The sequence below is a fragment of the Muscardinus avellanarius genome (genome assembly GCF_963383645.1).
Source record: "Muscardinus avellanarius genome assembly, chromosome: 7".
In the NCBI taxonomy this organism is placed as follows: Eukaryota; Metazoa; Chordata; class Mammalia; order Rodentia; family Gliridae; genus Muscardinus; species Muscardinus avellanarius.
The window spans coordinates 74,921,337-74,993,425 of NC_137793.1; the positions used below are offsets into that span (position 1 = coordinate 74,921,337).

General features: G+C 37.2%; 1 protein-coding gene across 3 annotated transcripts; it reads right to left on the reverse strand.

Annotated features, from left to right (window-relative positions):
- Positions 1 to 4,777: 4,777 nt before the first annotated feature.
- Positions 4,778 to 57,636, reverse strand: KCTD3 (potassium channel tetramerization domain containing 3; the record flags this gene model as incomplete). Of its 3 annotated transcripts, none has more annotated exons than XM_080699068.1 (18): positions 4,778 to 5,339; positions 7,613 to 7,751; positions 7,833 to 8,017; positions 11,034 to 11,130; positions 13,022 to 13,177; positions 16,080 to 16,250; positions 18,834 to 18,950; positions 19,070 to 19,157; positions 24,047 to 24,162; positions 33,963 to 34,153; positions 39,196 to 39,286; positions 40,461 to 40,553; positions 45,239 to 45,319; positions 45,596 to 45,654; positions 49,580 to 49,653; positions 51,645 to 51,690; positions 51,925 to 51,978; positions 57,551 to 57,636. In XM_080699068.1, 18 exons carry the CDS (start codon positions 57,634 to 57,636, stop codon positions 4,778 to 4,780), a joined length of 2,406 nt encoding a protein of 801 aa, XP_080555194.1. The 3 variants fall into 3 exon arrangements, with proteins under 3 accessions (XP_080555194.1, XP_080555193.1, XP_080555192.1); XM_080699067.1 differs by having other exon boundaries at positions 7,613 to 7,745; positions 40,413 to 40,553; XM_080699066.1 differs by having other exon boundaries at positions 40,413 to 40,553.
- Between the last annotated feature and the right edge of the window lie 14,453 nt (positions 57,637 to 72,089).

The following is a 72,089-nucleotide window of genomic DNA, read 5'->3' on the forward strand; positions in this document are numbered from 1 at the left end:
ATCTAAATAATTCTGCTGAGAGGCTGTTGCTACTGCTCCTTTCAATCTGCCAGGGTTGACAAAATCCTCTAAGAAACTGCTGTTTTAACAAGCATACTCAGGAAATGAAATCCCAATTTCTGACCATACTGTATCAAAGAAAAATAAGTTTTGCACTGTGGACATACATTTAGCTAAAGATTCTATAAGTCATGCTCTTTCCAGTTAATCACAAAGCTGTCTGACAGAGCATTATATAACTATTAATGTCTGTTCTTGAATATATGAATCTTTGGAAAGTCAGAGGAGTAAACATAATTTATTCATTTCAAAGAAAAAACAAGGTATTTCAATAGAAGCACCCACACTTGAACCAATGTTCTTATTTCCTAATTTACAGTTTGTAACTATGGTCAGTATTTTTCAAAAAATTATATCAATGTACTGAATACTGACATCCTCAACTTAAATTTAAAATAGAAACTACTGCTCTATTTGTAGTATTTACTTTGCATGTATGGAATTTGAAAAGCTCCTTCTAGTCTTGAAATTAACACATTTACACATAAATATAAAACTGTTCATGTGTGTATGTATATCACACTACTCTCAACTATATCCATTCACTTTAGAGAACTCCTACATTCTATTTCTAAAATCAGTAAGAACAGATGATATGCAACAGTATATATTACTATGGTTCAAAATTTTGTTTTCTGATAATTTGGTTTGTAAAGGCATTGGTGCAAGTCCTACAGCAAGAAAAACAAATTCAGTCAACATAAAATGAAAGATATTTAGTCCGGCAGGGCAGCACATGCCTGTAATCCCAGTACTTAGGAGGCTAAGGAAGGAGGATCACATGTTGAAGACCAGCTTCAGCAATTTAGCAAAACTCACAGTAACCTAGTGAGATCCTGTTTCAAAACAAGTAATAAAAAAGGGTTGGGAATGTATCTCAGAGGTAAAATGATTCAGGGTTCAATCCCCTGTACCACACACATATACACCACCAAAATTAAAGATATCTCAATTTGTTCTTTCTGGAAAAAAGTATAAGAAAGCCTATTTTTCTTCATTCTTAATGGCTATAGTGTTCCCAGGAAATTATAATCTGCGTATACACTGAGATTTGACGATACTTTGTGCATCTACATCGTGATAGGTGGGTTTTTGCAAAACTGAGATGCAAAAACTTATAAAGGGATTACCTTATTCTGTACTTATTCTGACTACAAAACATGAATCACCGCTATGGTCCAAAGTCCAAGACTGTGGACTTTTGTGGGTACCAAGACTTTATCCAAGACTGAGAAAGTAGCTTCTCAGACTAACCAACTCCTAGACAATGCTTGCCAACCATGTGTCAAAAGCACAGACCAGTATTAAGGGTTCGATCCCCTCATCGCAACTACTATAAACCTAAAATAATTGTGTACATTTGGCAGTAGCTGTACAAATTATGAGGTTTTTTTCTCGCCAAAACTTTTATATTTTTTGAAGTGGAAACAATAAGTTTGGTTAGTTTATTATTGATTTTTATTCCCAATTTGCTAATTTTGGGTCAGTTAGTTGCTTAAAGCTGGCACAAATGAGCCTTAACCAAGGCTGAGTGAGCTACCTGGGTAGCACAGATTTACATCATTTGTCATCTGTATGTATTCCTGCAAATAAGATTTTCTGGGCAAAGGTGGATTTAAAAGACAGAGCTCATACTGTCTTCTTAAATTTTCATATTTGAAAATTTAGAGACACCTTTATCATTGTGTATTTGTTAAAGCATAGTTATAAATTTTCAAAGTACACAAATACAACTGCAGATTTTACTTCAACTCACTCTAATTATACTTTCTTAGTTATTAAATGTATTCAATTAGGTAAACCATTTATATTTTGACTCCACAGGTCAGGGTGAACAGATGCCCCTATGGCTTCTACCTGGAACACTGCCTTCTACACTGCTCCTAACTTTACCTGGATTTATAAATTGATCTTTGGTGGGGCTAAGGCATCCACATTTTTTATAAACTTCCTAATGTTGATAACCAGTGAAATGAAGCAACCTTGATTAAATCATGCGCAGGAACAATATCCTATGCACAGAGACTATGGGTCCACTGCCTCTGCCTTACAGAGCAAATAGGAGCAGTTACAAACCTTATGTCTGTGCTGAATTTCCTGATTCATGTCTTATCACCTGTACAGGGCACATGCTCAGCTTAAGAAATACATTGTTATTTCAATCACTGTTGAAAAGAAGTACAAAGTTGTTTTTAGAACCCTGTTTAAGCCCAGCGTGGTCAAGCACGCCTGCTTGGGAGGCTGAGACAGGAGAATCGCACAGGTTCAAAGCCAGCCTCAGCTACTTAGTGAGGCTCTCAGCAACTTAGTGAGACCCTGTTTCCAAATAAAACATAAAAAATAGGTCTGGGAGTATAGCCCGGAGGTAGAAAGCCTCTGTGTTCCATCCCCAGTAACACCAAAAAAAAAAAGAACCCTGTTTATAGTCAATCCATTTTAACTGCCACTAAATGAATCTAAACATAAATCTGCTACAGTATCTTGTACTGATGTAAAACTCATGTTGGCATCCAAATATAAATATAGCAACCTTTAAACAGGCCAGATAAAATGGCTTAGCAATAAGAAACTTAATTATGTCATATGAATAGCTGTTGATTTCTAATACACACATATCATGTAAATTAAAGATGCTTTGCTTGATATTCAAATGTTAACCAAATTTAATATACTTATGAAAAATGACAGTCAAATAAAGATGATAAAGGTGTGCACCCATTTAAGAAAATAGGACGTTCTGGATACATTCTCAACCAATGTACATTAGAATCAAATGTGGTACGTATTTCAAATGAGTCTCAACCACCATTTCAAATTCAGCAAGACTGGAATAGGGCTTAGGCAACTCTAAGGGTCTATTATATAATTCTGACACACAAGGAGGAAAAAATTAGGAACGAAACTACAGGCTCTTCAAACAGAAAGACCCAGGCTCAACAGTTGGCTCACTAACTGGCAATGTTATTTATCCTTTGTGGGTCTCAATGATCTCATCTGTGAAATGAACACAATAATACTTACCAGCTGTAATACAGTTCTTGGAAATAAGTACAAAATTAACTTTAAAAACTTTTTGTCTGGTAAATTATAGTTATTTTCATCACACAAAACATGTTTCTCTATTCTCTTCTAGTTACATCTTAATGATGGTAGTATTATTAAAAATTCATGCAAGTGGGAATAATTTGCTCAAAGTATCAAGGTGCCAGAGTACTCAAATTCCTGCTATAACAAGGCTCAGACTTTTTTAAGTGAAAGAAACGAAGCTTGATTTGTAGTAAAGTTACTTTTTATAGGATTTATTATGTAATAGTCCATGTTATCTTTTTATTTTTAATGGTCTTTTAATAGTAAATATTTCATTTTTCCTTAATTACAATCTTGCAATTTTGAAATCATGCTTTATCTAACATTTTCCTCCCTAATAATATCTTATACATATGCTCTATTATTCCTCTCCATTTTGTTTTTAACTATAGAAAGAGGCAAAGAAATAAACATGTGTAGGTCCATTTCAAACAGGATAATTACTCCTTAAGTAACTGAAGACACATTGTCTAAATCATTTTTATTTGATTCAATTGTTACATACAAGAGAATTTTTGTGAAACCACTGGCAATATAGTAAACTTGAAAGTATTTGTTTCAACTCCACTCATTTATTATATTTCTTGGAATGGGAATATATACTATTATTCACCAATAAATGTTTAATGGTTTAAATTTACACTTATTCTATCTGCAGAAACTTGAAAATTACTCCAATTAAATGAAGAAAAATGTACAAAAAATTATTTTACTCTTACAATTCAAAATATATTTAAAAAACATTTTACAACAATTTTTAACCAAAAATCCAGACCTATAGTCCTGTAAGTGTAACAAGTGGCCACATTTAATTGTGTTGATTATTAAAACTCAAAAAATGGCTCCTAAAACAAGGTAGATTAGCAACTAGAAGAATTTTCCAAAGTTGTCAAAGCTTTATTCCAGATTATTTTTATTCCATCATTACAAAAACAAGCAAATGCTCTAAGTTGAAAAAGTTTATATGGACTTTTGACACTGAAAACTGGTGATGCATGCTAAGATCCAAGAACTCCCAACAATGAGAATCAGAAGATAACCCCCAATTAAAATAAAATGAAACAGAAGTCTTACTACACAGTGGAATCTAGTATGCATCTAGATTCAGCATCAATAGTGTTTTTGAATTACATGATATTTTTTCACAAACATAGCACCTCATCAAATATCTGGTAAACACAATGCAATCACAATTAGGGTTGAAAGACCAAGTTCCAGAGAGAATTGCGATTCACTTAAGATAACATTGCAAGACAAGTTTCAGGCATAATCAAGATTAGGAATGCAGTCAGTTGGTTCCCATGCTCCAACGGATGTTCGTCCATATGTGCACCATGCTATTAAGATGTGGTACAATGATAACAAAGCCAAGAAAAAGTGGCTAAACATTAAAATGGGTCCTGCTCTACAAAGATCTGTTAAATGTGTTTGTAAAACTAAAAAAATTCCAAAATGTCAAGAGATAAGATTATTGTGTATCTCCTTATTCCAGGTAATTCTGTTAGAAAGATAATAAATGAAGTCTGACTTTATCTTGCAAAGTGTCAGTGTAAAAACTAATGTATTGAAATCCATGAAAATTTGGTTTTCATCTTAATTTACTAAAATTACCACTGGTTCTGGTGAGCTTTCACAAGCTGTACTCTTGACCTGAAGAATCGCTTTTTTTATGCCGAGGAGACGGAGTGGTCTTTGTAGGAGATGGGGATGCAGTACCAGGCGAGTCAGTTCCTCCATCAGAAGTACTTGGTGATGATGCCAGATAAGGAACTCTCTTCCTTCCAAGGAATCCTCCCCCGTCAAATCCTCCTTTTTTCCTTAACTCCACTTTATTTTCACTTTCATCTTCTGATGACCTTTTCTTACCTTCTGAGAAGCCTTCAGCCATTTTATGCACTTCCAATCCACTATCCAGTTCTCTCAAACTTTTTATTTCTGTTCCAGGAGACTTTCTTTCAGATACATTACATTCCCCTGTTGCACCCCTCACTTCAGCTTGTATTGGACCCAAGTTACCATTTTCAGGAATAGCTCTTTCTACATTTCTGTTCAAATTAATAGTCTGAAAGTCCCTGTAACTATGAAAGCTCTCAGTCCTTCTTGCCCTTGCTAACAAAGGACTCTCTCTGTAAGGCCTCATAGAACCATAAGTAGCTGCTTCATGGATGGTTTCATGGTGCTGAAGTTGAAGGCTGCAACATAGTTTTACAAAAATACAGTTCAGATTTCATTCTTGGATTTCTCAGGAGCATATCCAAACAAACTACTGGTGAAAACACATTGTATAAATACATAAAGTATAAGGGGGGGGTGGGGGAGTACGCCTGTAATCCCTGTGCTTGGGAGGCAGAGAAAGGAGGATCACACTGGTTGGAAGCCAGTCTAGCTGGCTTAAGAGACACTGTTTCCAAATAAAAATATAAAATAGGTCTGGGAGTGTAGCCCAGAGAGAGAAGGGTTCTCCAAGAACCCCTGTACCACCAACCCCCCCAAAAAAACCCATTAAGTATATTATCCAAATTTATATTCATATATATGTATATACACATATATACATATATATGTATATACATATATATACATGTATATACATATATACATATATACATATATACATATACATACATATACACACATATACATACATATACATATACATATACATATACATATATATATATATATATAGTCATCTGGCACAGTTTCTGGGGAGGCAGAGACAGGAAGATCACAAGTTTGAGGCCAGCCAGGCAACTTAGCAACACTCTGTCTCAAAATTTAACAAGGGCTGAGGATGTAGATCAGTGGTCGAGTGCTTGCCTAGGATGTAAAAGGCCCTGGGTTCAGTCCACATACCCCTGCACCCCCTACTCACAAATTACCAAGTAGTCTACATCACATACAATTACCAGTGCAAATAATACCACACATATATTCTCACTGCCAAGCCAAATTTTTTGAATAAAAAAAAGGGGGGGGGGATAAAACCCACTACAAAATCAATAAAATTCAGTATTAAGCCTTTGGTTTTTCAGATGCTGAAACTTTCAGTACGGTAAAAAGGGATGGGGGCATCTATATCATTGTATTGGAGTACATTATGCCAAAATGTAAGATTAAACAAGCCAGGAGTGGTGGCACACGCTTGTAATCCCCCCCACTTGGGAGGCAGAGACAGGAAGATTGCGCAGGTTCGAAGCCAGCCATGCTAGCTTAAGAGACCCTGTTTCCAAATTTTAAAAAAGTATAAAAATGGGTCTGGGAGTGTAGCCCAGAGGTAGAAGGGTTTCCAGGAACCTCAGTACTACCAAAAAAAAAAAAAAAAAGATTAAACAAGATAACACTTCTGATTAATATTGTCCCTGGGAAATAGGAATAAAAATTCCACATACCATCTAAGGTGACAAGTGATTTGCCTTGAGTCATGATTGGTTGCTTATGTTTTCTTTTATGGTACTAGACATTGAACCCAGAGGTGTTCTACCACCAAGCCATACCTCCAGCTATACTCTCTTTCCTCTCTCTACACACATACACACACACACACACACACACACACACACACACACACACACACACACACACACTTTATTTGCAGTATTGGGGATGGAACCAAGGGGTATTCTACCTCTGAACTACATCCCCACCCCAATTTCTATTCTTTATTTTCAAACAGAGTCTCACTAAGTTGCAGAGGGCCTCACTAAGTAGCTAAGGCTATCTGCAAGTGTGTGCCACCATGCTTGGCTTTATTTTTTTTTTTTATTTTTAAACAGGGTCTCACTAAGTTACTTCCCACTGGCTTCAAACCTGCAATCGTTAGCCTGACATGGTGGTGCACACTTATAATCCCAGTACTGGGGAGGCTGAGACAGGAGGATTATAATTTCAAGGATAGCCTGGGCAAGCAGTGAGACTCTCATCTAACTAGTGAGACCCTGTTTCAAAATAAAATAGAGCTTCAGGTGTAGCTCAGAGGTAGAATGACCCAGGGTTCAATCCCCATACCACACACACAAAAAAATCTGCAATCCTACTGTCTCAGCTTCCCAGGTACTGCGAGATTATAGGGAATTATATATGTGCCACTAATTCTGGCTTTTGAATGAATTCTTTAGTCACACAGTAAGGATCCAAACTGGGACTTATTTACAGGGTAAGTTAAAAAGCAAAAAATAGACTGGGAGTATAGCTCAGTAGTAGAATGCATGTTTAGCACACATGAATCACTGGGTTCAATTCCTAGCACTCAAAGAAGAGAAAATGGTATTCAATGAAAAGAACCAGATATGCATATAGGTGAGAAATTTACTAAAATTTTAAAAATGAGTGTCAATACAAAGTCTAAATTAAAAATGTGCTTTAAAAAATATAGCTTTTAAAAACAACAATGTGATTACAATATGTGGGGCAATTTCCCCAAAAGCAATCACTTTGTGTTGTAACACCCAGCTCCTTAACGTACCTAGAATTCGATTCTCGCAGACGGCTATGCTGAACCACAGAAGTTGCTGGACTAATATTAGGAGTAGCACAGCGAGACGTGCTCAGATCACACTGATCGAGTAATTTGAGCAGTTCTTCTTCCGTTGGACCGCCTACATCTTAAAAAAACCAACATTCATTATAACCACTCATGTCAAAAGCTTGCCCCATGATACACGTCTTCCCATGTAGGAACATACCCTTATCTTCACTTTTGTTAACCATATCCATAGCCGTGGTCAGATCCCACATCTGAATGCTGCCATTTGTGTGGCCTGTGAACAAGTAGCGCCTTGGCCTTGAGCCCATCCTACTGGACCCCTCACATTCTCTCACAGTAAATGAGGATATTGTAGTACAGTCAACAGCCTGGATCTCACATATTCTGTAAAAGATATTGTAAAAGCTGTAAACCATGAGATAACATTTTATAATTAAGAAATAACATTTTATAATTAAGAGATTTTATTAATTTCTTATTTGCAAACATACAAATGAACATTCTGTGTCTAAAATCAGATGTAAAGGGGTCAAAGCAAGTCTTTGGGACTAGAGAAAAGGCTCTTACACAACAATGTATTAACTAATTGAAATATGCCAAATATGTTAGAAATGCAGAAAGACCCTTATGAAAATAAGCAATTATTTAAAAATCTATAAAAACAAAGGCAGAAAGAAAGCAAACAGAAATCATGCTAGAAGAGATCTTAAAAAAGTCATTAAAATTTACATGCAAATTTTAGAAATATGAAGTAAAAAAAATAAATACATAGATCTAATGGAGAAGAATTACATTATGATAGCACTCTTAAAACTTTATCAAAGCATTTTTATAGCTATTTAATTGATTTTTAAAAAGGGATAAAAGAAACTGAGCTAGAACAATTACTACCATGCTGACAAATGAGTACATCATGGGCTTGTGTGAATAAATGACTTCGCCATATTCATATAAATGTTAGCTAAGTTGTACTTTAGCAAATTATTTTTAATCTCAGCTTACCTCAAAACAGAGTTGAAGGAGCTTATTTTTTCTTAAAAAAGGAACAATTAGTATCAAGCAAATAAAAGGTCAAAAAATTGAGGAGGAAGAACTACAACTGACATAAATGAGAAATATAAAAATAGAATACCAAGTTTAGCTGAACTTCTTAGTAGGTAAGGCAAATAAGGGCAAAAAGATAATTTCTGTTATATTTCAGCCACCAAAGATTTTTAAATATCATGAATGTGAAACTCAAATTTTTTATGATATTTTTTCTTATTTTTAATGCAGTGAATAACATTCATTTTTAATAGTATCTGTAAGCTGACTTAATTTTTTTTTAAGAAAACTAGATTCCTGATTTGTTTAAAATAAATACTCCCACATTCATATGGGTATGAAAACAGAAATGATTTTGCTCCTTTTTTTCCCTGATGGGATAAATTCCTTTGAATTACTCCTTCAGAATATTTTATAAGCTATTTTTTTCATGCTCATTTCAATTAAATCCTTTAATTTTACTTCTATCAAGAGCCTGATCTGGCTTTAAGCAAACTTTAGTTTACAATAGCTTCAAAAAGGGCTTACTTCCTATTTGATTATATGAAGTAACAGCTATTTGTTACTTTTATAACTGTAGGTTTTCTTCTGGAATAATAACTTTTAAAATGATAAAATTTATTTTATTATTCAGAAAATACAGTTTATTACAACATACCATTTGAAATAATAGAAGAAATATTTAAACTGAACACAGATATGAGATATATACTGTTAGCACATATTATACGTTTTAGACATTTGTGGGCTTCTTCGCTGAATATGCACTTAACACTGAATCACAGTGATTTATAACATTTTGTGAGATGACAGTTTGGTCTCTTAACTACATTACAGGCTCTTAGTACATTTCCTTTAAAAAAAAAAAGCTTTCAAAAAGATGCTTTTGGTACATAAAAATCATTTTCTGGAATTAACTCGTTTATCAGTTGTTAATGACTACATGCAATGAACTTTGATAGAATAAATTTATTACAACTCAGCTGGGCTTGGGGGTGCACACTTGTAATCCCAGCATTTGGGAGGCTGAGACCGGAGGATTGCGGTTCGTGGACAGTCTCAGCTACTTAGTGAGGCCCTCTGCAACTCAGTGAGACCTGGTTTCAAAATAAAGAATAAAAAATAGGGGAGGGGGTGTAGCTCGGAGGTTGAATGCCTCTGGGTTCCATCCACAGACCCGCAATAAAAAAATCATTACAACTCATAAGATTTTATTCACTAATATACTACATATTAAGAGACAATCTGAAGGAAGGCAACCAAGGAATTTTTAAATTATCAGTAGTAAAAGAAATACTAAAATGAAAACCAGTAACTTCCTTAATGACTGCCTTGCAAAAAAAAATCTTTTAAAGAAAAGAAATGTTAAAGCACACTCTGAGGTTATAATTTTTTAAGTAAAATTTCATTCAATGTAACAGGAAAAAGAAACTTAACTTCTATTGAGCATCTATTATAGTCAGGGAGTACATAAGATATTTTATGTTTTTAATTCATATTATCCTTGGAACACTGTCAAAATAGTTGAAACTTATTTTGTAAAGAAGCTGGGGTTAAGGGAAAGGAACTTAAGCTGAATTTACATAATAAAAGGAAGAACAGACAGCATTTTGTTCATCTGTCTGCCATCATGTTCTCTGAGTTCTTAAAGCCTGAGTAGGAATAATTTCTGAAGACGGAATGAGAAGTACAATGCCTGCACCATGCAATGGCCGCATGGGGCAGTGTCCATTTGTGCAAGTGATGAGGAAATCACAAAGAAAAACTTCCTGTGCTCATGGAGAAACAGAATTAAGGTTAATGCAAGAGAGAAAATGGTAGAAAATCCGAGGTGAAAAGAGGACTGCTGAAAAGCAAGCTGCACTGAGATCAGTGATCACAGTGCTGCTGCCTCACCAGTTTTATTCTACAAGGAGATAGTGTCAGAAAAATCTATTAATATATTTGAGAGATGTAAATAATGTATGCAAATTTCTATATAATGGGAAATATTTACACTCTAGGGTGTTTTTCTTTTTTTCAAAAAGAAACTGAATAAAAAGAAACTGAATATTTTTAAGAAAATGTAATAAATAGGTATGCTTGGCCATGAGAAAAACGTTTAGTGTCTTGTTCTATTTTATCACCAACTCTTCCTAACTGTCCACTGCTTCAGTGAAAACTTAAATCCTAGGAAGTAAATGTTAAGTATTTTATTTTAATTTTAAACAATAATAATAATAATAATAATAATAATAATAATAAATGATTAGACTTCTCTCACAGTTGCATTCTTTCATCAATATAATAAATTATGGCTTATGTTCTATAAACAAAACAATTTCAAAATATAAATATTTCTATAGTAAATTGTTACCTTTTCCCAGTAGATGAAAGTCTTACAAATAATTTGTTAGTGATGGGAACAACTTTCTGGATAAACACCTGTTGATCATCTCGCTCTCCAAAGGGCCCTAAGTCAAAAATAGAAAATGTTAAAAAAAAAGTTCATCAAAATTTGATTTTTCATTTTATAAAGGGAACATTAATTGTAATACCCCTGTTAAAAAAACTTCTCATACCTACCAATATGGCATTGAGTTCCAAGCAAAATGAGGCACAAAATGCAATGATACAAGCAATTCAACTTACATTAAAAAATTTGTAAAGAAATACAAACTGTCAAAATTATATTTTATGCACTAAGGCTATAAAAGCTGAAAGCAATAGTTTCCCTGAAGTTCTACATTAACAGTACTAGAAAGAGACCTGTTAAAATATTATCTTTTACAACTTTTAAAAAGAAAGTAATGAAGGTATAGCTCACTGGGTAAAGTACAAGTTTAGCATTTTCAAAGTCCTGGGTTTGACCCCTAGCATAAAACAAATAAGTAATAGAATGGTGTGTATAAATTACTTCATGTATTCATTTTACTTTTTTTTTTTCTTTTTGGTGGTACTGGGGTTCCTGGAAGCCCTTCTACCTCCAGGCTACACTCCCAGACCAGACCTATTTTATATTTTTATTTGGAAATAGGGTCTCCTAAATGTGTGCTACCATGCCCGGCCTTTTTTTTTGCTTTTTTTTTTTTAACCTTTTCTGCAAATTCAACATGCAAAATCTTATATGAAATATAATCTTAAATTATGAAGTATGACTTCATATTTTAAGATTATAAAATATGAAGTATAAAATATGAAGTATAACCATAAAATATGAAGTATAACTCATTAAACAGTTAATTGGTAACTTTCTTAACCATAATAGTAGATGCTTGAATATTGCCTTTAAGATGTAAATTACAAGCAAACAACTTCATATAGGGTAATTGGTAAACCAAAAGAACAAAGTATAAAAAATTCAGTGCAGTATAAAATTCAAAGTATGAAATTCAGTGCAGGCTGAGTATCCCTTATCCAAAAATGCTCAAGACTAGAAATGTTTCAAATTTTGAGCTTTCTCCAGATTTGGGAATAGACATATACATGAGACAAAAATGGGGATGGGGCTCAACTCTGAATATGGCATTTATCTTCATATGCCTTATATATAGACTAAAGGTAATTTACACAATATTTTAAATAATTTTGTACATGAAATAAAGCTTCATGGTACGGTATGTTCTACTTTCCATTTTAAGGCTTTAAAAAATGTTTTGGATGCTGGAACATTAAAGATTCATAATTTTGGATTAGGGACACTCAACCTGTACTGAGTGTACCCTGCAAAGTTTTAAATCTAAACAAAAAAGATTCAATTATTTTCACTTTATTATGCTGGGCAAGGCAAGTTACTGGCCCATTATATTTTACAAAGTTTCTGAACAATAATATAAAGAAAAAGTGTTAACTTGTTACAAAACTTAACATAAATTTTTAATTAATCTCTTTTCCTATTATACTTATTAGTTAAAATACTACTAATTTATTGTTCATAACACTAATAAAATGAGAAGTTTCTTTTTTTGCTGCGTGTGGTGGCACACGCTTGTAATCCCCGCGCTTGGGAGGCGGAGACAGGAGGATCCCGCAGGTTCGAAGCCAGCCGTGCTGGTTTAAGAGACCCTGTTTCCAAATAAAAAATATAAAATAGGTCTGGGAGTGTAGCCCGGAGGTAGAAGTGCTTCCAGGAACCCCAGTACCACCAAAAAAAAAAAAAGTTTCTTTTTATAAAATTTAAACAATGAGAAATGCTTCAATAGTATAATTTTGTGAATTCATAAAACCTAATCAGAAAAATGCACTGTGTGAATTAATTCCAAAATGAAAAGTATATTTTTAAAACTCCTAGATTTCTATTATCGTTGATATACTTCTGACCTGTCCACACGATATTTTTAAATGCCCCTAAATAATCTAACCTACCTATGTCATTTCCAGAAGAATAGCTACCATGACTTTCTGTCTCCTCCAAAGACAGTATTTTGAACGATGCTAGAGGAGTGGAACCCGGCTGAGTAGAGATCATTCCTCTGAATCGCGTTACTGTCCATGTCCGGACATGATTATTATCTGCACAGACTAGAAAAGAAAGAACACAAAGGGTTACTAATACAGATTAAAGGGTACTACCAAAATCACTTAAGACACATTTCAACTTTTTCTCTATGATCTACATGAAAAAGATCATAGTATATTTAAAGTAACCAATGACATATTTGTCTGTAAATTTAAGTTGTACCTAGCCAACAAAACTAAGATAATTGGATATGGTTTATCTTGTTTCAGTATAAGTTATATAAGTAGATCTTCAGATACTTATAAAAACAGACTGTAGGGCTTAATACAAATGTGTGTGTGTGTGTGTGTGTGTGTGTGTGTTTGGTGTTACTGGGGTTCTTGGGAGCCCTTCTACCTCCGGGCTACACTCCCAGACCTATTTTATACTTTTTATTTGGAAACAGGGTCTCTTAAGCCAGCACGGCTGGCTTCAAACCTGCACGATCCTCCTGTCTCTGCCTCCCAAGCGTGAGGATTACAAGCATGCGCCACCATGCCTGGTCAAAAATGTTTTTAAAGAAGTTTAAGAGAGAACATATAGAATATCATACTATTCCTTGGCCAAACTACATAGTAAAATTGCCTAGTTTATTTTTTTCCAACACAGAAACTATTTCTGCTTATATAGTTTAAATGTGAAATAACCTAGATCAAAAATTACTAAAAAAATGTTCACAAATGACATTTGCCAAATATATTGTAAGACTCATTTAGTTTTACCAACTTATAGTTATATTAAGAAAAATTAATATTTTGTACCAGAATTTAATATTATTTTTATGTAAGAGTCTGTCTTAAGAAGCATGTTCAGTTAATGTATTTTTTTGAGTGAAAACACTATTAAGTGGCTACGAAGCAAGATATTTTCTTATCTATCTCCAATTTTTTTTGTCTGAATAGGCAACCTATTAGAAAGTAAACACCAAACAATGATATAACTAATGTAATAACTGTACTTTTTTGTGTGACTTAATAAAAACACATTTATAACTTATAATAATTTCAGAAAATGTACTATTAGCAATGAGCTATGAACTCATCAGTACACACTAGAAAGTATCAAAAGTTTTTACACACAAAACATTTCCTATTGAGTAAAATGCCACAGATACATATTTTAAAACTTTATAAATAATTAAAAACCTTATAAAACTTTATTGGTAAATGGCAACATGTAAAATCTGATTACTTCTTTTTATTTTTATTTATTGGTACTGAGGATTGAACCCAGGGGCATTCTACCTCCGGACTATACCCCTATCCCTTTTCATTTTTTAAAATTTTGAAACAGGGTCTCTAAGTTGCTGAGGCTGGCCTCAAACTGCAATTCTCCTGTACCATACTCCCAAATACTGGTATTACCAGCATGTGCAACCATGCCCAGCTACTTTTTATTCTTATGTTAAAAAAAAAAAAATTCTCAATTCTCAGAATGGTAGTTTTCTGTTTAATTAGTTTCACAGGAAAAATTTTCCTGACCTCATATTATGTTTACTAGAATTTAGAAAAATAATTTTGGCTGATCCAATAGTGTAATTAGGACACATAATATTATATTGTTATTTCAGGCATTACAACAAAATTACTACCAAAGAATATGATCATATTTCTGTTGATATCCACTAGGTGGCAGAATAACATAATTGAATACAAAAAGAATTCAAGATTTTGGGCTAAACTGGACATTTTTCTTTAAATTACATTTCAATTTACATGAAACATTTCATGTTAAGATACAAAATAGTTTGTGTTCTCATAGGATCAAACTGCCTTATTTTATACAACAAATTTTATGTTCCAAGAATTATGCTAAGTGAAAATGAAAATTCCTATATTAACAGAATTTTTACTCTAGAAGGAGATAAATGCTAAACAAGCAAAAAACTAATGACCAACTCTAAAAAGAGTTGAGACACATTAGAGAAAGTTATCACTGGAGGTTTTGCTAATTTAGACTGGTGGTCACGGAGGCCTCACTAAGGAGGCACCTGGAAATTAAAACTGAATGACAAGAAGGTAGCCAAACGAGCATCTAGAAGCAAAACACGGCAAATACAAAGAATAAGAGCAAATTCTACAGCATTTTTAAGAAACAGAAAAACTAATAGGTTAAAGTATCATGACCAAGAGAAAATTTGGTGAGGAATCTATGAAAACCTAGAGAAGAGATTATTTCAGGAAGGGAGTTACAACCCAAGGAACTAAGCAATTCCCAAAGCATATTTATTTATTCATTCATGAATGAGATATTTCTGCTCCACCTGGTATTTAATGAGACTGAAAACAGTGAACGATGCACCCCATTATAAGCATTCTTATGTAAACAAACCCAATATATGAAAACACTATTTATATAAATTTTAAGCCGGACAGAAACTCTCTATAGGAGGTACATATAAGACTGCTCTAAAAAGCAATCTCTACTGATATACCTGGCAATTTAAGTTTCACAAAGCCTTTTAGAAATCATATACAATAGACGGGCATAGGGGTGCACACCTGTAATCCCAGTAGTTGGGAGGCTGAGACAGGAGGATCGCAGGTTTGCGGTCAACCTCAGCTACTTAGTTATGCTCTCTGCAACTGAGTGAGACCCTGTTTCAAAATAAAGAATTAAAAAAAAATAGGGCTGGGGTGTAGCTTGGTAGTTGAATGCCCTGGGTTCAATTCACAGTTTGGGGGGGGGGGGAAGAAGAAGAAGAAATCATATACAATGAATTTCTTCAATGTAATTTTACTTTGTAATAAAAAAGTTGTATTCATTTAACTATAAAATCAGTACCCAATTTTATATCATTTCTTTTAGTGTGTTTGCTCACATAAAACTCTGCCTTACAGTGTGTTGGTTTGTAGGATAGAAAATAGCACACAGGACAGTTTCACCTGAGGCGGACTCCTCGCCAGTACTAGTAGAATACTTTACCTGACACGAGATGCTTCTCTGACAGCATGATTTTTGTAACGGGGCTTCGGTGAACTGTAAAAGTCTGAAAAAGCTGTGGGCCGGACCCGACTGTCTCTGGGTGCTGGACAATCACTCTCACTGCTCCAGAACTTGTGCCATAGGCAATCTCAATCCAGTTGCCACTGACACCTACACAGTCAAAGGTTGAAAGGTGGGATAGTAAGTGATGACAGAAAGAAATCTGCCTAGCAGAAAGCTTCCCTATGACAACAGGATTCAGAGCTTAGGACCCGAATCCACTCACAGCAAGGAAATCTTAAGGCTTCTCAGGCAAAAAAAATTATTACTTCCTTTATGAGTCTTATCCTAACTCTTATTCCAAGATAAGCTGCTCACCTCTTCCCTTGTACTACATATTAGGTTCTATCATAACAACAACACACTAATCCTGCACTTATTTCCTGGCCTACCTACCTCCATTTCTATTAACCTGAGACTGACCATAATGTCCTTTTATCTGTCACCTTAAAAAGTAAGACAACGTAGGTACTTAATAACATCTTTAGAGAAGTAATAAATTTGCCATGCCAAGATTGCCACTGAAACAACACAGTATCCCTACAACAACATTGCATTTAACTTCTAGTCTAGGATGCCCATCTCTTACTTCTGCTACAATACTGAATTATCCTTTTTTTTTTTTTTTTTTTTTGGTGGTACTGGGGTTCCTGGAAGCCCTTCTACCTCCGGGCTACACTCCCAGACCTATTTTATATTTTTTTTATTTAGAAACAGGGTCTCCTAAGCCAGCGCGCGTGGCTGGCTTCGAACCTGCGCGATCCTCCTGTCTCCGCCTCCCAAGCGCGGGGATTACAAGCGTGCGCCACCACGCCCGGCTGAATTATCCTTGAGTAATCTAGTATTAAACTTTAACAATTTCAAAACACTGGACTAAAGAATAAATATACCCATTACATGGCTTACATCACACTTGCCTGTTTTGTCTTTTCTCAGCACGTCAGTTTCAGCTTTTTTTTTTTTGGTGGTGGTACTGGGGTTTCTGGGAACCCTTCTACCTCTGAGCTACACTCCCAGACCAATTTTATACTTTTTTATTTGGAAACAGGGTCTCTTAAGCCAGCAAGGCTGGCTTCGAACCTGCACGATCCTCCTGTCTCTGCCTCCCAAGCGTGGGGATTACAAGTGTAATCCCCGGCAGGGTTCAGCTTTAAAAAAAAAAAAAAAAAAAAAAGTGCCCAAACCCCATTACAAATTTAAAATAGAATGGAGTTCAGTAACCTATACTTTTAAAAAGCTTTACAGAGAAGCTATTTGCTTTACTAGCTGCTCTTTCAGCTGGACCTGGAAATACTTGAAATCAAAGGGAAGATAGCTTGGCATGGGAAGCACCTGAGCTATCCTGAAAGACAACTCCATTTCTGTATTTTAAAAGTACTCTGGTGGAGCACGCTTGTAATTCCCGTGCTTGGGAGCGGAAACAGGAGAATTGCGCAGGTTCAAAGCCAGCCGCGCTGGCTTAAGAGACCCTGTTTCCAAATTTAAAAAGTATAAAATAGGTCTGGGAGTGTAGCCCGGAGGTAGAAGGGTTTCCAGGAACCCCAGTACCACCAAAAATAATAATAATAATGATAATAAAAGTACTCCTGCCACCACAACAAAGCTACAATTTGTAAAATTTCCCCCGTTTTAGATTCACTTCTAAATTAGACTGAACAAAACGAAAATACCGTATCTCATACCACTCCTTCTAAAGCAGAGATTGGTAAACTTTCCTTTAAAAGGACAAACGGCAAAAATTTTAAACTCTGTATGTTATATTGTCTTTGTTGCAACCTTTCAGCTCTTCTGCTGTGGCATAAAAGCTGCCAAAAACACTATGTAAAATTAACAAAAACAGCCAGCTTTAGCAGCAACACATGGTGAACATCCCTGTTCTAAAGCAACAGTTAGGTTTAAATCCTACTATAACTTCAATCCAATTCATGTGCATACACTAGAATATTTCTTTCACAATAAAGGTCATGATATCCTTTAATGAATTCAACACAACAGTCTTACATAGGTAATATGCAAATATATTACTACTGTCTGTATGTTAATACATCTTATCCTTTCTCTATGGGTAAGTTTTAAATTTCCCACTGATGTTTGCCTTTCACTCTAGGATAGAAAAATTTACAAAACCAGTCTATTAATTTTTATTTTATCTATGATTTATGATTTATTTTATTCATGATTCTTTTTCACAACTTAAATTTAAAAAACTCCCAAGTGGGAAGGGGTGTATAGCTCAGTAGCAGAGTACTTGCCTAGCAGTCATGAGGCCTGGAGTTTTAAAAAATCCTAAGAGAAATAAGCTTATTTTCCAATACAGAGTCTTAAAAGGTTTTGTTGTTGTTGCTAAAAATAAAAATGGCTCCTAATTTCAAAGTAAAATAGCAATCTTAATAGGGATATATATGTGTAAATTTTTTTAAATTTCATTTAATATTATATATAGCTTAACGAAAACAATTCAAAAGGAGAAATGTTCCAGTTTTGCATTTCAAATTATGTTCATTTACTGGTCATTTTTGAGTTTGGTATAAAGCCAAATATACATTTTAGATTAATAGTGATGAAATCCATAACAGTGCAGCTCTCAAAAAGAAGGAATCAGAATAGTTTTACCCAGCCACACAGTAAACTAGTGAATAAACACAAATCTTCAAAAGACCTTCAAGAGTTTATAATAATTGACCATGTACTAACTTGTTTTTGGTGTGAGGTAAACACTCAGAGCAGTGATGGCATCATTTGAAGGATCATGGTAAAGTTCGGTAACAAGAAGATCATTATCCTTCATTCGCAAAGGGAACTTCTGCATATCTAAAACATATAAAACAAAATGGCATTAAAATAAGCAATATATCTATTTCAAACAAAAAGTAATGTTTTCCTATTTTTTTAAATAATTTAAATAAGATTTTAAGTGTCTATATACTTACCTATGTAATATATTGATCCATTGTTACATCCCAGGAGAAGAAATGATCCAGCAGTGTCATAACTAGTTATAGGAACAACATCTTGAACCTGATGTAGTGAGATTATTATTAGATGTTAGAAAGTAATCATAAAATTTCTATTCTTTGTTCAATTTCCTCAACCTTTGTTCTTTTGATAAAAAGCAAGGCCGGGCATGGTGGCGCACGCTTGTAATCCCCGCGCTTGGGAGGCGGGGACAGGAGGATCGTGCAGGTTCGAAGCCAGCCGCGCTGGCTTAAGAGACCCCCTTTCCAAAATAAAAAGTATAAAACATAGGTCTGGGAGTGTAGCCCAGAGGTAGAAGGGCTTCCAGGAACCCCAGTACCACCAAAAAATAAAAAATAAAAGCAACTATTACCCAATTTTATTATGACTTAGAAAATGAATCTTCTTTAAGTACACAGCATATAAACAAATGCCACCAGGAACTCTGAAATCCACTGATATAGTTTCTGTTAAATATTTTTTAAGATTATATTTCCAAGCCAGACATGGTGGTGCACAACTATAATTCCAGTGCTTGGAAGACTGAGACAGGAGGATCAAAGGCTCAAGGACAGCCTCTGTAACCTACTGAGACCCTGTTTCAAATTAAAAATAAAATAGGACTGGAGTCTTGTTTAGAGGTAGAACACTCCTGGGTTCAACCTATAGTAACACACACACACACACACACACACACACACACACACACACACATACACTTCTAATAGCAGTGCTTTGCTTTCTTTAGTTCAATGGATTATTTCCTTTTTCTGAATGTAAACACTAGATAACAGCTTAGTGGAACTGGAAAGTCAAGTCTGACACAATCCCTTTCCTCCTCACTTCTTTAAGAGATTAAATGACCTGTAAAGTCAAACAGTAAGGCAAGTGATTTTCAAACAATACTTGATCCCTTAACAATTATAATTTTCTTGAAAAGATAGTATTTTTATTCTCCTTTCTAAGGATTTTTACCTATTTTCTAGAAAATGACAATGCAAAGTCTTCTACATGTTTGATTTTATCAAGTAATGGAATAAAAAGTCACTTGTTTTAATCAATCTAGTTGGCTAATAACTTCCTGTGTATGTGGCTAAAAGAAAAAGAATGTGTGTTTTATTACAAAATGAAAAAAATCAAGAAAACAGAAAAAAGTAGCAGCAATAAGTGAGATTAAAAACAATCTTCCCTTATAGGCAGGCCAGAGATGTAGGTGAAACTTCATTTGAAATTCAAAAATGTTAATGGTCATATTTCGTTTTCACTAAACATCATCTGTTTAATGAGTGTACTTTTTATGTGCCAGATATTATTCAAGAGAACAAGCACTGGATTGGTGGTAAAGGGTGTAAGGTACCACTTCTGCCTTCTGGGAGATTATAAACATCTGAGAGAGAATGAAAAGTCAAAGGCAAGTATAGTGTGAGAGGTACTACAATAGCATGTGCAGGACAATCATAGAGGAGGCAGGAGAGATGCCATCTCAGTACTGATGGCAGAAGAGCAAGGCCAGGGAAGGGTTGTGAGCAGGTAGAGTCTGAAAACCGAGGTCAGCCAAGAGACAGAGGAAAGGGAAAGAAAATGTCTAACAGAACAAGTAAAAGTAGTTGGCTGTGGTGGTGCAGGTGTGTAATCCCAGTAGTTGGGAGCTAAGACAGAAAGACTGAAGGTTTGAGGACGGAGTCAGCAATATAGCAAGACCCTATTTTGAAATAAAAATAAAACAAGGCTGGGTGTAGCTTAGATATAGGATGCCCCTGGGCTCAATCCCCAGCAACACACACACACACACACACACACACACACACACACACACACACACACACCAAGTTAAAGAAAGCACAGAATCTAGGTACATTCTAATTAAAAAAAAAAATAGCTAAAACCTGAAAATAATGATTCTTCTAAGTCATTCCTGTTTCAGACCCTAATTCCTGTACCTTCTCAGTGTCATGTAGCTTATGAGTTACAGTAGAGATATCACTATAAAGTGCCCCATCCTCACACGCTAACCCCAGGTCACGCTTCTCACAGAGCCAATGCCAGCAAGCTCTATAGCAATGGCACTGCAAACCTTCCAGGGGCTTGAGTAGATGGAGGAAATGTGGCTTTACAAGCCAGAAACCAATTTTTATCACACCAGACAGTGGATCATTTTAGCTCCATCACTACAGAATGAGCTTCAACTCCTACTCAGAATCTTCATAGAAGAAAGATGGGAATAGATAAGACCTTGAGATTTCTCTCCATTTAGATCTATATTTCAGCGAAAGATGGACAGCATCCTGGAGCTTCTCCAGGCTCATCCAAGAAAAACATTTTTATCATTTGTTCTCTGAGGGGATGGGCTGTATTATTTACAGAAAATGAAAAAAAAAATTCTGCACATGTTCAGAACTGATGCAATTTTCCTTCTTTGAAAACTTTTAATCCATAGTTGGCTGAATCTATGGATAAAAAAATGCATGAATATAGACAACTGACTGGAGTTGCATCTTTCAAGTCAACTGGCTATATCACCAAGAACTGCTCCAACTCTAAAACCTTACATCAAATCTTTGACCTTAACCTCCTACCTTCCAACAATGCTCATTGTGTGTTATCGATGTGCTTGACTCCCCTCTAGTCCCTTCTCTTCAAATCCCTCTCTGCTTACCTAGCACTTCCTTTCTACCACTTTTTCTTCTCCCAATTTCAACTACCTTGCTGTCTTTACATTTTCTTATTGGCAGTTGGCATGGCAAAGCCATTTTATTAAAACTCCAATCCTGAGTCAAGCCAACAGTGTTTTCTTTTCTCACACTTCTGTTCTCAGCTCTGAGCACTAATGGAGAAACTATTACCCATATCCCCCACAAATGTACAATTTATAATTTCTGTAATCCTTGATAACACACTTCCAATGTGTTTCTTTTTATTCTTTCCTCACTGCCTGTCAGGGAAGGAAGTGTCTCTACCCTGTCAGTGTACCTCACACTCCTGGCTTCTATGGGACCAGATATCAAATCCAATTTCAATACTCAGATGCTTTCTCTGCAACTTCCCTGTTTGGCTAAAAGCATGCTCACACTTTGCCTAGCTGAAAGAAAAAAATACAACAGCACTGAGCATCTTTCTTTTTTTCAACCTACCTTTGATCTTTATGCTCTCATTTTGGCACTATGCTTTCCTTCACCACCAAGCTTCTTGAAAGACAACTCAACTTGCTACCTCTAATCTCTGACCCTTTAACTCCTCAGTGCCTACAATCTGGCCTTCCTTCATCAAACCTAATTAGTACATATTTGCAAGTCACATCCTACTGCCCAAACCTATGTCATTTCTAAATCATTTCGCATGTTCTTTGGAATCTTGGTCTTCTGACCCCTTTAGTACTAATGTATCTCTAGAGTTTTAATTTTGACTTCTCTTTCTTTCTGTACACTCTCTATGAAAAATGTTATCAATTATTATTTTAAATTATCGTGGAGCCAGGCGTGGTGGCGCACGCTTGTAATCCCCAAGCTTGGGAGGCAGAGACAGGAGGATCGCGCAGGTTCGAAGCCAGCCACGCGCACTGGCTTAGGAGACCCTGTTTCCAAATAAAAAATGTAAAACTAGGTCTGGGAGTGTAGCCCGGAGGTAGAAGGGCTTCCAGGAACCCCAGTACCACCAAAAAAATTAAAATAAAATAAAATAAAAAAATAAAAAAATAAATTATCGTGGAAGTTGGCTGGGCAAGGTGGCGCATGCTTGTAATCCCCACGCTGGGAGGCAGAGACAGGAGGATCATGCAGGTTCAAAGTCAGCCGTGCTGGCTTAAGAGACCCTGTTTCCAAATAAAAAGTATAAAATAGGTCTGGGAGTGTAGCCCGGAGGTAGAAGGGCTCCCAGGAATCCCAGTACCACCAGAAAATAAATAAATAAAAATAAATAAATAAATATATACGTACATAAATTATCGTGGAAGTTTTGTGAACCTGAAGTTTTATTTGTACCCTTTCTTATTTCCTATATTCCAAAGGAGTATTCCCATCTATATTCTATATTGTAACACATCTGGTTTTTCAAACAGGATTTCATTAAGTTGCTGAGGCTGGTGTTGAACCCGTGATCCTCCCCTCTCTGCCTTTTAAGTACTAGTATTACAGACATGTGCCACTATGCTCAGCTCCCAGCTGAAACTGGATGTCCACAAGAATCTCAAAGTATACATTTTTAATCAATCTACTTATTTCTTATCTTACCCTCTAGCACATCTTCGTCTTCTAACAATTAAAAAAATTGCTAACTACTCAACTGTCAAAATTAAAAAGCCCAACATGGAAATACAACTCTCTTTTAATTTTCTACATCATTCAAATACTGGTCCTGTCACTTTAGGAAGGTCTATGAAATATTTTACAAACAGATTCATCTTTGCCATCCCTGCAATCACTGACATTGCTGAAGTGATCCACTTCTGCTGGATTCCTGTAGTAGATATTTCCCATGATCTCCAGTCCACCTTTTATTTTACTTATAAGTATTATCTTTCTAGAACATAGATTCCTGCTTAGAGTCCTTTAGTTTCCTTCTTTCTTTCGGAATCAAATCATAACCATTTTTGAGTCTTAATATTCTCCTCAAATATGTTAAGAGTATTTGACTTTCTATTTTTGAACAGGATCTATATTTTCATACAGATATGTGCTTCCATTCAAGAATTAAAGTTTGCCTGGGCTATCATGCTCACAGCATGAAACTCAAAAGATATTAAGGAAATTTTAAAAAGTCAAGCCACTGTTAAAAGCCATTCATTTTCCAAAAACAAACTTCTTAAAAGATAGTAAAATTTGTATACAGAAACCAGTTTACCAATAAATATGTTCATTATTCTGTTTAATAAAGAAATAGTATGATTCTATAAAAAAACAGATGTATACTCATTATAAATATATTTTCATGTCTGTAATATGCTTTAGTTAACTAACCTGCCAGTGCTGAGTGACAGCGTTCCACACTCCCACTTTCCCTGTATGACTGGTGGCCACCAACTGGTTACCAATAAAGAAGAGGGCATCTACAGGAACACCAAGGCTGAACACCCCTTAAATGACAAAAGAGAGGTTAATCCGTGATCTTCAGAATTAGCCCAAACTAGACCAAAACCATCTTAAAAGTGACTAATTTAAACCTATTCTCCTTTCTACAAATTATGTGCAAGATTTGCGGACCCAAGGTAAAAGCCTGGTAAGCTCTTAAGTAGCTTACAGAGCTCCTAACACTGATACACCTTGTTATCTGAAGTTGTGGCACTCAATTCTACTTGATCAAAATAACCTGACAGATTTACAGTGAACAAAGTAAAATGAAAATGATTACAGAATCCATGCTAACCAAATAAGTCCGAGAACCCACTGCCTTTACATACCTATAGGAAATTTCAGGGCAGCTTGATATTTAAGAATTAGTGATTTGAAGATAGAGAATTGGCAACCTCAACTATCAAAATGTATCTAAAAAATCTGCAAATAAGCAAAAACAAATGAAGAAAAGACAAAACCTACCTAATCACTCTATACTAAAAACACAGATTCAGGCCTTTTACTCGAAGTGTATTTTAAATCCCTGTTTCCCAGCATTTCAATCTCCATTTAATTGACTTAAAAGACACATTATTAGGCCTTGGAATTAAAAAAAAAAAAAACCTGAGTAGTATAGAAGCTGCTAGGAACTTACAGTTCAGTAAATAATAAGTTGCAAATAGCCAATTTTAGTGACAGAAGAATGTACAGAACACAATACCACCCAGAGGAGTAAAAGTGGGTAAGTGAAGGGGCTTGAGAACATATTTGGAAAAGAAGTTATTAGCCAGGTGTGGTGGTGCATGCTTGTAATTCCAGTACTTGGGAGGCTGAAATAGGAGGATCATTTTTTGAGCATGGCCTTAGCTACTTAGTGAGGCCCTCCACAACTTAGTGAGAACTTGTTTCAAAATAAAAAATAAAAAATAGGGCTGGGGATGTAGCTTAGATGCAGAATGCCCCTGGGTTCTACCCCAGTACCCCTCCCCCCAAAAAAGAAGTTATTTGAGCTGAATTTTTTAAGAGGTTAATAGGAGATTTCAATAAATTGTGGGGTTGGGAATGAGAGAGCCCAGGGACTACAAGGAAAGTGAGGGAGGTTGTAAGGAGCAAACATCCCACCTTAATATAGAGCATGAGCCAAAAATGCCCAAGCAAAGAATTCCAGACTCACCCTGGAACGGCGTTTAGCCCTATAACGCTGTCTATCTCTAGCAGAGGACTACACTAGGCATCAGAAGAACCCTGGCTCTGGAAGTATGTGATAAATGCTTCAATAATCACTTTTTACTTTAAAATATTACAATCCAATCGTGGCACCTAAGTAGCATTATTAAATTATTTGAAAACCATTATGGAAAATACCTTTTTATCCAATAATGCTGGAAAATAAGTCTGACCTATAAAACTGTTTTATATAGATCTTTGGAGTTTTTGAAGCATCAGTCTATGTATTTCAAAAGGTACCTATGTGAAAAGATAATTTTCTCAGCATTGAGCTGAGGGAAACAGATGCATGGGCCTTGAAGACCTCCTTGGGGAGTAATGAAATAAAACAATTAAGTGCAATGGCAGTGCAATTTAAAAGCATAAGCCAAAAAATACTGACTTCCCTTGAATCTTACATTAATATTAACTAGGTATTCTCTTTTTATTCAGGGATATACCAGATAAAAGTTCAGTGGTGACACATCAAAATTCTTAAGTAATTTTGAAAAAGCCTGGCTTCTAGCAGAAAAAAAGATGACACATTAGATAAAAAAAGTAAAAAACAACAGCAACAAAAAACAAGAAACAATAAGCATTGCTAGGAGTATTTTATCTATTGTTTTGTACTTATATATGTAGATATTTACATATATGTACATATTTATATAAACATACACATGAATACACCACCTCAAACCAATCTGCCACCCAAAAGGAGTAAAATAAAACTTAATACTCAAAAAAGCTAAGCCTTTTGACCAGAACTGGTGAAGAAATAAGCCTCTAGCTTCAAAGTAGGAAGTGATTATCTCACACTGTATATAGTATTAGGGATCTCACATAATGGGGCTTTAATTGTGAGGCAATTCTTAAAACATGTGAGGTCAAACTTACTTAGTCCTATGGCCTATATAAAAGGCAGAAATAAAGAGGAAAACCCACTATGATTACCCCAAAGAAGGATGAGGTTCTTGGAAATCAAAGAAGACATTCTGAGAGCTCTCATGAAATTTAAAATGTCACTCCTACTTAGGCTCAACAACCCTGACCACAGTCCACAGGGAAGACAAGAGTATAAATAATGACAAGTCCCTGTCTTGAGTGACCCTCTCAGTAAAATATTGCTCATAGCAGCAACCCAGTCTGGCTGTCATATGTACGCTATAATGAAGGGAGTACGGCCTCTGGGATAGCTCTATCACGGACCTACCAGCTCAAACAATTTTCTTTGGATGGTGATGTCAAGTTCTAAAGAATATTTGTAACAACAAATGTTTTCTTTTTTTTACAGAGCACGAACAAATTACTACTGTACCACCTCATAACCATTTTACCTATCATATTAGCCTTTGAAAACAAAGCAAGAAATAAAATCTACTTCACTTATATACGTTACAAACTGAAACTTGAAAAGGGAAAAAAAAAAACACATTTGGCTTCTGTATAATTACTAGTGTATTACAATTGTAATATAAAAATTTGTTTTCTAAAGCCTTCAGAGAGGGCATCTGTTGCTGATCATAATGAAAAACAGTAACTGATTATTCCTACTTTAAGACATAGGCAAATGGACAACATACATGAAGCGACTGCTTTCAGGTCCTGGACACAACATCAGACCACACTCATCCTGGCTCCCTGATTAAGTGCATTTTCAACCACAGTCAGCAATTGGCCAGGATGGGGCTGAAACAAAAGTTGCATAGGGGTTACACTAAGGCCCTGGCTGAGGCAAACAGTACCAGGTCAGAGTGAGAATAAAAAGAAGAGGCTGATATAGGGCCGAGAACTAACTGAAGAGTCCAGAGATCATATGTGAGTAAATAAAGAATGGCGGCGATCCCCTGCTGAGCAACCCATGCATTCAGTGAAGACTCCAGAAAGGCAACTGTGGAGTAGGGAACATGTACTTGGAAAGGAGACATACTCTAAACTAAATATAGAGTACACTATCTACCCTGAACAAAGCACAAAAAGAAGGGTAACAAGACAAGGGTGGTCCTCAATATTAAACTGCCTGCCAGAACAAAACCCACATCTTTTCAAGGAAGGCAGCATAATCCATAGCCCCTGCATAATGTACCATGTACACAGTCAACACAGTCAAAACCTTCTAAACATGTTAAGAAAACATGGCCACAAATAAAAAGCATAAGATGACCCAGATGTTAGTTTCAGCAGACAAAAGCTTCACTCAAAAGACTACCATAAACAAGTTGAATTTAATAGAAAATGGATATAATGAACAAAAAAAATAAGTTGTAGCAGAGACACAAACTAAAAAATGGAATCAAAAGGCAATTCTAGAGCTGTGAAGTCCAAATTCTAAATGATCAGTCACTAGATAGGATAAAGTGCAGATTGAATACTCCAGAAAAAGAACAAAAATGCCAGGTGTGTGGTGACACACACTTGTAATCCCAACACTTGGAAGGCTGAGACAGGAGGATCGCAGGTTTGCAGTCAGCTTCAGCAACTTAGTGAGGCTCTCTGCAACTTAGTGAGATCCCTTTTCAAAATAAAAGAATAAAATCAAGCTGGGAGTGTTTCTTAGAGGTAGAATATCCTTGGTTCCTTCCCTGGTACTACACACACACACACACACACACACACACACAACAAGAAGAGCAAAAGACATCAATGTAGATTAATAAAATGAGCCTAAACTTAAAAGTGGAGAAAGAAGAAACCAGTACAGGTGGAGAAACAGTGCTTTAAAGACCTTTAGTCCAGGAAGAAATGATCTAACACAAAAGAGTCTGAAAAGGAGAAGAAAGAAAGAAAGAAAGAAAGAAAGAAAGAAAGAAAGAAAGAGAGGGAGAGAGAGGGAGAGGGAGAAGGAGAGAGAGAGAGAGAGAGAGAGACAGAGAGAGAGAGAGATGAGAAAGAGAGTTCTCAGTTGTGTCAACCAAAAATGTCTCCAGATATTTCCAAATGCCCCATGTTCCCTGGTGGACATTATCCCTGGATGCAAACCACTGATCTCAGTTCCCTCAGGACCTCTAAGATTTTTGGAGTCAGGCAAATAATGAAGCATTATCAAAATGAACTAAAAAGAACAGGATAAAAGTCAAGGCAAGAAGGTATCCTAGAAGACCACTTCCAGGTTAAAAAAAAAAAAAAAAAAGTCTTCAAAAGGAAAGGAAGAACAATCAAACACTATCAGTTGACAGCTCTAGTAAGATAAAGACTAGAAATTGATCATGGGATTTAGCAGAATAGAGATCTGGGGCAAAACTAAATACTAACAACAGTAGTGTTATTGAGTTATTGGAGCAACTATGAGAAAAAAAAAAACATAAAAACAGTACGATGAGGTGAATACCCTCTTTGCCTGCACCCTGATTATGGACTTCCCAGTCTCTCAACCCTTCTCACCAAGTTGCAGAGGGCCTAAGTAGCTGCAGCTGGCCTCGAACCTGTGATCCTCCTGTATTAGTCTCCCAAGTACTGGGATTACAAGTAGTTTATAAGTCATTCAGTTCATAATGTTTTGTTATAACATCCCAAATGAATTAAGGCACTCTTGTTTAGGAAGCAGAAAAATGGATTAATTTTTGTTGTTGCTTTTATGAAAAAATTAAGCATGACCTTTGGCTGATGGAAATGAGCTAACCAACTGGCAAGTTGTTAGGGGAATGACTACTAGAACAATGTCCTTGAGCAGGTGTGAGTACATAGGACCTAGAGCTTACAGAAGAGCAATTTAATCACATTAACAAAAGGGACAGTATAGAATATGCATACCGGTACATACAGATGAATACCTGTAATGGTAAGAATTAATGGAAAATCTCCTCTGATTTTCTGTTTTCTGAATTAGAAGAGAGAAAGTATTGGAAATGTGGAAAGAAAGAAAAAAGTACAAAATAGTCATGGAGAAGAGTGACACAGAGAACTGGCAAGGATACTACAGTAGTAGGCCCAGTTGAGACTAATATTTTGTGTGGGTGCACCTTTACTTTTTCCTACCTGTATTTAGCCATAGAGACAGAAAGGTGGATTTGGTCAGGGCTGCATTTCTCCAGGTTAAGTAAAGCAAAAAGATAGGCAAGCTAATTAAAGCTCTATGATAGATAGTTATAATGGTAGATTCCAGCCTGAATTTAAAAAAAGTGAGTGAGACGATCCCATAGGCACAAATTTCAAGAGTGAAGACTAGTGACCACGAAGGCAGTTGAAGATCACCATCAGAGCAGATCCAGCTGAGCATGGTGATGCACATCTATAATCCTGGTACTTGGGAGGCTGAGACAGGAGGATTGCAGGTTTAAGGCTAGCCTTGGCCACTTAGCAAGATTCTCATCAACTTAGCAAGAACCTGTTTCAAACAAAAATTAAAAAGGCTGGAGGAATAGCTTGGAGGCAGAATGACCCTTGGTTCAATCTCTAGTACAACCATCAAAAAGAAGAAAAAAAAAAAGTATGTCCAACTGGCATGAGATTCAAACCAGGAAGTGGGGAAGAAGGAAAGGTTGGGAAAGAAGGGATAGAGTCATCCTCAAAGCATGATCTGAAAACTTTTCCCAATAAACCTTTCCCTAACCCTGAATCTAACAGGTCAAGATTTTTTTGGCGGGGGGCGGGGGTGGTACCGAGGACTGGGTATAGGACATTCTATCTCTGAACCACATCCGTCTTTAATTATTTGGTTCTGAAATGAAGTTGCTGAGGCTGGCTCTGAACTTGCCGTCTTCCTGTCTGAGCCTCTAATGTGCTGGGATCACAGATATATGCCACCGTGGCCAGCTCATCAAGACTTTTCATGGTAATGTTATAATAATTATTTGCCTTTACTTTACTCTCATTTTCTAAAAGTATATACAAGAGTTTTCCAGAGGCTACAATGACACATAACATGATCAATATTATAACATCTATCAGAATTTGTTATGTATTTTTATTTTTGGTAGAATTATCTATGATGGCAGGCTTAGAGTATAACTATGTAAGTTCCTCAAGATTAACTTAGTTTCTTCTAAGTATTTCTACTGTGCTCCTGTTACCTATCTTCAGTTATATCTGCAATATCTTTGCAACGTCATTACCACCCAATACACTTTTACTATAAAATCCAAGATTTCTTTGCACTTTCAAAGAACCACAGGTTTAAGTATAGTCACAGCTACATAATGCTGTTTTGATAAAAATGAACCTCATATATGATTGTGGTCCCATTAAGACTGTATCACTGAGTACCATTCTTGTCATCTTAGTTAATGTAAGTACATTCTATGATGTTCATACAATGAAATTACCCAATAATGTGTATCTTGGGACATATCCCCATTGTTAAGCAGTGCATGCATTCACTGAACTTTTGCTATTTAAGATTAGTACTAAAAAAGTCCTGAAAACCTTTCTGAATTCCTAAATTTTATCCCAAACTATTTAAAATTTAATTCTAAAAATCCATATTTAATATTTTCTTTTACTTAACAATGAATTGTTCACTTTAAAAGGGGAAATTAAGAGCTGGGCATGGTGGTAAACAGCTGTACTCCCAGTACTTGGGAGGCTGAGACAGAAGGATCACAGGATCAAGGCTAGCTTCTGCAACTTCGTGAGACCCTATTTAAAAAAAAAAGAATAGGACAAAAGTATAGCTCAGAAGGAGAATGTCCCTGTATTCAATCCCCAGTAACTCACTCACACACTCTCTCTCGCGCGCACGCTCGCTCGCTCGCTCTCTCTCTCTCTCTCTCACACACACACACACACACACACACACACACACACAAAATAAAATTAGAAAATTCACCTGTTTACCCCACAGATGCATAATCTTAAGTCTAAAGATGCTCACAAAGAGATAAATATAGCCTATTAGAATTCTTTGACTCAGAAGGAAGGACTAAACAAATTAGGCAAAACTATACATCAAAGTCTTAAAATCTTTCTCTCAACTTTATGGATATTAATAACTTAACCTTGTGTTTTATGTAACAGGATACTTGTGAATAGTTATATTAGTTGTGGCTTCATTAATGCCAATTATGAGTTTAATGAAAGAAAATTAAGCATTTTTAAATGGAGATATGAAAAACTCTTTAAAAGCCAGAAACTGTATAATGCAGACTTTCAGACTAGAAGTGAAAAGGGCCAATGCAGCGTCTTTGGGTCAATTATGGCACGGCACTGGCTGGAAAAGCATCATCAATTGCCTGGAGACCAGTAAAGCCTTGGAAAAATGACAAAGATGAATGCTTCTACATGCAAAGCCAGTCCAAAGAAATTTTTAAAAAAATCACAGCAATGCCACTTTTCAAATTAAAGAATTGGCAGAGCCGATATCTTTATCTGCAGAATTATACTGATGTCTTACATACAGATAAATATACAGACCAGGCTAGACTGCTGTTTTGCTGTACTCATCTGGTAGCAACATCAGCTAATCATTAAATATATATTTTTAACTTTATTTATTTGCGTGTGTATGTGGGTGGTACTGGGGGTTGCACGCAGGTGCATTCTACCTCCAAACTAGCCATATTATATATTTTTATTTTGAAACACTGTCTCAATAAGTTGCTGAAGATCTTGCTACTTTGCTAAGGTTGGCCTCAAACCTGCAATCTTCCTGTGTGAGGACTACTGGATTACAGGCACATGCCACCACATCCAGCTCATTAAACATCTTTTATGTGAATACTTGGCCACAAACTACAAGTAGCGCTGTGTATTCGAAGTGTTGGAAACTTTTATGAATCTCACAGCATTTTCCAGGACATTGTGTTGACACTTGAAATGATGATTCACAGCAAGGTAAAAGCAGCAGGCACCGTAGCACAAGTAAGACAGTGGCACTGAGCTGTACTTGTCTAAGCCATTAAATTCTCTCCCACACACTTTCAAGGAAAGACAACAAGGCCAGTTTAACATAAAAATGCCCTTGCTGAAGCAGTAAAAACTTGTAGACTAAATCTGAATTTTTTAGTATGTGTTGTCTTAATATTCTGCACGTTTATGTACTATGGCTTTGTAAAGGAAAAACTTCCTAACTCCTGGAGATGAGAGCTACACTACTTGTTTGTTTGTTTTTCAATGAATGCCATTTTAATTTTAAAAGATAACTAAAATCATGGATATTTAGCTTTGACTACTTGGAAGAACCTTTCTCAAAAATAAACTAAGCTGAGCAAGGTGATGCCCACTTGTAATCCCAGTACTTGGGAGGCTGAGACAGGAAGAGAGCAGATTTGAAGACAGCCTCAACAACTTAGCAAGACTCTCAATCTACGAAGACCCTGTTTCAAAAAATAAAAATAAGAACAGGTCTAGCGATGTAGCTCAGAGGAAAAATGCTCCTGAGAGTCACCAATACCAAACAAAATGAAACAAAACAAAAATCTAAGCCTATTACTTCAAGAAAAACAATTGATATTTATTGCAACTGATAAAAATTCAAAATTTTCAAGTAAAAATTAGTATTATGAAAAATTTATTTGCCACACAGTGTGATAACTCATTAACACACAGAGTTCAGATATATCATCAGTGGTGATACTAAAGACTGATTTTTTTTTAAAACTGTTCAATGACTGGTATCAACATTGGGAAGATCTACCAAAACTCAGTAAAACATTTTCCAAATGATCAACACACAATGTTATAAAACAAGCATAGATAAAAGATTCGTTCAAAGTACAAAGAAAGTGACTGATGGATTTTAACTTAACAAAATATGAAAATTTCACTGCTGACTTCAGATTTCTTCCAGAAGAGTCAAGAATACTCACAAATGTCTTAAAGACTATAAAAACATATTCTTCCAGCTACCTATCTGTGTTAAGGTCAAACTATATATATTTCAAATAAGTGTATCACAGCAAACTGAATGAAAAAATAAGTATCAGAATTCAAAAACATATTACAAAGACATAAAACTAAACCATGCCAAGCACAGTGGTGTATGCCTGTAATCCAAGCTTCTCAGGAAGGTAAGATAGGTTCTGGGCCAGCCTAGGCAACTTAGTGAGACCTTGTCTCAAAATAAAAATGGGCTAAGGATGTAGCTAAATGGTAGAGCACCCGTGGATTCAATCTGCACTACCCCACACACACCACAAAACTAAAGCCACTCTTGTCAATTTTTTTAAAAAAGTTTTTCTCATTAAAATGTTACTTGTCATCACATAAGAGATGTTATTGCAATTTTAAAATTGATATTTATAAAATCTTCAGTTAAACATCAAAAGGTAATAAATATACAAAAGCTCTTTCTAGTTCTAAATAATTTTTAAGAGCCTCAATAAGGAGTTTTGAGACCAAAAAGTTTGACAATTTCTAGTCTAGAAGAGCAATGAGTAAAAAATTTATCCACCCCATCTTCAAGCCCAGTCGTATGAGGGGGTGGAAAACACAGCCACCAAAAACAATACCCTCCTATTGCAGCAGGTTTCAGCTGGAGCATCTGAAACACTTCCTTTCCCTCTTTACCAGATCACTCCTTTCACACTGAGTAGTCTCCCCATTACTAGACCCTGGAAAGAAGGCGTGGCAACTGCAGCTAACTAACAGTCCAAGTTAATTTTCATATTTAGGGTCAATCTCTCTTTAATCTCAAGATAAAATATGTACCAGCAAAATGCAACACAAATCAAACACTTCTTACCAATTTCACTTCCACTCCCTCCATCCTGAACACTCCAGAGGATGATGCTACTCTCAGAAGCAACGGCAACCATCTTGTCTTTATCTCCATGTGGACCACCAACCACTTTTGCATTTAAAGCCACACGTTCAATAGTCCAATCTAAATATGGGCTTGTAAACACTTGTTGCCATCCTGAAGATTCTTTGATTCTGTTAAGAAAGAATATGAATGCATGAGGTAGATTCAGTAGCAGTTAAACAAATAGAATACAAGTTGATGTACTACACAAATACACAAAAATAACTACAGCTACCTACCCATATTTATAGTTGTAAATGAAAAGATAGCATTTACAAAGCCAGAATATCAACCCTGATAAATCTTATATGTAAACAGGACAAATATACACTTTAAATTTAAAGAGACTACAGTTCTATATTTCCACAAATAATAATTTAAGAAATTCCTCCAAAAAATCTAAAATATAAAATTTTTAAAGTTTTTCTTTCACATTTTCCCACGAAATAGTGCGTCTACAATTTTGTACGGGCAGAGAAAGTCAACAAATATCAAAATTTGAGAATTGTTATTATTCCTTTGAATTATTAATCAGGTGTTTTATTTCCTGGTTACCATAGCTAACTGAAATCAATGCACTACATATGTTTTTTTTTTTTTCTATTTCAGACAACTGTTCAAGTAAGCAAGGTAAAGTATACTACATGCATTCTAATACCTCAACAATTAAATTAACAAAGTGTGGGCTTTGAAAATCCTTCTCTGAAGACTAGCTTTTAAAGTTGAGCTTTATGGGACTATTAACTCCCCCAGATGTAAAAGCTAATGTATGCTTTAATGTTTAAGTTCTCTGATAAACACCTGTCAATCCTTAACATTATTTTTGCCCTATCTGAATTTAAGTCCTTCAGATATGTATTCTGTATGACTATACTTTCTTATAGTTATATAATCACAAAATGAATCAAGTTATTTATTATCTATTTTTACTTTAAAAATAATAAATTTATACTTAAAAAAAAAAAAGAACCTGGTGTAGTACTGCATGCCAGTAATCCCAGTACTTCGGAAACTGAGACAGGAGGATCCCAAGTTTGAGTCCAGTCTCAGCAAACCTACTAAGACCTGTTTATAAATTAAAAACAAAAAAATAAGGCTAAGGGTACAGCTCAGAGGTAGAATGTCTCTGAGTTCAATCTCTAGTACCAAAAAATGATTGATATCTAGGTAGATAGCTAGATAAAGTTACACTAAGAAAATAATGCAAACCAAACTGTTACCTACTCTTTGTCCTACCTAAAGTGACTAAAGAGAAGATAAAGGGGAAAAAAACTGTTCCTCAACATACCACTTGACATACTATTTGCAAAAATCAAACTTAGGGAACAGGGAAGGAAGTTCAGTGACAGAATGTATGTTTAGTAAGCACAAGGTCCTGAGTTCAATCCCTAGCTCCAAATTAAAGAATAAAATAAACAAGATATTCATAAATGATGGTCACTGAAGAAAACTAATTAAAAACACCTCATTAGTTTTATTTTCATTAAATATGTATGCTAAAATACAATTCATAAATATACATATTTCAGCCTTAACTTGAAGAATTGTTTTCCTTATTTCAACTTCAAAGCAATACACAGAAAATGTCATCCATTTTTCCTCAGCATTTAAAGCCCTGTAATTATAAGTACTCTCTTCAACCACCAGATGGGATCATGTGTTAAGATGAACAAATGAGAATAATTATCTAATAAATTAAGCATTGATAAACATTGACGAATGAAACAGACACTTTTAGAGACTTTGAGAATGGGCATAAAGCAGGGATTGCCAGCTCATAGGGAATGACAACAATAGGCTGCATTGTGGATGTGGACTTTCACTAGGCTCCTAGGAGTGTTCACTGTAAAGCTGCTGGATTTGATTTAATGAGATAAATACAATTCAGAAATGTAAATAATAAAGCACTACATGCAATCTACTGTTTTACAGAGAACCTACTATCTAAGTTTATTTTTTTCCACAACGATTAAGGTTAAGTCCAGATATGTGAATTTACTTGTCTTTAAATTAAAATTAACAACAAAGAAGAAACAAACACATTTACTATATAATTTTGCTTATCACTAATGTAAGATTTTAAATGTGTAAAATAAGGCTGAATAAGCTCTGATTTTTCAGCACTTACTTCTTACTGCTGACTCACGAGTCAGGACAGCTATACAAGAAATACAATTAATTTCTTCACTAAAACATCAAGGAAAGCCGGGCGTGGTGGCGCACGTTTGTAATCCCCACACTTGGGAGGCAGAGACAGGAGGATCATGCAGGTTCGAAGGTAGCCGCGCTGGTTTAAGAGACCCTTTTTCCAAATAAAAAAGTATAAAAAATAGGTCTGGGAGTTGAGCCCGGAGGTAGAAGGGCTTCCAGGAACCCCAGTACCACAAAAAAAAAAAAAAAAAAAAAAAAAAATCAAAGAAATTCAGTAGATGGTAATCCCTATGAGATTTTTGAAAATTTACTATAAATATACTGTATCTGATATTGTATAACAGATATGTCAAAAGAAATGAGCCTCAAAACACTTGAGACACACACACACACACACACACACACACACACACATACACACACAGACTGTGTGTGTGTGTGTGTTTATGTGTGTGTGAATATAAATACATCTGAACATAAAGATAAAAGGGCTTTCAAATTCAGTGAAAGGATGACTTATATAATAAACATTCAAAACATAATTAGCTATCTACTTGGAAGAAAATAAAACAAATTCTTAAACTTTTCACCAAATACAAAAAAGTAAAATTCCTATGGTTAAAGACCTAAAGTAGAATACAAACCACAGAGGGCTGCAACATGCACAATTATTCTTCCTTAAAACAAAAAGTTCTGTTAAAAACTCAGCAAGAAAAAGGGACATAAAAATAAAGCCAGCCAGGCGTGGTGGCGCACGCTTGTAATCCCAGCATTTGGGAGGCTGAGAGCAGAGGATCGCAGTTCGCGGATAGCCTCAGCTACTTAGTGAGGTCCTCTGCAACTACTGAGACCCTATTTCAAAATAAAGAACAAAAAATTGGGCAGGGGGTGTAGCTCAGAGGTCAAATACCCCTGGGTTCCATCCCCAGACCAGCAAAAATATAAAAATAAAAATAAAATTAAAAAAAATAAAGCCTAATAATACAGAAAATTAGTAAATTTATGAGAACAAGTAGATGTTCACTATAGTATTCTTTTTAAAAGGTTTCTAACTTATTAATACAATAATCTGAGGAAAATCTTTGGAAAAGATTATACTCTCGATATGGTGGTATAAGATTTATTTCTTTTTGAATCTTTTTACTGTCATAATGTTGGATTGTTTACCTATACATGAAGAATCCACTGTGCCCAATTATTTCCCTTTCTCACTGTGCAAGAGCATACTGCTGCAACCTAGCTAACAAGTAAAAGCAAAGAAGGATGCTGGTCAAAGCCCAGAATATGTCACAGCATCATTGTTCTTATATTTGTCATTTGTGTAAAAGTTTCTGCAATATAATGTGTCTCTGGCAAGAAACAAGCATCATACCAAAACCCAAGTTATGTTATGCTCCAGTAACTTATTGTAATCATTTCATAGCTTTCTGGAATTCCTTATTCAAATTTTTGTATGATATTTCTTTTAATGTCTAAAAGCCTTAAGTCATATCCATAAGATAGGTAAGTTCAAAATGACTTGAAAATTAATATAAAAGTTACCCACAGGATTATCCAAATTATCATTTCTATACTGTTTAATAATTAACCTTTCTCTCTCTGTGTGTGTGTGTGTGTGTGTGTGTGTGTGTGTGTGTGTGTGTGTTGCTAAAGAGCAAACCCAGGGCCATTCTACCTCTGAGCTATACCTAAGCCCTACTGTTTTATTTTGAAACAGAATCTCACTAGGTTGCAGAAAGCCTCATTAAATTGCTGAGGCTAGTCACAAACTTGCAGCCTCCTAAGTACTGGGATTACAGGCGTGTGCCACCAATGCCGAGTTAATAGTTATATTTACAAGTCCACAAAACACTCTCAAAGTAAAAAGACATTTTTAACCTATTTGTGGCTGTTTTGTCTTAACCAAAGTTAGTAGTGACAAAAAAATCATATACTTTTTCATTTTTCAGCAACTAAATTACATGAGATCACAATCTAAGCTAGTATCATCCCAGCCATTTTTGTGCTTCTACACCACCAAGAGACCTGTCCTTTCCCCACTTAAAAATAAAGTTCACTGGTCCACACTATTCTTTATTCCCTTTTACTCTCAAAGAATGCAAGAATTAGTAAAACCAAGTTATTGTGTAACTCTCACACAATATAGATAGCAAACCTGACTACTTCTGCCCACAAGAATCCTACTTCACTACTTCACTCTAAGCAATGTGGTAGTTATCACCAATACAGTCTTACTCTTCCCTACTATATAGCATAAACAGTTGAATCATCATTAAAGAGAAAAATTATGGTGCTTATATGAATAATCCTTTCTATATCTAACATAATGATAAAATGACTCAGTAGCTACAAAGAAACAAGCAGGCATCTTGGTTACATAATAGTTCATACCATGGGAAATATTTTAAGATATATGAAGACTATCCATAATATAAATTAGCTGTCAAAGCAAAAGCAAACTAAATATTAAATATGAAATACATTAGTGAGTGAAATATTCAGAGGAAAGATTTGACAGATAATAGAAACAGTTCAGCCAGGTGTGGTGGCTAACGCTTGTAATCCTAGCATTCGGGAGGCTGAGACTGGAGGATCGCAGTTCGCCTCAGCTACTTAGTGAGGCTCTCTACAACTTAGTAAGACCCTGTTTCAAAATAAAGAATAAAAAATAGGGCAGGGGATATAGCTCAGAGGTCAAATGCCTCTGGATTCCATCCCTAAACCCACACACACACAAAATAAAAAAAATAGAAACAGCTCTTAAACCTAAGAACACAAAATCAAAATTATTACGATTATTATTATTTTTAGTACTGGGGATTTTCTCTCTGAACTATACCCGCAGGCCTTTTTAAATTGTGCAATAGGGTTGTACTAAGTTGTTCAGGCTGGCCTCAAACTTAAGATCCTCCTGTCTCGGCTTTTCAAATACTGTGATCAGAGGCATGCACCACCACACCCAGCAAAATCAAAATCACTAAAAACTACCATCTAAAATAAGTAAGCCATCATTATTACATACCTGTAACACACAGCAAAATGAGCATATGCAGCTACAATCCAGTTGTGATGGCCAGCTACTATTAGCACCTTCCGTGGATCCACAGGAAATCCTATTGATTTTAGAGAAATACTTTACATTTGAAAATGGGTTGGCCAATGATGGTTCACAAACCAATTCCAGAATCCTGCCTGTTTTTGTTAATAGTTTGGTTGGACTACAGCCAGGTGCTTATGTTTATAAATTGTCTATCAGGCTTTTATGGCAGAGTCATAAAAGCAGTTCTGACAAAGCCTAAAATTTCAACTTTAATATTTGGCCCCCAAAAGAAAGTTTGTCAATCCTTTTTTCTAATTATTCAGAACAAACAGAAGATCACATAACATCTCAAATAAAAATTTTATGTTAACTAAGACTTTTCAGCTGGGCATGGTGACACACACTTGTAATCCCAGTATTTGGGAGGCGGAGGCAGGAGGATCGCAGGTTCATGGCCAGCCTCAGCTACTTAGTGAGGCCCTCTGCAACTGAGTGAGATCCTGTTGTTGTTGGTTTTTTTTTTTTTTTTTTTTTTTTTTTTTGGTGGTACTGGGGTTCCTGGAAGCCCTTCTACCTCTGGGCTACACTCCCAGACCTATTTTATCCTATTTTATTTTTGGAAACAGGGTCTCTTAAGCCAGTATGGCTGGCTTAAAGCCTGTGCAATCCTCCTGTCTCCGTCCCCCCAAGCTCGGGGATTACAAGCGTGTACCACCACGCCCGGTGAGATCCTGTTTTAAAATAAAGAATAAAATAAAGAATAAATAGCCGGGCATGGTGGCACACACTTGTAATCCCTGCGCTTGGGAGGCAGAGACAGGAGGATCGCAGAGGTTCGAAACCAGCCTTGCTGGTTTAAGAGACCCTGTTTCCAAATAAAAATATAATACGTCTGGGAGTGTAACCCGGAGGTAGAAGGGTTTCCAGGAACCCCAGTACCACCAAAAAAATAAATAAATAAATAAAAAATAAAAGAATAATAAATAGGGCTAGGAGTATAGCTTGGAGGTAGAATGCCTCTGAGTTCAATTCCCAGTACTGCAAACAAAGAAAGACGATTTAAGATGGAAAATATATAAAGGATAAATCTAGACTAAAAAAAGAGAAGAAACAAATTACATATTCAAAAATATTACTCAAATATTACCAAGAACTAAAACATGCATTTTTCTTTTCATATGAATGTAATCTTTGCTTACCAAGCCTAACAGTCTCTTCTCCAGCTCCAGAGAGAACAGGCTGTGTACCATTTCCCTGAGCCTCCCCTTCTGTAGGATTTAGTCCATTCCTAGGATCAGCAGAAGACCTAGCTGTATTGTTTATTTTACGACTAGGAATGCCTATAAAAAAGAGGACAAAATTTCTAAGTTATTTTCCCAAAATTAAAATTATTAAATCAAAGGAGAAATCCACAAAGAATTAAAAATAAATATAGAAAATCAATAAAACCAGAACCTGGTTTATTGAAAATTTTAACAATATAGATAAAGCACTAGGCAAACTAAAGAGAATCAACCCAAATTACAAAGATAAGAGATGAAAAAGGAGGTATCACTACTGACAGTGTAGAAATACAGAGGGTTATAAGAAACTACTTTGAAAAACTATATTCCAACAAAATGGAAAATCTGGAGGAAACTGACAACTTTCTAGATAAATGCAACCTTCCTAAATTGAGTCAAGAAGATATAGAAAATTTAAAACAACCAATAGTAACCAAAGAGATTGAAATAGCAATAAAGATCATACCATCAAAGAAAAGCCCAGGACCAGATGGTTTCCCAAGTGAATTTTATAAAACCTTTATAGAAAAGCTTATCTCGATACTCCTCAATCTATTTCGTGAAAAAGAAAAAAAAAACGGGACTCTCCCAAATACATCTTATGAAGCCAACATCACATTAATACCAAAACCAAAAAAAGATAGCTCAAGGAAGCTTTTTTTAAAAAAGCTTTTTTTTTTTAAACTATAGGCCTATATCTCTGATGAACTTAGAAGCAAAACTGCTAAAAAAAAAAAAAAAAAAACCTAGCAAACTGCATTAAAAACTACATCAAGAAAATCATACACCAGGACCAGGTAGGGTTCATTCCAGGGTAACAAGGCTAGTTCAACAAACAAAAATCAATACATATAATTCATTATATATAAACAGGCCCAAAATAAAAAAATCACATGATCATTTCAAAAGATGCTGAAAAAGCATTTGACAAAATCCAACATCCACTTATGATATAAACACTGCAGAGAATTGGAATAGAAGGAACATATCTCAAATCATAAAGGTAATCTACAACAGACCCACAGCCAAAATCATATTAAATGGGGGGGAAACTTCGAAAATTTCCTCTAAAAACAGGAACAAGACAAGGATGTCCATTATCATCACTTCTCTTCAATATAGTATTTGAGACTCTAGCTAAAGCAATAAGGCAAGAAAAAGAAATCAAAGGATACAAATAGAAAAAGAAGAACTCAAATTTTCACTATTTGCAGATGACATGATACTATACTTAAAAGACCCAACAAACTCAACCAAAAGACTTACATAACTTATCAACAAATTCAGCAAAGTGTCTGGATAAAAAATCAATCTTAAACACCAGAAGCTTTTCTGTACACAAACCATAAATCCACTGAAAAAGAAATTCAGAAAACACTTCCACTCAGGATTTCCCACAAAATATAAAATACTTAGGAATAAACTTAACCAAGGAGGTAAAAGACCTCTACAAAGAAAACTATAAAACACTGAAAAAAGAAATCAAAGAAGACCTTAGAAGATGGAAAGATCTTCCATGTTCATGGATAGGCAGAATAAGTATCATTAAAATGGCCATATTTCTAAAAGTGATCTACAGATTCAACACAATACCCATTAAATTACTAAGATCATTCCTCATAGACATTGAAAAATCAGTCCTTAAATTCATTTGGGACAACACAAAACCCAGAATAGCCAAAGTAGTTCTCAGCAACAAAAACCACCAAGGAATTACAATACCTGACTTTAAAATACAAAGCCATTGTAATAAAAACAGCATGGTACTGACAAAAAAAAAAAAAACAGATATACAGACCAATGGAGCAGAATAGAAGACTCAGAAACAAATTCACAAAATTACAGCCAATTGATTTTTGGCAAAGGGGCCAAAAACATACACTGGGGAAAAAGATAGCCTGTTCAACAAATGGTGTTGGCAAAACTGGTTAACCATATGCAGAAAAATGGAAATAAACCCCATTTTCCCAAATTGCACAAAAGTCAATTCAAGATGGATCAAAGACTTGGAAATTAGACCAGAGACCTTGAGGCTCCTTAAAGAGGGCATAGGTCCAACACCACAACACACAGGCATAGATAAAAACTTTCTGAACAAGACCCCAAAGGCACAAGAAACTAAAAAGCGAATCAATACGTGGGATTGCATGAAACCTAAGAGCTCCTGTACAGCAAAGGAAACTATCAAGAACCTCAACTGAGAGCCAACAGAATGGGAGATTTCTGTCAACTACTCTTCTGATAGAGGACTAATATCTAGAATATACAGAGAACTCAAGCAATTCAAAACAAATAACCCAATCAAAAAATGGGTGAATAAACTAGACACTTCGTGAAGGAAGAAATTTAAATGGCCAATAAATGCATAAAAAATGCTCAACATCATTAGCAATCAGAGACACAATTTAAAACTACCCTGAGATTTCACCTAACATCAACTAGAAGGACAATCATTCAAAAGACAAACAACAGCTGGGTGTGGTGGCACACACTTGTAATCCCTGTGCTTGGGAGGCGGAGACAGGAGAATCACGCAGGTTCAAAGTCAGCCACATTGACCTAAGAGACCCTGTTTCCAAATAAAAAAGTATAAAATAGGTCTGGGAGAGTAGCCCAGAGTCAGAAGGGTTTCCAGGAACCCCAGTACCACCAAAACACACACACACACACACACACACACACACACACACACACCCCAAATCCTGGTGAGGATGTGGAGAAGTGGGAACTCAATACATTGTAGGTGGAATTGCAAATTAGTGCAACCACTTTGGAAAAAAGTATGGAGAATCCTCAGAAGAATGGGAATGAGCTAACCATATGATCCAGTATTACCACTTCTGGGTATCTACCTAAAAGAAAGGAAACCAAACTACCAAACTAATGCATGTGTATCTATGTTCATAGCTGCACAACTCACCATAACCAAACTATGGAACCAGCCAAGATGTTTATCAACAGATAAATGGATTATAAAACTATGGGATATGTACACAATGGAATTTTACTCAGACATTAAAAAAAAACATAATTACATCATTTACAGGGAAACAGATGGAACTAGAGGACATTATGCTAAGTGACATTAGCCAGTCAAAAAAATAAGAAATCAAATGCTTTTCCTAATATGTGGAAGCTGGGGAGAAAATGGGTCATAGGAGGAACTCTAGATGAAGGAGATTCTATAGATGAGCAAACAAGGCAACCTAACTGAGGGGATGGGAGGGGAGAAGAGGGAAATTCTCTAATGTTCATGATATATATTAGCAAACATATCAAAGTCAATTATTAAGCCAAACATGAGGAGGAAATGGGGTGGAAACTGGGAAAGGGCTAATTAGGTGATGTGTGCATGTATGTCTCCACCATCTTGTATCCAATTAAGATGTATGGCTACAATGCACCAATAAAAATTATTTTTTTAAATGTCCTATTGTAACAGAAATATAAAATGTGAATTTCACTGAATCTAAAATGCATCAATACAGCAGCTTACTGCAAATAGTTAGTTACAATAAAAATACAAAATTCAACTGCTATCCCATATTTACATTATTCATAATAAGTAAGATTTATCATTTTATATTCTACTTTTTACCTAGCTCCAAGTTACAGAATTAATGGATCCTTAATTCAGTCTGTATACAGGTCTTGCATTTATGTTATAGTTACTATGTATCAGGAACTATGTACTAATTTAACTGTTTTTTTTGTGTATAACACGTGTGTGAGGGGGTACTGGGCATGGAACCCAAGAGCTCTCTACCTCTAAACTACATCCCTACCTACCCCTTTTGATTTTTATTTGAAAACTTGTTAAGCTGCTGAGGCTGGCTGAAAGCCTGTGATCCTCCTATCTCAGCCTCCCAAGAACTAGGATTACAGGTGTCCACCCCTACGCCTGGCTTAATTTAATTGCTTTCGAACTGAACTAAAAGAACCAGAATCTCTCATTTGTCAAGAGAGACTTTAAAAAAAAGAAACTTGCGCTGGGCGTAGTGGCGCACACGTGTAATCCCAGCTTTAGGGAGGCTGAGATAGGAGGATCACAGTTGGCAGACAGTATTATAATAGATTTTCCAATACAGTTGGAATTTAATAGATCTTCACTACAGTAGCATTAGCTACTTAGTGAGGTCCTCTGCACTTCAGTGAGACCCTGTTTCAAAGTAGAGAATAAAAAATAGAGCTGGGGGTGTAACTTGGAGGTAGAATGTTTCTGGGTTCCATCCCTAGTATCACAAGAAAAAAGAAAAAAAGAAAAAAGAAAAAAGTAACTTGCTCAGAAACTCTTTATAACACATATGTAAAGACAACTCTTCCAACTAACTGAGACCAAGGTGACACTAATATTCTTCCACACAGATGCTGGAGTTCAAAAGCCAGTGTTCTGACAGAAATTTTAGAAACCATGGGCCAAGGGAAATAGACAAACTCTAAACAAAAATTGGAATGGACACAGTAATAGCCATTAATTTATGCCGAACATTTGGCAGAGTTCAGTAGTTGCCACAGAGATCTTCTGGCTCATAAAGCCTATCTGGTCCTTTATAGAAAAAGCTTGCCAGACCCCTGATCTATAGCTTAGAAGTCAGTTATATGACTTCACTTTTATAAAAATTAAAATTCCTACCACTTCAGATTTATAAACAAGAAACTCAATAATCAAGAAACATTTTCCTATTTATAATTGCTTAATAATAAAAAATATATTTAAGAAGGCCAACGTAAAGTGGAAATACCTGGTGGGGGCAAGTAACCATGAAAAAGGACACTTCCGCAGGACGAGCGTTCCAGTTCTTCACATAAGAGAAGCCTTCTTACTAAAAACATGTCAAAGCAAACTTGTCAAGAGTGCATGCAAACAGAAAAACAGCAGTCCACTTTTATTTTCTCTAGTTAAAGAGGATAAGGAAAGAAAAGGAAAATGTTCATGTTAAAACAGAGCTGAGAACATCTTTTTACTATGAAAATCCACAAAACCAAACACTGAACAATCCCATCAAAAATTAGGACCTGATATAAAACACAGTTCATTTGGGCAAATTTAGTTTACAAAGGATCAAATCATTAGCAAAAAATATTAAGAGAACACATACCTAGTGGAGTAATTCCATAAAATTCTGCCTCATGCCTGAGAACATTAATACTTACTCCCCTACAAAGAAACAAATGAATGAAGTAAATTCTCTAACACTGGCAACTTGAATATCACCTGAAGAAAAAAGAGAAAAGTACTAGGTTTTTAATATGAAAAGGCATAAGGTTTTATTTTATTTTTCTTTTTGTGGTAGTAGAGATGGAACCCAGAGGCATTCTACCTCCCAGCTATACCCCAGCCCTATTTCTTATTCTTTATTTTGAAAAGGGTCTCACTGAGTTGCAGAGGGCCTCACTAAGTAGCTGGGGCTGTCCGCGAATCGCGATCCTCAGATCTCAGCCTCCCAAATGCTGGGATTACAAGCTTGCACCACCACGCCCGTTTTAGTCATAAGGTTTTAAAACTTACTTTTCTCCTTTATCCTTTATTCTTAGTATCCTTAATAATTTTAAAAAGTCTAAGTAAAAACTGCATGCAAGCCAAAACACTTTGTTATGTACTTAAAATTTTTCATATATAAGTGAATTGGGTGTGTAAATGAGAGATAGGGCAATAAAGGATTAATACCAATAAATTCTCAAGAAATGAGTAAAGTAGAAATCCTTCTTTTATAGAATTGCTTTTATCTTTTTAATACAATTTCTTGTTTACTTATTTTATTATTGTAGTGTGTGTGTGTGTGTGTGTGTGTGTGTGTGTGTGTGTGTGTACACCCAGGGGCATTCAATCCCCAGCCCTATTTTTAGTCTTTATTTTGAAACAGTCTCACTCCATTGTTGAGGGCTCACTAAGCAGCGGAGGCTGGCCTCACATCTGTGACTCCTGTCTCAGTCTTTCAAGTACTGATATTACAAGCAAGTGTGAGCCACCACGCCCAGCTTAACTCAATTATTTTAATACACTTTAACCTCTTCCATTATACCTTAAGCTTCTCACAAGCTCAACCCACTTCTGTTGTTTCTATATGCCTTGTACCATACCTAGAATAGTGCTTGCATACAATGATCAGGTAATAAATTATTTATTGATTGAAAAAAGGAAAATAGAAAAAAAAAGGATCACATTAGCAAGAATGACATTATCTAAAGATTGTTTTTACATAGTATAGTTGAGTAATATAAAAATTAAAAGTAAAAAGAGTATAAGACTCAGAGCTTAGAGTACTAGTAATTTATTTTAGGTTTCAGTTATAATTTGTTCTTAATTTAAAAAAACATAGCAATTATGACTTTTTTTTAAATTTTGAAATTGCTTAAGACTAGTTCAACATAAGATACTTAAAACTTTTTGACTCTATTTCAAAGCCATTTGTGTTCCTGGTACAGTAGTACTAGCTAATTACAAGGTAGCTCAAGACACAAATGATAGTTCTTGAGGTCCAGTCTCCGTGGGAGGACAGCAAACAAATATGGTCACTATACTACAGTGCAATGTGGGCAATACAAGAATCTCATGGAAGGAACAGAATTAGAACACAGTTATTGGAGATTTTTAAAAATCCCTTCCAACCTTCTTTGAGAAGGAACCATTCAGATAATTTAACTTTACTATGTCTCCCTAAAGGTAAGAAAAGCAGTTAATATATCCAGACATTTAAATTAAATCTGCTTTTCAGAAGGGTCTATGTAGCTGTGGATAGACACAGACTTGGAACTTTTTCTTTCTTGCTTGCTTTTTTTTTTTTTTTTTTTGAGGTACTGGGGATGAAAGCCAGGGGCATGCTACCTCCAAGCTACACCCAAGCCCGATTTTCTATTCTTTTATATTGAAACAGGGTCTCACTGAGTTGCAAAGGACCTCACTAAGTAGTAGCTGAGTCTGTCAGTGAACCGCAAGCAATCCTCCTGTCTCAGCTTCTCAAATACTGGGATTACAAGTATGCGCCATCACGTCTGGCTCAACTTGGAACTTTTTATATCAAATGAGATGGGTGAAAATAATTTTTTCAAGAAGTAGTTGGTAATGTATTTCCCACATCCAACCAAACCCAGACTAAAAGACAAAAAACCCCAGACTCATGTATTCATTTGATATCTATTTTGTATATAATACATATACTATTTTATTTTTATTTATTTATATTTTTATTTATTTTGGTGGTACTGGGGGTGGAACCCAGGGGCTTTTCTACCTCTAGGCTATACTCCCAGACCTATTTTATACTTTGTTTAGAAACAGGGTCTCAGTAAACTGCTGACAGCCTCACTAAGTAGCTGAGGCTGGCTTCGAACCTGTGTGATCCTGTCTCAGCCTCCCAAGAGCTGGGATTACAAGCATGTGCCACCATGCCCGGCTTTTTAACAATGAGAATTCAACAGGTAATAAAAATTCTTTGTCCTCAAGGAACACAAGACAAAAAATAAATTATAAAGAAGCAACTAGCAGGATGTGGTGGCACAAATGTAATCCCAATACATGAGAAGCTAAGACAAGAGCATTGTGAATGACTGGTGTTAATGAGAGCAGCAGCTCACAGAAGTGAAAAGGGTTTTTGTTTGGAGGCAGCAAAGTGATTAGTGTTTATTTGCTGGGATGAGACTGTAGGTGAGTGAAGGTAGCACAGTAGACATGTAAACATACATGTCCATATGAGATTATAAAAATGTCATCAATAGCTGGGCCTGGTGGCCCAGGCTTGTAATCCCAGTACTTGGGAGGCTGAAGCAGGAGGATGAGGTTCTCAGCCAGCTTCCGCTACTTAGTGAGGCCCTCCACAACTTAGTGAGACATTGTTTCAAAATAAAGAATACAAAATAGGGTTAGGGGTGTAGCTCAGAGGTAGAATGCCCCTAGATTCAACCCTCAGCACTTAAAAAAAAAAAAAAAAAGGCAGTTAAAATAAACAACTAGATTTCTAAAAGCTATATCCAAAAGAATATTAAAAAACCCTTACTGAAAGGTTATTAAAAATGTTAAAAAAATAAAATAAAGATTATAAATCCCTGATAAGAAACCAAACTGGAGAGGCAAAGTTAAATAAACAGTTTAATAGTCATTCGTTTATGCACAAAAAATATAAAGTGATGAACTCTTACCATGCATCAAACAGTACTAGAACCTGGGCATACAGTAAACAGTGGTTGCCCTTTGGGAATCTAATGGAAGATACACTGCTAAAAGGTAGGATGCATAACATGAGCTGTTACAGTGACAGCAGAGGAAACTGAATCCTTACATTAGATGAACACCAGCTCATGAAATGATCACACAAGTAGCCAGGCTTACCCAGGACCAGGGAGGGGTGAAAGTGTCGTAAAGGAAACTAAGCCGGGGCCTAAGGACAAGACCAAGTCCCACATCACAAGCTACCATTCCGATATTCTATAATAAATAAGGTTTCGAAGCAGAATAGCAAACTATCAGACTTGTGTTTTTAGAAGATAATGTTGGTTGCAGTGTGAAAAATGAAATGGAGGCATGCAAGACAGAGAAGCTGGGGAGGAACCTGCTGGAGTACTCCATAGAAAAAAATGATGGTGGCCTGTATCCATTTGAGTCTGAGGAAACTTTTTATCAAAAATAGCCTGGAAAATACCAAACACCCTCACTCATTTGTGCAAGATGATCACATTGAAGCAGAGAGGGAACAGCAGTCACTAGATGGCAGACTGGGGATAGTGAGAAGGTAGGCAATAGGTACCAAGACACAGCTGAGCAGGAGGGGAGCACTTCTAATGTTATGTACCACAGTAAGCAACCACAGTGTACAACAATTAATCGTACATTTCAAAATAACTGGAGAAGGGTTGGAAGGTCCTTGATACACAGAAATGATAATATTTGAAAAGACAAATGAAAAGTACCCTGATTTGATCATTCACATTATATATAGGTATCGAATTAAAACTATACCCCACAAATAAGTACAAATATCATGGATCAATTTAAAAAAGCCTTGGAGGGAAAAAACATTTTTTTCAAAAAATATACAAAAACACAGTCATCAGTAAGCACTTAACTTAAAAAAAGTTGCATTTCTTACCTTAAGTCTAGTTCTTTTGTCCGAAGAAAATTTAAAATGGGTGCAAATGCTGCTGGGTCTCTATCAATAAATATCTACAAATGAAAAATTGTTTTATTTTCAAATTAAAAGGTCAGCTTCCTTTAATATCAATAACACTAAAAGAAACAAAGGCTGAATTATTTAAATATATTTCCTTGATTCTACTGTCTTTTTTTTAAAAAATGTTTCAAAAACTAATGCTATTGTATTTTATAATATATGGAAAATATTTTTTCATAAATCAGCTTTCTCACTTCTATTCGTTGGTGTTTTGGGGAAAAGTGACATCTGATGAAATATTTTTATCTGAAATATTCTAGAATCTAATACAAACTCTGAAAGCACTGTGAATAATAATACTTTCTAATACTGTCAAATCATTAAGTACTAGTGACAGTGATTGTGATTGATATAATTTGAAATTCATATATGAATCATTAAAACAACAATGTACTTTTGTAACACTCAGGAGTAATCAAGATTAATAAACAGTTCATGCTACTGTCAAAACTGCAAAAGAATAATATTCTAATACTTTTACATTCACAATCTTACTATCTCAATTTCCTCAAGAGCTGGGAAAGGGCGATGATAAAAATATTAAGAAAAAAGAAAATAGAGCCAGGAGTTGTGGTGCATGCCTGTAATCTCAGTACTCCGGAGGCTGAGAGGGGAGGATAGCAGGTTCATGACCAGCCTTAGCCACCTGGTGAGACCCTCTGTAACTTAGTGAGGCCCTATTTCAGAATTAAAAAAAATAATAGGGCTGAAGATATAGCTTAGAGGTAGAATGCTCCACTTCATAAAAAAAAAGAATCAATATGGTGGGAAAGTAAAATGCTTTAAAATATGAAATAGTAATTAATAATATTTTATATGAATATATATTAACACTCTTTTGACTAAATCACAAAAAATCTAATCATAAATTGAACACATTTAAAGCTTAAGTAAGTCAGACAGGGGAATGGTAACCAATAACAACCACTCTCCCTAACTACAGTGCTAGGGATGGAGTCCTGAGCCTCACTCGTGCTAAGAAAGGACTTGACTACCTTAGCTACACCCCCCAGCCAAACAAAACTTCTTTATATACTCTGGTCAACTTGACATATGCACTTAATAAAATGCTGCTTTTTTTGTTAGAGCCAATAAGAAATTAAAGAAACATCACAGACTTGTAGAAATAAAATTATTGATGACTTTTTTTTTTGCCATACTGAGGATTGAACCTGGGGGCATTCTACCTCCAAGCTATGCACCCAGCCCTATTTTTTATTCTTTATTTTGAAATAGAGTCTCACTAAGTTGCAGAGGGCTTCACTAAGTAGCTGAGGCTATCCACGAACCTCGATCCTCCTGTCTCAGCCTCCTAAGTACTGGGATTACAAGCCTGCACCACAATATTGATGACATTTTTATAATCTCATATGGACTTATCTACTTACATATCTACTTTGCTACCTACATTGACCTGTAATCTCATCACAATAAATAAACACTAATCACTTTGCTGCCTCCAAACAAAAGCTTTTTCACTTCTTTGAGCTGCTCCTCTCATTAACACCAACATGGTACTATGTACGTATAACTTTTCAAAATGTAAAATTCAATTTTTTTTTCATTGAAACTTTCCAAGTCTTTCTACTGTGACACATGTTCACAAGGGTATTCAAGAATAAAAATTGCTGGATTCTAAGCTTCAACCTTTTACCGTTGCATACCAAAATAATTTAATATTTAGATTTATTTACTATTAAAGTTCTAATTATTGATTAAACAGCTATTCTTTCCACTGCCTATAAGTTCATACCCTACAATCACTCTAATGAGTACTTAAAATGTATAGTGATTCCTGTTTAGAGTTCTCTTCCAGTTTAGAAATATTCTATATATGACAAGAAATAAAAAGTTATGCTACTTTTATTTAGTGGATATTAAAATACTAGCTTCCACATCATCTTACAGCCACTATACTAAAACCAAAGCATGATAAGCATTAATTGCTCTAATTTAGAAATTTTATTAAAATTATTTTACTCACAGCACCAGTTTCATCTCGAAGTGTTGAAATTCTTCCACTCAGCAAACTGGAAGCCATTAACCATAAGTTAGAGTTAGTTTTAAAATCTGAGCATAAATAAATGAACTAATTCCTTATCAAATGTCAAAAAAATTTAGTGAGTAATCTGTCTCCAACTTAAAACATTTCTACTTTAAGGATTACAATTTTATATAAAAAATAAAAATCTTAATTAAACTCAAGAAAAATTATCTTGGCAAATAATCAAATGTAGAATAATATAAGCAATCATATAAATTACCTGGAAAAAAAAGAATCTGGTATCCACATTAGCGTTTGTCTTGAGGTACTAAATCTGCAAATGAAAATTATCTACTATAAATATGATTTGAAATTTCAATATTAGATAACTTGCTTTAATGTGCTAGCTAATAATTTATAGGCTATTTCATAATTATAGCTATACTAATTGTATGTATTGCATTTTTATTTTAAAATGTTACTACTTTCAGTTCAGAGTTAAAATTATTCAAGCAGCTCTCAGCAAAATCAAACAATTTTCTACCATATAACACTCCCTAAAACACTACTTCCCAGCAAACTAGTATGGTAAAGAATCAATCAGGCCATCACATAGACTGTCAAACCAAATTTCAACTTCTCAGCTTAACATTCAAAATTATCCTCAGGTCTCATTCCATCTCTCCCCCTAGACCATCCTCTTCATGTCTAGTAATCCAAGTCCCAAGTCCCACTCATCTTTCTTGATATCACTCAGATTTACCTTCTCTACAATGGCTTTTCCAAGTATTCTATCTTAACTCTTTTTGAGCTCACAGTGATTTCACTGTAAATTGTGTATTAAACACCTTTAATATTTATGCAATAGATGTGGAATTTGTAGTTGCTGTATTCATTCATTCAAAAATCACTCTGCAGGGATATCATTGTTTTGAAGTTAACTGCTATTTGATTAAATCCAATTATTACCATCAATTCTGGGGGGAATCTTTACCTAAGTACACTGTAAGAGACTGGGACAAGAAATCAATGTAAATCAACAAAGTAAAGGAATATAGACTTCATCTAGCCAGCCCTTGTCTGAATATTTTCATTTTAAGAAAAACTGTTTCAACTGGATATGGTGGCAAAGCCTGTAATGTACTTGGTAGGCTGAAACAGGAGGATTACATGTTAAGGACAGCCTCAACAACTTTAGCAAGCCCCTCAGAAATGTTGTGAGATCCTGTTTCAAAATAAAAAAAAAAGGGGGGTTAGGAAGGTACAACACCTCTGGGCCCAATCTCTAATACCACAGTATCCCTCCCCAAATATACACATACCAAAAAAAACCCAAAAAACAAAAAAAAACAACAACTGTTCAGCATCAGCCTTACACTGAACTCACGCAGAAGAGAGCCTAGCAGACCTCTACTTTGACTCCATATTCAGTTTTCTAGCATTAGATGGAATCTCTAAACTTACTTGTATTTTTAAAACTAAACAAGGTGACTGAATACTGGCAACTGGTTGTCATATGATGTCACCAGGAAGCACCGGCAAACCTCAGCCAAAATGGATTAGGGATGTTCAAGTATAAATAAATATCCTGTATATTTCTGCCATCGCCTACATCAATAGCATAAAATTATCAGAAAAAAATAAAAACTGCTTATCATTTGCTCATTCAAGCCTGTCAAGCCTCAAAATTCATTCTATTTCTCGTTCCCATCTTCCAAGCAGCATAGCAAACAGCAGTGGACTGAAGACTAGGTTGAGAACTGCAGTATCACACTAAGGCTGACAGGGAGCGGTGTCAGAGAACCCATTCACCTCAGTTCAGCAAGTCCCCCTAAGCACCTGAGGGAGCAATGACTCCTCACATTCTCTCTTGATAAGTGGACTATTCCTTAAACACCAATTCACTCAAGTTTATTTTCAAGAATGCATTGTAAACACAATAATATATTTTCTTAATAAAAAGGAGAGTGGAGAAAAACCCATCATGGCACTTAGCCCTTAGTACATACTCAATAAATATTCGTTGAAACTGAGGTGTGCTAACCAGAACCATGTATTATTTACTCTGTTAAATATTTTATACAAAACTAACATCACTTTTTTATGCAATCTGTAGACATTCTGTGGTTACAATGAGGCATTCCCAAAGCAAGAGTGGACAGATATCACTAAACTGCCCACTTTACAAATCGTTTAGCAACATGGATCTCGGTGTCAGTCAGAGCAGAAACAGGGTCTGTACTGTTCCATTAAAAGTGCCTGTTACAGCTTTATTCTGTCTTCAACAGCAATTTTCTATTACTCTCTCACTGACTGCAGGAGAGACAGTGAAAATATTCAATCATTAAAAGGCATTTATAAATAAACTGCAGTAAAGAATACTTTAGAGAACATGGAGAAGTTAACCACCCACTAATTTCATAAATTATGAATAAGTGTTTCAACTTCCTATATCCATTAATCTGACTAAGAAAGGAGCCAAAACTGTTTAGTAAAGAAAATATGGCAAATTTTCCCAAGTATATTTCTTAGCAAACTCTTAAATAATGAAAAGTAGATTATCACTAGTCACAGAAAACTGACATGGTCAACAAAATAAAAGCAAACAAGTCAACGGTAAGATCCACAGATTCACAGCAGGAAAGAGTCATTGGTTTTGGAAGTCATCAAATTAATTTTGATAACTCTGACCCTGCATATTTATCACTTACTAAGCAGACTGCTTTCCAAAATAATCCAAATTATGTGCGACTTAGAAAAGAAACACAAATCTCCTTAAAGTCATATTATTAATTTTAACTTTTAATCAGCATTGATTACCTATAGGAATTATAGAATCAATCAATATGTATAATATTTTGTAGGTGATTCAAAAAGTAGTCTAAAGCCTTCACTTAGGATTTCATATATTATTATTATTTACAAAAATCAAATAAAGTTGAAAGAGCCCCAGTATGACTCAATTTGTGATTAATTCTGTTATGAATGAGTAAAATTTTAAGCCTCATGAGAGATGGCCAGCTTTTAATAAAATGTTGAACTTTATACTATAGAATGTGGCTCTGGTTAGCACCCCTCAACTTCAACAAATATTTCTTGAGTTAGTGCTAGGTGCCAAGCACTACGAAGTTAGTCATTACAAAATGAAATCTGGAATTTCAGGACAAAGATATTGAACCCTCACCTGCACCAATTTCTTCTTTTTTTTCCAAACAAGAGAAAATGAGAGAAAAAAACAAACACTCCAAACACAGAGTCCTCAAATTGGTTTCAAATATAATTTCATGAAACCGAAAATATTCTACAATTCCATATGATGAACATAATTCTTTGCAAGATATAGGAAAGCCTTTTTTGATCTCATGTCTATAGTGTGTCTATAGTATGAAAAGGTTCGTGTGAAATCTGTTATGCAAAAAGATGAAGAAACTAACATACCCAGTTATATTCCATGCTACTTGCTCTCACTAAATTAGCTTGAATGTAATCTAATTTTTTATTCTAAACATTACTACTGATAATGCCACTAACCTTTGCGTTTCATGTTTATTACTTCAAATTCCATTGTGACTCCTGTAAGACTGGTACTATTATTGTCATTTTATATTTTAGGAAACTAAGTACCAAAAAATAACTTTCCCCAGGTCACAGAGCTAATTAGAGGTAAAGCCTGGAAAGTGAAATCATCTACCATCAGTTTGACTCCACAAATTCCCATAGGCTGGGCCTGGCCCCTCTCATGGGTCTAAAATCATAATACTCATTCATAATAGAATTAATCACAAGTTGAGTCATACTAGGGTTCTTTCACTTTATTTTTTGTAAATAGTATTTACACCTCTAAATGGGCTCTTATCATCTCTAAGTCACACACAAAGTTTGTAAAAATTGATCATTTCTATAATTCTTTTAGGGATGTCTATTTCCACATCTCTTAAGAAAAAAAGATAAATAAAATTCTCCTGTTTAGTTTTACTATGACCTCTGACTTCCAAGCTTCAGTTCTATGCTACAGGTGGTTGGTTTTCCAAGTGGCAATTCATCTACTTCAATGACAATTACATCAGGATATTCTCTCTTACAAGGACTTAAGTGATTGAAGTAATCTGTGTATTGTACAAGATTCAAATGATTTCTATGTATTTTAGCTCCAAAATGCTGCAAGAGTAATGAGATTCAAAGCAAATCTAGAAAATAATCTTAGATCACCTTAAGTCATATGTTGTTTCAGTAAATCAGATCATTACCCATTTTAAAGCCAATTTTATCTTAACAATGCTAGGATATTTTAATGTTTTAACATTTATTTTTCATTCCTAGCAATGCATGTCTTCTAAATTGTTCAAACCAGTAATGTATTTATTGCTTTACTTTCTATTCCCAATTACCACTTATATAAACTTAGAACCTGATAAAAGATCATGATCCATAATTAGTGTAAACACAAAGTAAAATGTTCCTCAATTTCAAAATTTAAACGGAAGGCCTGGCGTGGTGAACCACTCTTTTAATCCCAGCATTCCGGAGGCTGAGACCAGAGGATTGTAGTTCGCAGACAGCCTCAGTTACATAGCAAGGCCCTTCACAATTCAGTGAGACCCAGTTTCAAAATAAAGAATAAAAAACAGGGCTGGGAGTATGGCTCAGAGGTAGAATGACCCTAGGTTCCATCCCCGGTACAATAATTAATAATAATAATAATAATAATAATAACAACAACAAATAAAAATAAAAAGACTAAAAAATATAGCTGGGGTATAGGTCGGAGGTACAATGCCCTTAAGTTCCATTCCCAATACCGCAACAACAACAACAAAAATTAAACTGAGTTATGTAGTCATTAACCAGAGTTCACTCATTAAGCCACCTACTTTCAATATAGAGTAAATAATAATACTTTATTTTTACCATAATACTGCATGTCCTTTAAAAGCCTGATTATCCACAATCATTACCAATTAGAAACCAGTGTTGGGGTTTAAAATGATTATAATGCTACTCTTTATTCTTAACAAATTGAAGGCCTCCTCCTGCAGCGTCTTCCATTTTTACATCCATAGTTACCTGCAATATTTGGATATGGTTTTAAAAATCCCATCACTTACATTACGAGGTATAAATCCCTAAACAACTGGTATCTATATAATGGCAGTTATAAACCCTTATTAAAGCCTTGCTTTAAAGACAAGGAAAACAGGATGAAGTACTGCAGTTTCTGGTGCTGAATTCTCTAGCACAAAGACCTATTAAATGTTTAGAATTAAAGCACTACACGTTGATTACTGCGGTTTACGCTGTCACTCTGCATTTTCTTAAAAAAAATGCTAGAAGTCTTAGATGTTGAAAACCTGCCATATTTCTATCACATCAAAATACAAGATACACCACAGCACTTCACTGCGCTTAAAACTCAACCACCCCTTGCTTCAAGAGGGCTGGCAAACTCCCTTTTCTAAGAAGAGTGACTCATAAGTCGTGGCAAATTCACAAAAGCTGCTTTTTCCTCCCCAACCAGCTTAATAAAGGCATGGAGAGGGAGTGGAAGGCCAGGGAGACAGAGGCGCTTTCAGTCTGTTTACTCGCTGCAATACCCAGAGCTTCCCGGGACCCGGGGTTCCAAAGGCTGTTTCTGGACACAACGGAGCCCGCCCACCCCGCGCTCCGACCCCCTAAGACGAAGGCGTCGGGGCCGCTTCTCCGATCGCCGGCAGCCGGGTCCGGACGAGGTGAGCGCCGCCCTCGCCCACACCTGGCTGCCCGGGAGCAGGAGGCGGCCGGGGCGGCGTCCCCGCGCAGGCCCCGCCTGGCATCTTCGGGGGACGGAGGCACCGAGGCCGCTCGCCGGCCCGCCAGGTGCGGCCCCGCGGCCCCTGCAGGCCCGGCCTCACCTGCGGGCCCGGCCTCACCTGGTGCCCCCCACGTTCAGCTGCACGATCTCGCCGCTGCCCGCCGCCGCCGCCGCCGCGGAGCTGCCGCAGTGCCCTCCCGCCATGGCCGCCCGCTCGGGGCGCGCTGGCCCGGCCTCCGGCTCCCGCGGCGCGCCAAGGCCGCCCGGCCTCCACCCCTCGCGGCCTCCAGGCCGCCGGGCCTCCTCGCCTCAGCGCCGCGCCGCCACCGCCACCGCCACGGCGGCTGCTGCAGCCGCAGCTCGCCCGGGAGGAGGGGTCGCCGCTCGGGACAAAATACCGCGGCGCCCGGGATTCGCGGGCGGCGGGACGGGAGGGGTGGGGCGGGGGAGGGGGCGGGGCTTCCAGGCCGCGCGGAGGGAGGGGAGGAGGGCGTGCAGGTCCCGCCCCGCTCCTGCACCCCAGGGCTGGGCAGCCCCCGAGGGGACCCCAGGAGGGAGAGCGCAGTGTCCCCCTTCTTCACATGCATTCGGGAGAGGGCAGGAAACTTCCTAGAGGTAGTCCAAGAAGATTCCTGGGTACAGGTGTTCTAATGCAAGGAGGACACGGGGAATTTAACACGCTGCCTTTTGCCTATAAAACGCCTTACCTTTTCCTCTTCGGTTTTGTCCTTCACCTCCCAAGCGATTTTATTTTGTTAAGCAGGGGAGGAAACAAAGAGACAAAAACGAAAACCCTAGACTGTTTAAGGTCCAGCAGCGTGTTTCTGGGCTATCATAAACGCTCAACTAATGTAAGATGCACACCGTTTTATTATTAGTTCATTTATATTTTAATGCTATGTTTTAGAACCCTAAACCTTGGTAACTACTAAAATATTAAAAATAAGCACACCTGTAATCCAGTACTCAGGAGGATCATAAGTTCAATACCAGCCTCAGCAATTTACAGACCCTGTTTCTTTTTTTATATATTAATGTTTATTGGTGCATTGTAGTCATACATCTCAATGGGATTAAAAAAAAAAAAACTCGTGGAGATATACATGCACACATCACCCAATTAGCTCCTATCCAATCTCTAACCCCGTCTCTCCCCCTCCCTCCTACCCATGCTTGGCTTCCTGATTGATTTTGATATGTTTAAGTACATCATGTGCTTTAAAGAGTTTCCCTTATCCTCCCTCTTATCCCCTCAGATATGTCACATTCATTGCTCCTCTCTAGAGTCTATTCTTCATCTAGAGTTCCTCCTGTTACCCACTTCTCCCTAATATTTTGCACATTAAGAAAAGCATCTGAACCAGGCGTGGTGGCACATGCTTGTAAATCTCCGTGCTGGGGAGGCAAAGACAGGAGGATGGGGTAAATTCGAAGCTATCCTTGATGGCTTAAGAGACCCTGTTTCCAAATTAAAAATATATATATATATAATAGGTCTGGGATTATAGCCCGGAGGTAGAAGGGCTCCATCACCAGTACCACCAAAGGAAAAGAAAAAAAAAAAAAAAAAAAAGAAAAAAAGCATCTGAGCCGGGCATGGTGGGGCTTGAGAGGCTGAGACAGGAGGATCGCACAGGTTCAAAGCCAGCCTCGGCTACTTAGTGAGACCCTGTTTCCAAATAATATATAAAATAGGTCTGGGAGTATAGCCCAGAGGTAGCCTCTGGGTTCCACCCCCCAGTACCACCAAAAAAAAAAAAAAAAGCATCTGGTTTCTTTTTGTGTGTGTGACATTTTACTCTGTAAATGCCATGATTTTGTTCTCCCTTATGGCCGGGCAAAATTCCATTGTGTACATACCCCATAGTTTTGAAATCCACTCATCCATTGAAGGACCCTATTTAAAAAAAAAAAAAAAAAGGATAAGATATGGCTGGTGCTATGGCTTGGAGGTAGAATGCCCCTGAGTTCAATCCCCAGTACCAACTACAACAACAGCAACAATTATTATACAGCCCCAATATCTGATGCTCACTGGGTAGAAAAAACTAACAGAAGCAGCGCATTGTGTTGCAAAGGTCATTTGTTTATTGTGTACTTTCTTAGCACTAATTGTAGTCTGTTATAGTGTTACCATAGTAATTCAAACTGATGACTTGTAAGGTGTTTCATTGTCTTGATATTTTTCTACAGAACTTTTTGCTAGCAAATATACTAGTAATATGACATGCTTTATCCAGATTTGGCTTAAGAAAAGGATAGCAGTACTTATGGATGTAAGATAAATGTTACTTCAGGTCATAATGATAAGATTGGTAATAACTATAACTAATTTGTGTCTATTCAAGTTTTACTGTATGTCAGTGACTTAGGTATTTTCTGCTGTTTTCTTCTTCACAACTATTATCACTATTTTAAAAATAGAAAAATGATCAGAAAACTTGCTCAAAATTATACAGCTGTCAAGTAGCAAGCAGGAATTTGAAGGCAATCAGATTGCACCCAGGGCCCCATTGTTGTATACCCTGAAACACTGCATGGATAAATAGAAATTCAGATTAAGATAAGAACAAAGATAGAAAGAACATCGTGAGGCAAGGAATGGAATAATAACTAATAAAAACACTAAAATATTTATTAAAACTACAAAAATATAAGATTTACACATGTGTTTAATTAAAATTAAAAACAAGCAGGCAAAATAAAGTCCAAAGAAGGCTTTGAAGGGATTACAAAAAAAATTAATAGCATAGTGATAGAAAACATTCGGTAGAGAACATAAAACTGGTTGTTCAAGAGATGCAGGTTAACACTGGAATCACGTCTGCAGGTAAATGAAAGAAAACTGGTACCTCGACAAGTACAGATAAAGAAGCTGAGCCACGGGGAGGATTAGGAATTTGCCCTGTTGCTGCCCTGTTGGTATTTTTGTCTACTAACCCACTCTAAGCATAAACACCCACTGTTTGGGGCACAAGCCTAGGAATATATCCCTTATATTAGTCTTTAAAGCCACAGATTGCAAACCTTTAAAAACCTTCAGGTTACAAACACCAATAAGGAAAACTTCCTCCCCCAGAACTGTCAACATCCAAAGGCCAGACTATGGAAGAAAGGGAGAGGACTTGAATTTTCAATGTATCTCATCCATCAAATGAAAGAAACAAATACACAGTTTTAGTTTCAGTGGCAGACACATCAAAAAAGATGTGAACTTGCCAGGCATTGTGGTGTACCCCAGTAATCCCAGTACTTAGGAAGATCACAGGTTCAAAACCAGGCTCATCAATTTTAGCAAAGCATTCAGCAACTTAGTGAGATCTTGTTTCCAAATTAAAAAAAGAAAAAAGTAAATAGTGTTGGGGTGTAACTCAGAGGTAGAATAACCGTACAGTCAAACCCAAGCACCACAAAAAAAAAAAAAAAAAAAAAAAAAAAAGTTGAAAGGAGAGAGGAAAATGCTCTGAGAAAACTAGGAAAGTGCATGACAATATCCTTGGCCCATGGTATAAGGCTTATGGGAAGTAAAACCATATATAATTGAAAGGGAAGTCAGGGACTGAGTGCCCTCAGTGGAAAGGCAGCTTACACTCTATTCCAGAAACATTCAGGGGAAGATTAAGGGGATTATTATACTCAATAGAGAATTTTTTGTGTGTGCGGGTGGTACCACGGATTGGACTCAGGTGCATTCTATCTTTGAGCTACACTCCCAGTCCTATTTTATTTTTATTTTTGAAATAGGGTCTCACTAAGTTGATGACAGTCTCCCTGCTCACTGAGACTGTTCTCAAACTTGAGATCCTTCTGACTCAGTCTCCTAAGTACTGGGACTATAGGAGTGTGCCACTATACCTGGCTCAGTTGAGAATTTTAATAAATCTTATAATAAGTAAAATACTGTCATACTCATTAGTCTCTGCATATTGAATTTTCTCTAAAAGTCAACTTAAAGTGCAATGAAAACTAAATCCAAAGCCTTTCATCAAAAAGTCAGAGAAAAAAAGAAAGAGACCAGAATAATTCTTCAAAAGTTCAAACAGTAACATTATGCTGCATGATCTAGTATTTTTTTTTTTTATGTACAAAAACATCAAATACAGAACCATTAAGCCGGGCATGGTGGTGCACATTTGTAATCCCAGCATTCGAGAGGCTGAGACTGGAGGATCGTGGTTCACGGACAGCCTCAGCTACTTAGTGAGGCCCTCCACAACTTAGTGAGACCCTGTTTCAAAATAAAGAATAAAAAATAGGGCAGGGGATGTTAGCTCAGAGGTCAAATGCCCCTGGGTTCCATCCCCAGACCTGCAAACCCCCCCCCCCAAAAAAAAACAAAAACAAATACAGAACCATTAGCCTATAACTTAAAACATTCCCTATTTATCACTTAATAGAACATTAGTTCTTCTATCACATTCTTAGAAGAAACAGTAACAAATTTTAGTATTTCAGATGTATCACATTTCGTTAATATGTTTCTAAAAACTTTTGTGTTGAAGGCTTCCTTTAGTATACTTAATAAAGCAGAAAATATGCAGACCAAGAAATCTGTACAATTGTATTTTACATGAAATTTTGAGAAAGTACTTTCTTTTTTTTTTCTTTCTTTTTTTCTTTTTTTTTTTTTTTTTTTTTTTGGTGGTACTGGGGTTCCTGGAAGCCCTTCTACCTCCGGGCTACACTCCCAGACCTATTTTTTTATACTTTTTTATTTGGAAACAGGGTCTCATAAGCCAGTGCGCGCGGCTGGCTTCGAACCTGCGCGATCCTCCTGTCTCTGCCTCCCAAGCGCGGGGATTACAAGCGTGCGCCACCACGCCCGGTGAGAAAGTACTTTCTAATTCTGTGGTTAGGTAGGGAATAACATTGCAATTTGAAGCTGTAGTTACCTTTTCTGGCAGAAATTTTCTTTGCAAGTCTCTGACTGAATTTACAAGATGAACAAAAAAGGTAAATAAAGTAAAAAATATTTTTGTTATCATATCCCGCTAGGCGTGGTGGCACATGCTTGTAACACCAGCATTCGGGAGGCCGAGACAGGAGGATCAAGTTTCACAGACAGCCTCAGCTACTTAGCAAGGCCCCTTTGCAACTCAATGAGACCCTGTTTCAAAACTAAAAAGACCAAAAACTAGGGCTGGAGGTGTAGCTTGGAGGTACAATGCCCCTGGGTTCCATCCCCAGTACTGAAAAAAAAAAAAGAAAAAAATATATATATAATATAACAGTTCAGTGGATACACACACACACACACACACACACACACACACACACACACATATATCCACTGAACTGTTAGCCTACATGAAAGAATATATAAATCACTGTTAAATCAAATTTGAATATCAAAAGTTTTTATGGATTCCTTTTCCTGTTTTACCAGAAGCATCATTTTGGAACCATTCAGTAGAGAGAAGAGTATTATTTCAACCTTTCTTTACTCATAATATTCTAGTTATTCCTTTTTGGTTGACCAAAATGCTCAAGGCTAGCTGGGTGTGGTGACACACACTTGTAATCCCAGTACATGGGAGGCTGAGACAGGAAGATCACAAGTTCACAGCCACAACTTGATGAGACTAGTTCAAAATAAAGCATAAAAAAATACGGCTGGGGGAGGAGCTTGAAGGTAGAATACCTCTGGGTTCCACCCCCAGCATTGAAAAAAAAAATACTCAAGCTTAATATTACTTTATAATAGTTTATTGTAAAGTGCTATCTAAAGCTTCTTTTTTGAGGTTTCTAAAAGACACTGAAAAGTCATTATACAGATATTCAACTGAAACTTTTTGAAATTTATTGTGGGTAGTAGTAGTAGATTTTAAACTGTATAAAATGTTCTCATCACAGCAGTCATTGTTTGCATGAGTCCTACTCTCATTTAATTCTATCAATGAAACAAAAATTCTTCCCCTGTTATGGTTTGTAATGGTGCTGTGGACGTTATTCCTCTATTCAACTAGAATTTGTTGAAGAGGGAAATTAAAACTAGTAGACAATGTGGTGCAGCTTCAACAAGTCCTTATGACAAAATCAGTAGGAAAATAGAAAGGGAAAAGAAGAAAACCAGCATGCCTGGCAGCCACTCTGGAGAGCCCAAAAATAGAACCCCCATCCCATCCCCTGGCCTTTAAAGATAGTCTTTATATTGGTATGTTCTTATCAGCATTGCCAAGGTAATAGGCTAGTGATTTTTTTTTTTTTTTTTAGCTAAAAAAAGCCTCTTTGTCTTTTGGCAGTGCACTCACTAAGTGCAGGGGTCAATAATATACCTGGTTTCTGCCTCTATTATATTAGACAGTATTGGTTGCTCATCCACTTAGAGGTGCTTTGAAATAACAGAGTTTATATTTCTGGGTCCCAAAGAAGACAAGAGAAACAAAGGCGCTGAATAGAACCAGTGTACTTTGTATAATTTCTAAGAGCTTTTGCTATCTTTACAACTCTGAAATGCACCAGGCAGAATCACTGTGGTCTTAGGGTTTTTAATTGTCTCTACATATTTTTAGGGCAAAAAGGCTTTACTATGGGTAAACACCGGGACAAAGGGCAGAGAGAGAGGGGAGCTCTGCATTGTAACCGCTGTCGCCCCTCTCTGCCTGAGTGCCTCTGCAGCACACAGGCTCTGACTGCCTTCTACATTTTAGAAATTAATACCAGAGAAATTTTCCAATACCAGCACATCATTCAACATGAAGATGGGGCAGATTAAAGTAGAAATTGGCATATCCATTCTTTGTCAACAGAAAGGGCTTTTCTCATGTATCAACCATCATAGTGACCAGGTGGTAAGGAAAAGCCACCATGGTTCACTGAATTCTGGATTACATATGGATTTTGGAGAGAACCACATCCCGAATCTTATAATAAAGGCTATATAACCTGAACTTCAGGTGCCATTGTGCACCACTATTCATTTACCTTCATGGGGATGAGCAACTGTTTCTTTCTCTTTATTCCCTGGTCCCAACTTGAGCTTTTGCCTCATGGGCCATAAAGTCCCCTCTTATCTTCGGTTCTTATAGAACATTGCTAAAAATCTTACTGTCCAAAAATGTCTTGCTATAATTAGTATTTACCCTAGTTTAGACACAACCTCATTTCTTTACCTAGCTTTCTACCAAACCTGGCTTCTGACCTTCAAAGATAGAAGATTTCCTGGTGATTAGAATACTGGGTAGCTTTTTTGGGGGGGAGGTAATAGACTCATTACGAGCATTATTGAAGGGAATGGTGTTCAATTAGAGTCATTATTCAGTTAACTGTTCAATTAGAGATCTGTTGTGTTTTCAAGCTGATTTCTAGCCACAACCAACTTTTAGCAGGTGGCCACAATCTGCTTTTCATCATACCCAGACAGCTGTTTCAGTAATATGTCATCTTGATTTATGGTCACACGGAGTGCAAAAGCTCTGTTGTATAGCATTCACTCCCCCCTCCACACATTGGTAAAAATTTACTACTCATACCATCTTTTTAATTTAATTTAATTTTATCTTATTTACAGTACTGAATTTTGACCCCAGTGTTTCTACCACTATATGCCAAGCCCTTTTTAATTTATTATTATCGTTATTTTGAAACAAGCCTTACTAAGTTGCCCAAATTTGAGGCTGACCTCAAATTTTTAATCATCCTGCTTCATCCTCCCAAGTCACTAGGATTACAGGTGTGCACTACTGTACCTGTAGTGTGTATTACAGTACCATGGCTTGTGCATGCCACATAATAACCACGTGGTGAATATGGTCTGCACGCTGTGAACAGAGTAGCAGCTGTACTTGATTACCAATGAACTGAGTTGTTATGGGTGGTATGTCTCCTCTTTCCTACATATTATGCAGGTGGATTCTTTAGGGAGAGCTTGTAGAACACCAGGAATACATTCTTCAGTCTCTGGAGAAAGCAAGTCCCAAGGTTTATCCCAACATTGGCCATTAGTCAGCCCCAAATCCAGATCACAAAAAGTATATCTAAATTGGTCAAACTGATAAACAATGAACTGATCCAAATCTTTGAACATTTCTTTGAAAGTGATTTTTTAAAATTTAAGATAGAAACATTATGTAGGTCTATGAGTCTTCATTCTTAGGAAGGCTAAGTGTGAGAACATTACAATCATTTTATTGATTAAATTGTTCTAGAATACTTGAGTAGTTGCCCAGTTCATTTCTTTCATTCTTTCTCTATCTTATCTCTCCTCCTCTTCCTCCTCCTTTCTCCTTCTCCTCTCTCTCTCTCTCTATCCCTATCTCTATCTCTCCCTCCCTCTCTCTCTTGTGTGTCTGTGGTACTGAGTATTAAATATTAAATCCAGGAGTATTCTACCTCCAAACTATACCCTTGGCCCTATTTTACTTTTTATTTGGAAATAGTGTCTTACTAAGTTGCAGAAGTCCTTACTAAGTTGCTGAGGCTGAATGAAAATCTATCTCAGTCTCTCAAGTACTGGGATTACAAGTGTGTACCACTATGCCTGGCTCATATTTTGTTTGTTTGTTTGTTTGTTTGTTTGTTTGTTTTTATGGTGGCAGGAACCAAACCCAGAATCTCATTCATACTAGGCACATGCTGAACTGCTTACAGAGCTACATCCCCAATCCTTTTTAACATTTTATTTTATATTGAGACAGGGTCTAAATTGCCAAGATTGGCCTCCAACTTTTGATCTTTCTGCCTCAGCCCCCGCAATAACTGGGATTACAGGTTTGTACCACCATGCCTGGCACGGTTTCTACTTTTAAACTGACATAATTGAACCATTTAAAATATTTAGTCAATCTAAAAAGTAGGAAAGAAAAGTTTAAACAACTACATTTTAAAAATCTGACAGAGAGACCCCGGAGGTCCGGACTGCATGGCCCCAACCCCGGGAGGGTGGACAGGCGCGGGCAGGGCTCCCTTAGGCGACCCCCCCACCCGGAAGGACCCGGAGATCCGGGCAGCATGGCCCCGACACCGGGTGGGTGGGCGGATGCAGATGGGGCACCCATAGGCGACTCCCCACACTGGGAAGGCCCCAGAGGTCTGGGCTGCAAGGCCCCGACCCTGGGCGGGGCACCCTTAGAAGACCCCCCTTCCACCCGGAAAGAAAAAAAAATTGTTCATTGCTACCAAGTGCCTGATCCCACATCCTCCCCAAACCACACATACTCTCTTCTCTTATTTTTTTAAAAAAAAAAAAAGGGTAAACGAAAAAAGAAAAATATCAGAGAGGGGTAGAGGGGTTAAGATGGCTGAGGCAGCAGCTAGAATATTGGAGATGCAGACAAAACATATACATCTGAACTGGAACTTTTGGAAAAATTCCCTGCGAAGGAGGACTGCTGCTTGTCTACATCGTTAAGAGTCCTGGACATCACCTGTAAGGAGAGAGTCTAGTGGAGACCTAAGGAGAAAGGCGGTGGCGACAGCAGTGGCCGAGATGGCCATGGAGACTTGGATTTGGGAGAGGCAGACATCTGATCCAACCCACCCTGATCCTCTGAAGAAATTACCCCAAAGGTCGAATGCTACTGTCGCACATGCTTAGGAATACTGGACATTATGTGTTATGGGAAAAGAGCTTGGGAAAGATTTGAAATGGCGGAGGCAGTCGCATTAGCAGCGGCAAGTACTCAGGGGAGGCAGAGATCTGACGTACTACACCTGGAACTTTTGAAGAAATTACCTCAGAGGCAGAATACTACCACCACGCACCATTGGGAGCATGGGACAACCTGCTGGGTGAAGAAGGTGCTCGGATTGGAGCCTGCCGAGGGGTGAGGCTGGTGTTGGAGCCAGCGAGGCTGGGGTTGGAGCCTGCCATGAGGCAAGGCAGGTGATGGGGCCTCCGAGGCCGGGATTGGAGCCTGCCAAGTGGTTAGGCTGGTCCCAGAGTCAGCAAGGCCGGGATCAGAGCCTGCTGTGAGGCAAGGCCGGGGCTGGGGCCTCCGAGGCCAGGATCAGAGCCTGCCGAGGAGCTAGGCCGGTGGCAGGGTCAGCGAGACCGGGATCGGAGCCAGCCGTGAGGCAAGGCCAGTGTTGGGGCCTCTGAGGTCAGGATCAGAGCCAGCAGATGCGTTAGGCCAGTGCGGAGCCAGCGAGGCCGGGATCGGACCCTGCCGTGATGCAAGGCCGGTGTTGGAGCCTCCGATGCCTGGATAGGAGCCTGCTAAGGGGTTAGGCCAATGCTGAGGCCAGTGAGGCCGGGATCGGAGCCTGCCTTGAGGTATGGCCGGGGCTGAGGACTCTGAGGCTGGGATTGGAGCCTGCCCAGGGGTGAGGTCAGTGCCGGGGCCAACGAGGCTGAGATTGGAGCCTGCTGTGAGGCAAGGCCATTACTGAGGCCTCCGAGGCAGGGAGCAGCACCAGCCGAGGGGTTAGGCTATTGCTGGGGCCAGCAAGGTTGGGATCGGAGCCTGCCATGAGGCAAGACCAGTGCTGGGACCTATGAGGCCGGGATCGGACTCTGCCAAGGGGTAAGGTCAGTGCCGGGGCCAGCGAGGCTGGGATCGGAAACTGCTGTGAGGCAAGGACGGAGCTGGGACTTGCGAGGCCAGGATAGGAGCCTGCCGAGGGGTTAGGCCGGTGCCAGGGTCAGCGAGGCCGGGATTGGAACCTGTTGTGAGGCTGGGCCGGTGCTGGGGTCTCTGAGGCCAGGAGAGGAGCCAGCCAAGGGGTTAGTTTGGTGTGGGGGCCAGCGAGGCCAGGATCGGGGCCTCCCATGAGGCAAGACTGGTGCTGCAGCCAGCAAGGTCGGGATCAGAGTCCTCTGGGTGGCCAGGCCACTACTGGGGCTGTCAAGAGTGGGATCAGAACTTGCAATGCGGCATGAACAGAAATATAGCACAGAAAATAAAATCCAGATGCTTCCCCTAATTAGCAAGAACTAGGAGGAAAGGGGTAACAGGAGGAGGTCGAGTAGTAGAAAGGGCCCTAGGAGGAAAGGGGTAATAGGAGGAGGTCGATTAGTAGAAAGGGCTCTATTGAGAAGCAATTAAGGTGACCAGAGGGGAGGGAATGGGGGAGGATGGAATCTCTTTAAAACTCATGAGGTATGTAAACAATTATATCAAAGATAATCACCAATTAAACATGGGATCGAGGGAGGAGGAGGGAATGGGATGGGGATTGGATGAGGGCTTATTGGATGATTTGTGCTTGTATATCCTCTCAAGTCTTGTATTCCAAAGTGATGTATGATTACAAAAAAATAATAATAATAAATAATTGCCACAAAAAATATATAAATTAAAAAAAAAATCTGACAGAGAAGCCAGGCGTGGTGGCACACGTTTGTAATCCCAGTTTTTGGGAGGCTGAAACAGGAGGACTGCGGTTCATGGACAGCTTCAGCTGTAAGACCCTCGCAGAGGGGGAGACCCTCAATCAAGCCTTGGGATACGCGAGTTCAAGTACACACGAGAGACTACGTTCTTGATGCAATGAGCAAAAGGTAAAGATTTATTAAGGAGCCAGTGCACTGGGGCCGACTCGTATAGGAATTCGGCCCCGAGCAACTGAAACGGAGGGTATTTATAGGGTAAAGACCACTAGTTAGGGGGGGTTTGGGCTCGATTACATGCGTTTACAGAACATTACAGAATCATTTGAAAAGTACATTCTGTAGTCAAGTGTTAGATAAGATACCAGATGTAGTCAGCAGGTTCCCGGCACAGGGCACGCTGACCCGGTCAGTATAGATAAGATGCTAGGTAGGTTCCTGGAACAGGGTGGGCTTATTGCATATTTCTCATTCTTAAGCCTATACTTCTTAAGCTGCAAGCTACAGTAAAATATACTTGTTTTTTTTAACTATTAGCTGGCTGTTTTGACTATTAGCTGGCTGCTAGGGGCTTATGATTTTTCTTCTAAATGGAGCCTTTCACAGCTACTACTTAGGCCCTTTGCAACTCACTGAGATCCTGTTTCAAAATAAAAATAAAATAAAAATAGGGCTGGGGTGTAGCTCAAAGATAAAATGCCCCTGGGTTCCATCCCTAGTACTGAAAAAAAAATATGATAGAAACAGAAAACAGGTGACAAAAAAGTAGAGTTAAATAAACCATATCAATAATGATAGAAAAAAAATGTTCTAAATACCCTACTCAAAAGGTGGAGATTAGGAGTGTAGCTCAGAGGTGGAGTATTGGTTTAGCATATGTGATACTCACTCGGAACTACAAAGAAAAAAAGTAGAGATTGTCAGATTATAGATATTAAAAATTAAGATCCAACTGTATGCATGTTGTAAAAAACCTACCTTTTAACTTTTTTACCTTTATTTTTTTACCTTTAACTTATTTACCTTTATTTATTTTTATTTAATATTAAAAATATTAAAAAAATTGTTGAGGCTGGCCTCAAACTTGTGATGTCCTGGGTAAAGAAAAGAAGGAGATGGGCCCATTCTCTCCCCTTCCAATGCCCTAGTGCTTTTTCATAATATTAAGTCAAGATATTTTATAGAGGTTTGACAAAGATGAGCCTTAGCTCATGAAACTTTTTATCCTCTTTCTGCTAGAAAATTAAGAAAAGCTTGGGTTTCCTTTTGGGAGCTATCCTCTGTAAGGACACAGAGAATGATAACATCCACATATTTTATAACCTTGAATTGTGAATATTCAAATTGGCCAAAGCCTGTCCAAATAGATGGGGACTATCTCTAAAACCTTTAGGCAAGACAGTCCAAGTTAATTGGATGGACTGATTATAGGAGTCTTCAAATGCAAATATAAATTATGTGTCCTTATATAAGGGAATACAAAAGAAAACACCTTTAAGATCTATCACAGTAAACCATTCAGCATACTCAGAATTTGAGATAATAATATATAAGGATTAGGAACCACTGGATGAATATGAATAACTGCTTCATTTATACTGAGCTAAAAAAAAAAAAGGACCCATGGCATAACCAAAAAACCATAACAGTTTTGGTGCCCAATGTGAGGATCAATGGTGACACACGATGGTGGTCTGTTACCACTGCATCTTGCAAGTTCAGTGACTCCCTGTGAAGAGGATCGAAACACCAGGGATGACTGTGAGTTTTGGTGCTACAACCTGGCCATGGTATAGCTCTGGCCAAGTCTCCAGAGGAGGAGAATCATCCCTATACATAGTGTAGGACAGACAGAGCAACCCTGCACCTCTTTCAGGCTTGCTAAAAGGCTCAGTGGCTGCACGTAAGTGACCGAAAGCTCACACCCTACTCAGTAACAGCTCTTGCATCCTACTGCCACATAAATGGGACTAAATGGGTATGATGGTTTATCTTTAGGTTCCAGGGAAATCCATCCTTGTCTTATGAGACCCCCAACTAGTACATCTAAGATGAGACTCTTTAAAAGCCCTGTGGGAAGGTGAGCTTAGGAAAGCACCTGCCACCCGTCCCCAGGGGCCCCACAATGAAGTGGACATCGGTCATGAGCTCATTGTTGAATCCCTTCCCTGCCAATTGGAGATCTCCAGGTTATTGTTGGGTGCATTTTGTGCAAGTCACGTGCCAGGCAGGGTGGCCCTCCCGACTGTGGCCGCACTGACAGCACTGCTGATGGCAATGTTGTTGTTGTTGTTGGTGGTGGTGACTGTGTGGGAGGATGGGTACAAATCTGTGGCCATCTTTGTGCACAGGGCCTGGGAGGCAGCAGCCTATATACTGATTGGCCCCACATTGTACACTCTTGTACTGTGCCAATGTATGGAGGGTGGCTCTTTAAGCACCAGCAGGCAGGTCAGGCCCTGTGCCACCGCCCTTACCAACAAGACAGCAGCAGCAGCATGGGGCTGGACAGGGGCAGGAAGTGCTGCCCTTGCCTATGATGCTCTGGTCTTTAATCCCAGAAAGACAGCTTGAACCACCTTGGGTTTTTGCTCTCACTTCCACTCAATTCTCTTTCCAAAATGATGCCAGCCCTTCCCATTCCCACTGTATCCTACATGTACCATCTCCTGAGTTTTACCCCTAAATAAGCCTGTTCCTTGCTGCTGGGCTGTGTTTCCTATTGTTTTTATGATTCCTGCTGACTACATCTGGTATCTTATCTAACACTTGACTACAGAATGTCTTGCTAAGATGTTGTTAAATTATATTAGGTAAAAGATGATGGAAACATGGCCCAGGGCAATGCCTATGGACAAAATATGAGAATTGCCAAAGGACCTCTGTCCTTTGGGCCCTGGGGTCCCACTCTTTTGTCACCTGGCAGAACATAGTCCTTGCATACATCTCCAAACCTTGTATATAAGGTTCAGAAAGGAGGAATGTCCATGGAGAGCTATTACTGCTCTCCTGTCATCCTTAGGCCTTTATCCCTATCTAACCAATGCCACATTTTCCTTTAAGCTTTAAAAAGACAGTTAAAAGGCAGGATCCTCCCACACTGGAAATCTTAGCCCTAACAGTCACTATCTGTGAGTGTTTTGAGAGTTGCAATGTTTTTTCATTGGCGATACTAATGGTATGTGGAATATAAGGGGATCCCACCTGGACCGAGAGAGAAGAGGAACAATAAGCAGAGGAGGATATATTAAAGCAAAGACAAGGGTGGCAAAGCCTCATGTTCATAGAGGCCATCCCCATGGACTGTAAGGTGCCTCTCATGAAGCCCACGGATGATGCCTAGCCGGACTCACCCCTGGGATGTCCCCACCAGGCAAACATTAAGGTT